The sequence below is a fragment of the Papaver somniferum genome, chromosome 7 (assembly GCF_003573695.1).
Source record: "Papaver somniferum cultivar HN1 chromosome 7, ASM357369v1, whole genome shotgun sequence".
Lineage (NCBI taxonomy): Eukaryota > Viridiplantae > Streptophyta > Magnoliopsida > Ranunculales > Papaveraceae > Papaver > Papaver somniferum.
The window spans coordinates 216020745-216092833 of NC_039364.1; the positions used below are offsets into that span (position 1 = coordinate 216020745).

General features: G+C 37.6%; 2 protein-coding genes and 1 pseudogene across 3 annotated transcripts; 1 reads left to right on the forward strand and 2 right to left on the reverse strand.

Annotated features, from left to right (window-relative positions):
- The first annotated feature begins 13655 nt into the window (after positions 1 to 13655).
- Positions 13656 to 33641, forward strand: LOC113299554 (sacsin-like). The gene is given in 20 exon segments (XM_026548588.1): positions 13656 to 14158; positions 14310 to 15036; positions 16236 to 17559; positions 17562 to 17631; positions 17633 to 18720; positions 18723 to 18959; positions 18962 to 19201; positions 19204 to 19989; positions 19992 to 20377; positions 20379 to 22219; positions 23324 to 24840; positions 25010 to 25273; positions 25438 to 25658; positions 26530 to 26801; positions 27433 to 30475; positions 30557 to 30689; positions 30945 to 31468; positions 31560 to 32474; positions 32600 to 32779; positions 33121 to 33641. Coding segments are annotated over 20 exon segments (14325 nt in total). The 5' UTR covers positions 13656 to 13799; the 3' UTR covers positions 33319 to 33641.
- Positions 33557 to 37029, reverse strand: LOC113299555 (photosystem II stability/assembly factor HCF136, chloroplastic-like). 2 transcript variants are annotated; one of them, XM_026548591.1, is made up of 9 exons: positions 36556 to 37029; positions 36226 to 36461; positions 35912 to 36042; positions 35634 to 35766; positions 35069 to 35191; positions 34611 to 34685; positions 34214 to 34329; positions 34045 to 34122; positions 33557 to 33834 (listed from the first exon to the last, which is right to left on the reverse strand). In XM_026548591.1, the coding sequence occupies exons 1-8, from the start codon at positions 36920 to 36922 to the stop codon at positions 34056 to 34058; spliced, it is 1248 nt and encodes a 415-aa protein (XP_026404376.1). In that variant the 5' UTR covers positions 36923 to 37029; the 3' UTR covers positions 33557 to 33834; positions 34045 to 34055. The 2 variants fall into 2 exon arrangements, with proteins under 2 accessions (XP_026404376.1, XP_026404375.1); XM_026548590.1 differs by having other exon boundaries at positions 33573 to 33834; positions 34037 to 34122; positions 36556 to 37028.
- Positions 37030 to 63212: 26183 nt separating this feature from the next.
- Positions 63213 to 63312, reverse strand: LOC113300810 (annotated as a pseudogene).
- Between the last annotated feature and the right edge of the window lie 8777 nt (positions 63313 to 72089).

Genomic DNA, 72089 nt, shown 5'->3' on the forward strand with positions numbered 1-72089 from the left:
GAAGCTTTTATCGGTTAATAACTTCGTTTCTGTTTTATGTTACTAATATTTGTGCGAAGCTAGTGTTTGCAAAACAGGTTCTATGGGAGGATCCCCAACTTTTCAGATTATTGGTGTATGGGGAATTCAACTTGCATGTCGGGCTGACGACTTTAAACCAAGCGCTTCATGGGAGGCAACCCACTGGTTTTGTATTTCTTATCTTTTAGTGTTTTTTTCTTGTCTTGTTTTTATTTATTTTTTTGATTTCTTGTCGCATATCGTTATATGATTTCCCACCTTGATTTTCTTTGGACGATTCAATTTACATTGAGGACAATATAAAGTTTAAGTGTGGGGGAGTGGTTAAGCATTTGCATTGTAAATTTTTCAACTTTTTTTTTTTTGTAAATTAGTGAATAAAAACTCCAACTTGTAGTTAGTTTAGAGTCACATAGTATACATGTCGCTAAGATTACATCGAGATTCTCATAAGAGTGACTGAACTTGGAGATGACAGAGAATGTGATCGGGTTTCTTACTTGTATGAGAGTTAAAGTTGGATTTAACCATACCAGTGGCAAATGAGGTGCAAAATGAATTTGGTATTAGAGTTGTAGTCCCCTATAGTGGAGACTACCCATGTTACATAATGTGAGGCACCGACCTTCAATTCTTTGTACCTGTCTAAATATGTGTTTTTAGAATGTGTGTCACCGTACGTTAATTGCGGGTAGAATGGTGAGCTACCCAACCTCCCACCAATAGAAGCACTATTTTGATCTCTTGGGTGCTATTTTATCAATCATGATGGTGACACCGAATTGCTAACTTACATACCACTTGTAATCTTGTTCGCAGTTAGCATCATCCACTTTATCTCTCTCTACACCAACAGGTCCATAGATACACCATCATCAACAACAAGAGGAGCATCACAAATTCGAAGGAAAGTTGAAGACGTTCAAGGTTTACAAGCAACAGTACATAAATGAGCAGATTTCAGATTCAAGTAAAGCAACAAGACAAGGAGCAGAATTTTACAAGTTGAAGACTATCGTACAAGAGCGAAGATTATCAAGATGACTATAATTCAAGAAGTTTATGATATCGAGACATACAAGTTGTGAAGAATCAAGCGGTAAAGTACTTACACCATGGCCATTAGTACTTATTTAATGTTTATTTTCAGTGTGTGTTTATTTCTCTTGTCTCATAAAAAGCAAAAAAAAAATGAAACAAATTGAAAAAAAAGGTAAAAAAAAAAAGAAAAAAAAAAGAAACAAGAAAAAAAAAATGAAAAAGAAAAAGAGACAAGAGACAAGAAAAATGTGTTATATATTTTGGTTTGTTTTTAGTTTTATTCTTTCAATAAAGCTAATGGAAAGAAGGAATATCTATAATGAAGTTTCAAGCAACAAGGATTTAGAGGAAAAGAGTTACATTTTCAAGATTCTACGAAGTTCAAGAGTTATCCTCAAGAGTTGAAGACCGAAGATGAAGATGAAGACACCGATTGAAGACCGAAGACGTTTCTATGGATGTTGCGAGAGTGGTGCTAGCTGCACGTCGAACGGATAACGAGGTAAGTAAGCATATTCTCACCTTCGTTAAGTGGTTGATTTCCTTTTTTTAGAGATCGTCAGAAAAAAAGGGTTTTCAAAATGATTAAAAGATGTTTTCAAAACAATTCGGAGGGTTTTGCCTTCCTACCATTCAACGTGTCGCAGGATTCTCTCTTCATTCCTACCTGGACACATGTGTGACCCATAAAGAGCTATTTATTATTGAGAGCAAGTTCATAAAACCCTTTCTTGTGAGGCAGAGTCGAGACTTTTGATCACTTCGAACCCGGATTTCTTTCGATAAGGGATGGTTATTTCTCTCTCAACTTTTAAGGATGAGATTGTGTTCATTTATGTGTCTAACTTCTTATGACTAGTGTGCAGAATTTCTATGTCTTCTTAGCGCGTTGGATGCTATCATTTCGGAGAACTAGTAAGTTGGAAAAGTAGGTTTTGTGGGTATATCTCTAGTAAGCCCTCACGAGACTATAACTCGTCCACTAGGGACACCTAGGGGTTTAAAGGCTTGTTATACGTGCTAAGTGTGACCATAGCCTCGACGACACGGAGTTGTATATATGTTTTAGAATTTGTTTTATTTAATTTGCTCGAGGACTAGCAAAGTCTAAGTGTGGGGAAATTTGGTAGGTGTCTAGAACACCTAATTTTATATCTAGTATTTATGCTTTCTTTGCTATGTTTTCTTGTGAATTGTATATTTTACGTTTGTTTTTGAGTTATTAGGTACTCTGGAGTCATACGGAGGAAAAGAAGAAGAAATCATCCTAAATTGAGCAATAAGCGCAAAATGGTCATTTCACACGCCAACAATATTGGGAGCCGAGTCAAGGTTATGGGGCGACTCTCTTTTGGAGAGTAATTAAAGACAGCTCAGCTAAGGATAAGGGGAAACTCATTTAAGTGTTAAAGACACCCGGTTAGATACTCATGGCACCTATGTAGCTAGCTGGGGGTGTCAATGGGCGGACCATATTAACGCCCAGGTCTGGACCCAACTACTATACCCTAAACCTAACTTTGAGAAATCATTTTCTCTTCTTTCCCCCAAATCATTAGCAGACCTGAAATTGAGAAGAAAAACAGCAGTTGCTGCTAAAGATTGCAATCGAGAAGTTGATAGAGAAATTGAGAGATGATGAAGAAATTATGAGATGATGTTGTTAAATCGATGGACATTGATACTGTGAAGAACAAATAAAGATGGGTGTTTGAAACTGAAATTGAGAAATGAAGTTCCTGAGATGAAATGAAGATTGGGTTCTGTCAATTGAAGAGAATAATGGGTTGGTCACGAATTAAGGGATTGTTGGTGGATGAAATTGTAGATCGATGCAAACGGTTTTGGTTCTGTGATGAATTTGAGCAGAAATTGATGATGAGATTTGATGTCACAGAGGTGAAAAACAAGGGTTAAACATGGATGGATCTGAGATGGATTCAGGGTGTTGGTATGTAGAAGAAGATGCAGATGGTGGTGGATGGTGCAGTGCAAGACTCAAGGAAATGTTGATGCTGAATTGAAATTGCTCGAATCTGAATTTGGAGGTGTTGTCTGTATGGTGTTTGCCAGTGAGAATGATTACAAGATGGAGGAAATGATATTGAAGCTGTAATAAAGTAAAGGGAAGTTCAGCTGGGTTGTGAGACAATGGCATGTTGCTGCCTGAAGTGGAAATGCTAGAGCTTACAGCTCAGTTGGGTGCTGCACTGGTGATCTTAAACGAATGCAGTCGCAGTTTGAGCTGTGGATTTGTACTGATGAGGAAATGGACCTGAAGAAGTCTGTTGCGGGAATGGATGTGCTACAGATAAGACTATTATTGGATGTGGTGATTGCACTGTATTGTCTATGGATTACAGGGAGGCTACTACTTTTGTTCTAGGGTTTACAACATGAAAACATTTCTCTATATTCTTGTTACGAACTCCATTAAAATGAGTAGTTAATCTTATTATTGGTTATGGGTTAGTTGGATTTTACAAAGCATGTTTCTTGTTCAATATATTAGTTTTGTCTCATATTTATCGCTCGTGATTTTCTGAGAATATAGTTGTATGATTGACGTATTAAAACATGATGGATTTTTTGTTTTGTCAAGTTGCAAATTGGTAGAAGTTGTAATCTCATCTATTGCTAGTTTAGGGTTTATCATCGAGCGATATCCTTGGACACAAGTAGCATAAATATGGTTATAGTTATAGTGATATATCCTTGTAATCATATGAGAACCATGACCTTTGTTCGAATTGTTTGCGCAATGTATTTCAATTGCATTGATTAGCCTAATTTCATGAATCTTAATGCTCCATGGGAATTGAACTTGATTAGCGCAAGGCGTTAGGTTATTCTTTTGATAGAATTCATACTTGCATCGTTTTACATGTATGTGTGATGATAAGGGGAAATTGCGGGATATTATTTCGACTAGGTATCTCAGGGCTTTTGATAATGAGAGATTAAATATAAATTCTAGTTATTAAGACAAGAACATGTTAGTGAATGGAAACGAAATCCTTGACCAATACTTTCACATATTTATGAATTGCTTGCTTTATTGCTTTGTTTGCTTTTAGTTTTGTTTAGTTTTAAAAATCAGAAAACCCCCCAAGTGTTACCATAAGAAACCGAAACATATTGACAACCTAAGACCTCTCTGTGGGAACGATCCTTTCTTGACATTGCTTCATTATATATTTTGAGTAGTAAGAAAGTGTAATTATTTTTGACGCCTACGACAACGATCATCTAACTCTTAGTTCAATCCCCAATCAACAAATAGAAATATGCGAGCCCGATTGAATATAAGAGGAGTTACTTGAATGGTAATAAAGACCAATGTTCAAGTGTCAATCAATGTAAATCAACAACCAAAGGTTGGATATTCTAATTGATTGATCTTAACGCACAATCTGTGATATTTCAATTATATAGCAAAATATAATGCGGAAAAGAAATAACACAGACACCAGAATTTTGTTAACGAGGAAACCGCAAATGCAGAAAAACCCCGGGACCTAGTCCAGATTGAACACCACACTGTATTAAGCCGCTACAGACTCTAGCATACTACCAATTAACTTCGGACTGGATTGTAGCTGAAACCTAATCAATCTCACATGATTCAAGGTACAGTTGCGTTCCTTATATCTCTGATCCCAACAGGATATTACGCACTTGATTCCCTTAGTTGATCTCACCCACAACCAAGAGTTGCTACGACCCAAAGTCGAAAACTTGATACACAAATCTGTCTCACACAGAAAAGTCTATAGATTGAATAAATATGTCTCCCACAGAAATACCCAAGAGTTTTTATTCCGTCTTTTGATAAATCAAGGTGAACAGGAACCAATTGATAAACCAGACTTATATTCCCAAATAATAGCCTAGTGTTATCAATCACCTCACAATAATCTTAATTGACTAGCGAAACAAGATATTGTGGAATCACAAACGATAAGACGAAGATGTTTGTGATTACTTTTATCTTGCCTATCGGAGAAATTAATCTCGAGTCAATTATTTCAATTGTACTCAATACGATAGAATCAGGCAAGATCAGAACACACAACTACAAAGAAAATAGTTGGGCCTGGCTTCACAATCCCAATGAAGTCCTTGAAGTCGTTAACCTACAGGGTCTCAATAGAAACCTAAGGTTAAAGGAGAATCGACTCTAGTTAGAAACTAGTAACACACATGAGGTGTGCGGATTAGGTTTCCCAGTTGCTAGAGTTCTCCTTTATATAGTTTTCAAATCAGGGTTGCAATCCAAGTTACCTTGGTAACAAAGCATTCAATATTCACCGTTAGATGAAAAACCTGATTCAACCAAGCTAATATCTTTCAACTGTTAGATCGAACTTAGCTTGTTACACACAAATGAAATGTACCCTCATTTAGGTTTATGTAACCGTACCTAAACGTTTACACCATGTTGGTTCACAAATAGTTAACCGAGGTTATCCATATGATTACTCTCATATCAACCTTATTCATCTTAACCATAACTAGTTCAAATGACTCAAATAAAACTAGTTAAAGAGTTGTTTAATTGCTATATTCTCATAGAATTATATAAGAAAACAATTGAAGCAAAATCGGTTTGATTCACTCGAATCAATCATGAACATTATAGTCACGGTTTGCAAAGATTGCATTCCTTATTATATAAATGTATATGTTCATGTTTAAAACCGATATTAGAACTCTAACATTCAAGTATGCAAACGGGTACGCATACTTGAAATACCTGGACTAAGATTGAGTTACGCCAGTACGCAAACGGGTACGCGAACTTCAAATCCCAGCAGAAATTCTCGGACATGAACTTGTACGTCAGTACACAAACGGGTACGCATACTTAGGTTCCTGGATTTCTCAAACCAACAGGTACGCAAACGGGTGCGCATACTATGATTCTCGGACATGGATTACATATGTGCAAGAGTGCACAACATGACATATCCAATAATGGTTAAGTGTTCTAAACTCTTATTTCAATCATTGAAACTTTCTTAAAGGATGACAATAACCGTTTTCACACACTATTAACATCAAAGCAATTTTCAAGTTATTGAAATAATCATCACGAAACATTCCAAGACAACACCAAATGATTATATCACACAAACCATGTAAGATGTTACTCGATAATTTTCACATGATATAAGATGAACTTGGTTGAAGCGAAAGCTTGCCAACACATATTTCAATAAATATGTAAGTGAGTTAAACTCAACTCGAAATCTCAAATGTGTATATAGAAAACTATATCGTAATACGACTTATGTCTCAATATAGGAGATAGAGTAGAAATAGATTTTCCAAGTGATAGACGAGTTTAAGCCTCCACATACCTTTTGCCGATGAAGTTCCACAAGCCCCCCTAGTAGTTTTTCGTCTTCAAATGATGAACGTCGTGAAAACTAAGCTCAACTACACAATCTATGTCCTAGTCCGAGACATCTATAAATAGGCTAGAAATCAAGACTTATAGTTTTGATCACTAACATTGACAAACATGCTTGAGATAGCAACGCATGCGATTTCGACCGAGCATTGCTCTAACACAACTAATCACATATCAATTTCATCACTTAAATGATTAAACCATTCCTAAGAAGGATATTATAATCACAACTAAGGTATCTCTCCTTAGCACTAACTGTTTGATTAAGGCACAACTGGTCAAAAGATCAATAACAATCAAAGAAGCGTGAGTTGCAGCACATTCAACATAGAAGTATTCTAACTACAATGGATGCATGACATACACTGTGAAAGTAAAATGATGAAGAGCTCAGATTATATCTATCCTAAACAATAAAGCACAACAAGAACAATATCAGAACATCAATCAAACTTAGCACTAGATTAATGGTTTCATCTAAACCCTAGTTATTGAATTAGAACATGATAATAATACTGAAAACAAATATAAATTACAGCTTGGTGCACCGTCTAATCTGTGCATGAATTTCTCTCGACAATATCCTCCTTATTTATAAACAATTTCACTCAATCCCTCTTTAATTTGATAATTAGAGAATACCCATTCACCCAAAACGTGTTTTCCAACAAAACCCTTATGCAATTCAACTTTACAGATCCTTGATTTGATGTTCTACAGCTGTGAAGAAACCCTAGTCTTATCTCTCTCAATCATAACTTCTAAGGTTACTATTTTTGATAAGGTAGAAGATAAGATGGAGAGAGATAGAAACTAGGAGATTGATTTAAGGAGGTTGAGAGGGTGGCTGAACTCAGAGATGGTCAGGGATGGAATTGACTGATAAAGGTGAAATAGTCGCTCTGATGGATTTGCAGAGTCTACATGGAAGAAGAAAATGAAGTGAAGGGAATGTTTGGCTTCTGCTCGATTAGGAGAGGAACAGAAGGCTAGGGTGTTAGGCAGGCCTATCAAGATTTGATGCATCGGTTGGAGACGCCGTTGGATGCTTAACAGTTATATCGAATCTGACGGCTCAGGATGAAACGGGTTTGGGTCTTAGATCTTGAGTTTTATCTCTTGTAAGATCTTCTTCTAGGCTAATATCTCAAGCCCACTTCTAGTTTTGAGACGTGAAAGCAACATTCTTCACTTGCGGATGAGGTGCAAACAATATTCTTCACTGCCTTCTAGTGGGAGCTTTTGTTGTCTTTCTTCCGTTGTCACCAATTCTCCGCTTCTTTTGGCTTCTCAATTCAACCAACCTTTCTTTAGTACCTAAAAATACAAATTAATTAGTAAAAGTATTTATTCTTGAAAAAAATGAAAATACAGAATTTGGGATAATATATGATTTTAAAGTGTAAAAGATGAGTTAATTGCCAATAAAAAGGTGTAGAAATATGCAATATTTGGCACTCATCACCAGGTCAGTTGTAAAGGATATGAAACAAGATATGTTTATGTTAATAAGAAGATAATATCCGATGCTCCCAATTGGAGAAAAACTGACTTGCATGAAATCACTTCTTTCGCTATTCCCCAAAGAATGAAACAGACGATGTGAAGAAAAAGAGATCATTTGCTCATAAATTAGATGTCAAGTCATGGACCGATTCCTACACACCCTTTTCTATGTGTTGGTGTTTTATATGACCAATAAACTAAACATTGTCCTCAATGTTTAAAAATATGGAAAGAATTAAAATGCAACATATGGAAAGGGACATGCTGAGTAGAGTAAAAGGAGAGAGAATACCCGATTTCGGCGAAAGCAGAATTAAAACTCCGTTATCCAAGGCAAAACTCCAACGTATTCGGAGTCACAATGGATGAGCACAAAATATATACAAAAGGAAATTTAACTAACACATTATCTACAAGAAAATTTGGTTTTTAATGGGATTGGACTTTTTGGGAAAAATTTGGTTTTGTCGGGAGACATTTGGTTTTGATGGGGAAAAGAAAAATTTTGGTTTTTAGGGAAACATTTGGAAAACTTTGGTTTTTATGGGAGAAATTTTTGGTTTTTTGAATGGGAGAGAAAATATTTATTTATTTATTTATTTATTTTAAAAGAAAATAAAATTTGTTTATTTTTTTATTTTTTTATTTTTTTTGAAAAAAAAGAAAATAAAATTTGGTTTTTGAATGGGAGCAAGCCCACTGTTGGTTTTGTGTATGCTTTGGCTCAGCTGGTTTGAAAACGTTTGGTGAAACTGAGTCCAAAATCTCGGCCTAGAATTTGGGTACTCGGCCCACTAACGAGTTAACCTAGCGTGATCGGTTACAAGCTCAGCTGGGTTTAAACCCAGAATACAAGATACAAGTCCAATTTAAACAAGCCCACAAAAATTAAATACACAAGCCCATAATCAATGTAAACAAACAAGCCCACAAATAAATTATTACAAACCCAACAGAAAATAAGAGAAGCCCAAAAATTGGCTTTAATATTACAAGCCCACAATTAAAAATTGGAAGCCCACAATTCGGGTTCTCTTAAATGGGTTACCTTTTAAGCACAGCCCAGCTGCTCTGATATTGTTGCAAAAACCCAGTTGGGCTTTGGTTCTTTTCCTTGGTGGCGTCCCAGCAGAGGAAAAACAGGTTCAGAACAGCAGGTCCAACAGCAAATGAAGTGAAGCAGATGCAGATGCAAATGCTATGCAGTGAAATGCAAAAATAGCTAATAAAACAACAAGAAAAACACAGCACCAATCCCCGGCAGCGGCGCCAAAAACTTGGTGGGCCCGGAGATGTATAAAATTTGAAGCGTAATAAAACGCGGGCCTACAGTAATACCACAAGTGCACGGTCGTCAGTTGTAGCTCGTGCAAGTACGGGTCGATCCACAGAGACTGGGTGTGTTTTGGAGTTTTCTAGCTATTTTGGGTTCTAAATTGCTATTGGGCTTTTGAGTTAAGGTGATAACAATGGGCTATGGGCTTTGGTACCAATGAGTTTTGAGTACCAATGAAGTGAACTGATCCTTTGTACTCAAGTGGTCTGGGCTCAATATTCTTGAAGTGAACTGAGCCTTGGGCTCAGTTGGATGGGCCTCAGGTTAAGCTAGGCTTTTGGTTTACACCTGAACTTGGCCTTTCCTTGGAAATGAGATGAACTGAGCTTGGTAATGAAGTGGGCTTTGGTTGACTCAACAGTGGACTGGGCCTTTGGCCTTACAATGAGCTGGTCCTTTGCAAAACAGAATGCAATTAAGAGACAATGGCCAAGGCAGGGCAGTAAGCCAACAAGCCAAGACAATGGCTCTAATGAGGCAAAGGAAGCTAGAGAAGACAATGCTATTTACAATGCAATGCTATTTACAGTGAAATGAAAACAGAAAAGAAACAGAGAAAGAAAACAGATGAAGTGAATAAGAAAACAGTGAGACAAAACACAGTAAAGTGACAGTGGTAAAGACAATGAAACAATGGAAGCATATACAATGGCAGTGAAATGGTGATTGTTAACAGTGGCAAAGTGCCAACGAAGCAAAGTAAGTTACAAAAGAAAGTGGTAAGAGAAAGGTGACAGTGAAGATGATGTGAAGCAATGGTATTGAAGTAAACCAAGGCTGTTGCCAAGGGAAGGAGTGTGGAGAAGGTGAAATGGTGAAGGTGAGCCTAGGCATACTACTAGAGTGGGAAGAGAACTAGTTTGCTCACAGTCACTAGTGAGCACTAGTTTCTCCCCAATGCTCAATCAACACAATGCTCTAAGGCTTCTAGCCTAACATTCCACAAAACATGTATCACATGACAGGTACATTAACATTACATGGAACACAAACATCAACAGGAACATGCACTAGGAAAATTGAAGAAACTAAACATCACAGTGAACTAACATTAAACACAAAACTAAATTGAAATTAGAAACAAACAGAAATTATAAGAACATAAACTAAATGAACATGGAATTAAACATGAAATAAAACAGAAATTGAAAATTAACTAAAATTGATTTGAAACTGAAATTGAACATTAACAGAACTTCACAGTCCTGGACACTGGCTAGTCCAGCATAAGTTTTTTACATCACACCCACAGTATCTATTTATAGTTACAAGCACAATTAGGGTTCTACACAAAAAATCCCCAAATTGACAGTAGACTAGGGTTTTGATTTTCGAGCTTACCAAACGTGATAAGACGAGTCCGTCTTCAACCCATGCTTCTTCTCCCTTCTCTGCTCCTTCTCATGCCTTCAATTTCTCTTTCTAGCTTCACTAATTCGTCAACCATTCACCTAGGGTTTCGGCAGGGGAGAAATTGACGAATTATGGGGCTATAAAGATGGGTAATAGTTGTAGGAAGGTAGGGGTGATGATGGTGGAGGTGTGGTGGTGGTAGAGGAGTTGGTGATGGAGTCAGAGCAGGTGGAGAAGGTGGTGGTGGTTCTGCCGAGGGATGGAGAAGAAGGAGGAGGTCGATAGAATGGGAAGAAGGGGCTGTTTGGCGATGGGGTATAGGTATTGGGTACTCGGGTGTTGAGCGGCTTCATCAAATTTTGATGTTCTGTGACTCTGAGCTGCGGGATGCGAAGATGGTTGGTAGATCTAACGGTGAGATGAGAGATGAATCGACGCAACCGTTGGATTTTGAAACACAACGAAGTCAACGGTGTTAGATGATGTTAGGTACTGTAGTGTTAAGCGGAAGTATCGAGATTTGATGCGCAGAAAAAGAAGCGACCGTTGGATTCAACTACAATTTAATCTGAAGGCTTGGAATTTAAGCGTTGTGGTGTTTGATAGAGACTTCAGATTTTGATGCTCTATGAATGAGCGACCGTAGGATGATGAGTTGGATCCGATCTAACGGCTGAGAATGGAGGCGGGTATGGATATAGAAAATGGGTTTGGGTAAGGGTTTTGGGCCTTGGGTATGCCAAGCCCATATCTTCTTCAAGAACAATTCTTCCTTCTTGAGCCCATTCCTAGCTTTTTGGACTTGTGCGCACCATTCTTTGCGGCTTCCTTGCGTAATTTCTTCCGGCTTTTCACTACTCTTCAGCTCTTTTCCGCTCCGCAAGTCATCCAGACTTTATTTATTACCTAAAAATGCAAAATTAATTAAGAAAAATATTTATTCTTGAAAACAATGAAAATACAGAATATGGGATAAAATGTAGAATTACTGCACAAAAGATGAGTTAAATGCCAACAAAAAGGGATAAATATATACATTATTTGGCACTCATCAACCAACATAAGACTCGACTTGTTAACATATAGATAGGTACCAAAGAATGTCGATAGAGCAATAAGTATCAAGAAGAAGGATCTCTTAGAAAAGAGCACGACAAATATCAACATATTGATGAGTTATGGAAAACTTGTTGAAAGTTTCAAAAAAGTTTTCGAGCTCTTAAGAGAAGTTGTTTTAATCGATTGTGGTGAACAAAACGATGTTTACCCCAACACAACTTGATTGTGTTAAAGGTGCATCGTTGCCAAGAATTCACTAGTCTGAAAAATGACGTGGAAAGCACAAGAATTAGGGCGCACATATTATGATGGGTAAAATATTGAATATCTGGTCAAGCCATGGGATTCATTATGTGATTCTTTTAAAAGATGTGTTTTGATCAAGTTTTATGATTTTATACTTGATGTCATGATCTGTTACTACCAAAAAACATTTTTTTTGTGCTCTTATGTTTCGCTAAGTGACTCGGTGGAAATCCTAGTATCATCATGATTAATTGTCTAAACATATACTTGAGGTTAAATAACCAATGTTTCTGAAGACAATAATTTACATCTCTTAGTTGTGTTGAGCCATTGCTCCGTAAAGATGAATCTATGCCAATAGGTTACATGATCTTATTGTGAGAATGGTAATGACTGTAAATCTCCAAAGTAGATGTCGTAATTGTCTTATATGCACCTATAAATTGAAAAGAGGCAATATAATTATATTTGAATCAAGGTGCTACCACATCGCTAACAGTGGGTCAAAAATGTAATGCCTTGATGTGGGTATCAACACTTCTTATGCTTTTCGTAGAGTTCTCCTTGCCTATCCGACTCTGAAGCAAGAGACGAGAAAACAAAATCCATGAGAATAAATACATAACAAGCTAAAAAGGATTTACATTTGGGATAATCTATCCAATTATGATGTTGATATTTGAATTTAGATTACGATTTCTGGGTAGAACTCCCAAGACATGATAATCATACAAATTAAAGGTATATTATTCACCATTAGTTAAGAGATAATGAATCAAAGGTGAAGTACCTGTAACAGACTAACGAATGCGGCTAATGATCCATATACCATGAGTATGATTCAAGTTTACCTAACCTGATTTGTACAAAAAATTATTCCTTCCTTCTAAGATTAAATCAAATCTTATTAATGCAAGTTTGTATCTTAGTGAAGATGATCGCGATACTTGATCTTTATGATTATTTTTTGTATTGTCAGATTATCATGAGATAGTTCTAAATCACCATTTATTTTGGTACTTGATTAGAAACATGATCTTATGAGGAAAATTTTGATGATCGATTCTTATCTTACATCTCCTTGCGAATTTATAAGAAAAATCCTTCTCTTTATGAAAAATGTCGCTTATATTGTTCTTTCCGGGAATGACATTAATGGGCGAGAGTTCAATTTAAACTTGTACTTGAACGCTACATCTTTGCAGGGAGTGCCTTGTGAAATTTTGAACAATTATTTTTGGATGGAAAACAATATAATGTATAAGTACTTTATAGATTCGGGATATCAAAATTATACAAGACGAGCCTAAATCAAGAAATAACCGTTCATGTCTTGTTTCCATCATAAAAGTGGAGATGATGGATTAATCTTAAAGGAGGGAAACAAAGAGGCTGACAAATTACTGTGTGATTTGCAATGTGGAGTTGCTAGATTTTGACTCATTACTAATGCCCACCATATCAATTTAACGGGCAATGCTGAGCCATCCCATAATGGACTCCTATGGACTCTCTCAGACCCGGGCAGGCATAGAGGACCTTCCGCCGCCAAGCAAAATTTACACCCCTATTTGTGGAAAAGCTAGGAAAAAATTGGGCGGAAATAATCAGTTCCTTGAATTATTTTGACATTGACCAATATTTCAACGTTTTATTTTTCATCGCAAAGAGTAAAAATTGGATATGGATTTTGGTATAAAAGAGTCGGTTGATAGAAAATCATCCTGAAAAACAAAAATTCTTTCGATTCAGTGGGGTTCGCTCTCGGATTAACGATGCTCAAATTTTCATGTTATTAGGGTTTCTATCCCCTGTTCTCTAATGGATTCCTTATTAGGAGAGACTCCATCATCATCATCAATTTTATTAGAAGATTTCGGTCAAAAAGTTGATCTAACAAGAAGAATTCGTGAAGTATTAATAAATTATCCAGAAGGAACAACAGTTTTAAAAGAACTGATTCAAAACGCTGATGATGCTGGTGCTACAAAAGTATGTTTATGTCTGGATCGTCGTGTTCATCGAGTTGACTCGTTATTGTCTCCTAAATTAGCTGAGTGGCAAGGTTCAGCTTTATTAGCTTTCAATAATGCTGAATTCACTGAAGATGATTTTGTTAGTATTTCAAGAATTGGTGATAGTAAGAAACAACAACAAGCTTGGAAAACTGGTCGTTTTGGGTAATTTTTTTAACTGCAACACTCTATATTTTGCTGTTGTTATTGTCTCATTACAGTGATGCATGTTTTTCAGTTCAATTTAGTGACATTGATGTCTTTTTGATTTCTTGAGTGTTATGCTTTATTGTTGATCAGTGTCTTTTATATGTAGGGTTGGGTTCAATTCGGTATACCATCTAACAGATTTGCCCTCTTTCGCGAGTGGTAAGTATGTTGTGTTATTTGATCCGCAAGGTGTTTATCTTCCAAATGTTTCAGCTGCGAATCCTGGAAAACGTATAGACTATGTTAGTTCTTCAGCCATATCACTTTATGAGGACCAGTTCTTTCCATATTGTGCCTTTGGATGTGACATGAAAAAACATTTTCCTGGCACTCTATTTCGTTTCCCTTTGAGGAATGCAGATCAGGCAGCTTCTAGTAAGCTCTCTAGGCAAGCATATTCGGAAGATGACATTTCTTCCATGTTTGTTCAACTTTATGAGGAAGGAGTTTTTACTTTGCTCTTTCTTAAAAGCGTACTTTCTGTTGAAATGTATGTATGGGAGGATGGGGTACCCGAGCCACGGAAGCTTTATTCTTGTGCTGTCAGGTCACAAAATGATGATACAATTTGGCACCGCCAGGCGTTACTTAGGATTTCTAACTCCCTTGATCCTGCAAAAAATGAAATGGATTCATATACTGTTGATTTCTTGAGTGAGGCAATTGCGGGGTCCAATGTTGAGAAGAGGATACACACATTTTTCATCGTGCAGACAATGGCGTCGACATCGAGTAGAATTGGTACTTTTGCTACTTCTGCTGCCAAAGAATATGATGTTCATTTACTGCCTTGGGCTTCAGTTGCAGCATGTATATCAGATTCGTTGTCTGAGGTAACAGTCAATATGTCATATGAATTTTCTGTCTCACATTAACTACTGCTTTTAGAGTGGAAAGTGCTTATTAATGAATTACACAGTCATATTTTAAAATATTTGACCTTGCATGATACATTGCTTATGCATTATCATAATTCTCAGTAAACTTTGAATTCCCAGTTTGGCAACAGTAATTACATGAAGGATTGTGATATATATCAAAAAAGAGAAAAGCTTAGGGGTCTCTATCTGGTAACTTAAATCAGGTTTTATCAACTGATCTATTAGTTTATGATTGGTATCCCCTCCACGTTTGACAAAATGATAATATCTTAACTTTAATTTCATATGAAACAAGAGAAACAATTGCAAGAAGTAACAAGAAAAGAGATACTGATATTAAGAATTCACCAAAAAAGAGAAAGAGGAAATTTTGGGGATGTCCTCATCATTCATGAGGTTTTGATAGTGAATGTGATCCTCCCTCTCTATCGCATGGTCCTCACCCATCCCGAGGTTTTACATAATGCATTTAGTGCATTTGAGAAACCATGGGATCACTGTGACCTTCAGCCGTGTTGTACCTTCTCATTGTCTAATTAAATTTATTAGGATTTCCAGTTTTTCTCTTGAGATATCTGACTCTTTGTTGAATCCCAATGTTGTAAACTGTACATTCTAAAAAGTTAACTCAACTCGACTTCAATGTTCTGAATTAATTTTCGCATACATACATATAAAACCAGAGTTAAACTTATCTGTACACATGAATCTACTTCAGTTAATACAGGAAGCGACCCTATTTCAATTTGGCACTTGAAACCACTAGAAAAAACACTTAATTATTAATAAAAAATATAGTAACAGGAACTAATCCAGAGATGTCACATTTTGAAACCATTCAATAGCATACTAGCTGAAGGCTTACAGAGCATAGACCTGTAAAGACTCGTTTTCCAATATTCTAACCTCGCCCTAAAAATATTAAGAATAACTTTGATTGTACGTATTGTGTAGTGGTCTGAAAATATCTTGCCTCATATCGTTTTACCTTGATTCATGTGTCCTTACTGCATCACTATGCACTTGATCTCTATTTTGTATTCCTGTGGTTTCTCTTTTAAGATAATGAACCAGTAGCTCCAGGTATCTCGACTTCCATGGTCGCATCAGTAAACTCTATTAATGGGTTTTGATTTAATATGGTTTAACAGGCTGATTTTCTTAAGCATGGACGGGCATTCTGCTTTCTTCCACTTCCTGTAAGAACTGGATTGTCTGTGCAAGTGAATGGTTACTTTGAGGTTTCCTCTAACCGAAGAAGTATATGGTACGGAGCCGACATGGACCGAGGTGGAAAGCTTCGTTCCGACTGGAACAGGCTTCTACTGGAAGATGTTGTGGCTCCTGCCTACAAAAATTTACTGCTTGGTGCACGGGATTTACTCGGTTCAACCAAGTTTTACTATTCTCTATGGCCTTGTGGTTCTTTTGAAGAGCCCTGGAAACTTTTGGTGGAGGAGGTTTATAAGATTATAGGTAATAGTCCAGTATTATACTCAGATCTTGATGGTGGAAAGTGGGTATCGCCAACTGAAGCTTTTCTTCATGACGAGGAGTTTACTAAATCAAAGGAACTTGGTGAAGCCCTGTTACTGTTAGGAATGCCAATTGTTCATTTACACAATCCCCTGATTGACATACTTTTGAGATATAGTTCAGGTTTCCGGCAAAGAGTAGTTACTCCTGAAACAGTACGTCATTTTATTAAGGCCTGCGGAATATTGATTTCCTCAAGCAGATTAACCAAGTTGGTTTTGTTGGACTATTGTCTTCAAGATTTGATTGATGCTGATGTTGTTAGGCACGCAAGCGGCCTGCCATTGCTACCTCTGGCAAGTGGTGAGTTTGGATCATTTTCTGAAAGCTCCCACCGGATTTCTTATTTCATCTGCAATGAATTGGAATATATGCTGCTTCAGAAAATTCCTGATAGATTAATTGATCAAAATATTCCTTCCCACATACTGAGCAGACTTTCAGCTATTGCTAAGTGTTCAAATGCCAATATTTGTTTCTTTAATATTCATTTATTGCTTCAGTTACTCCCTCGATTTGTTCCTGCCGATTGGCAGTATAAAAGCCGAGTTCGGTGGGAACCGGAGTCTTGTTCGAATCATCCAGCAGCGTCATGGTTTGTGAGTTTTTGGCAGTATCTACGTGAAAAGTGTGATAATTTATCTATATTTGGTGATTGGCCCATCTTGCCATCCACTTCGGGGCACCTTTATCGAGCTTCTAGACAATCAAAACTGATTGATGCAGCGAAGTTGTCTGATACAATAGGAGCTCTCCTTGTTAAAATTGGCTGCAAGATTTTAAACCCTGATTATGGTGTTCAGCACCAGGAGTTATCTCTTTATGTGTATGACGCCAATGGAGCAGGTGTTTTGGATGCAATTTTTGATGTTATTTCGATGGAACAAAGTCTCCTTCAACCGTCCTTCGAAAACGTTGGAGATAATGAGAAGAATGAGCTTGTCTGTTTCTTCTCGACCGAAAATGGTATGTCAGAGATTCAATAACTGATTCTCATATAGTTACTGCAAAAGGTTACCTATTTTAAAGTTTATGGTGGACGTTCTTCTGAAGCTGATCAGTTTTCTGACTTGGTAAATCCTCAAAAGTACTTGCCACCTAAGGATGTTCCTTCATATCTGTTGGGAGGTGAGTTCATTCAGAGCTCATGCGATATTGAAGATGAAATTTTATTAAGACATTATGGAGTTGCTCGAATGGGGAAGACTGATTTTTACAAAACTAAGGTACTCAATAGAATCAATGAATTGCTGCCAGAGGTTCGTGACAGTACCATGCTTTCTGTTCTTAGAGATCTACCGCAATTGTGTGTGGAAGACGCATCTTTCAGGGAAATATTGAGAAAATTGGAATTCATTCCAACTCTAAGCGGTGCTTTAAAGTGTCCACACCTGCTATATGATCCTCGTAATGAGGAATTATACTCTCTTCTAGAAGATTCCGACAGTTTTCCGGTGGGTGTATTTGAAGAGTCTGTTATTCTTGACATGCTGCAAGGTTTGGGCCTTAGGACATCTGTGTCTCCTGAGACAGTCATAGAAAGTGCACGTCAAATTGAGTTGTTTAGGGACACTGATCAACGAAAGGCAAATGCAAGAGGCAAGGTGCTTCTCTCATACCTTGAAGTGCATGCATCAAAATGGTTGTTAAATCCGCAAAGTGATGCCCAAAGAATGATGAATAGAACATTGTCACGAGCTGCGATGGTATTCAAGTCTCGCAACTCAGAACCTGATCTAAATAAATTTTGGAATGATCTTAAAATGATCTGCTGGTGCCCTGTTTTGGTCTCTTCTCCTTATCAGAGTTTACCCTGGCCTTCGGCTTCATCCATGGTTGCTCCCCCAAAGCTTGTCAGGTTACGTTCAGATTTGTGGCTTGTTTCTGCAAGCATGCGTATACTTGATGGTGAATGCTCATCAACAACTTTAGCATGTAGCTTAGGTTGGTCTTCTCCACCTGGTGGTAGCGTCATCGCTGCCCAACTACTTGAGCTTGGGAAGAATAATGAACTTGTAACAGATCAGGTGCTCCGCCAGGAACTTGCTTTGGCTATGCCAAGGATATATTCTATATTGTCGGCTATGATCGGTTCAGATGAGAAATTGTAAAAGCTATTCTGGAAGGATGTCGTTGGATTTGGGTTGGAGATGGGTTTGCAATCTCGGATGAAGTTGTCCTGAATGGACCTCTTCATCTGGCACCTTACATACGTGTAATTCCTGTTGATTTAGCTGTATTCAAGGCATTATTTTTAGAACTTGGAATACGGGAATTCTTGAAGCCCACTGATTATGCTAACATTCTTTTCAGAATGGCTACACGAAGAGGCTCAACTCCTTGAACTCGGATGAAGTTAGAGCAGCGTTATTAGTTGTGCAGCATCTTGCGGAAGTTCAATTTCAGGATCAGCAAGTTCAAGTATATCTGCCCGATATTTCATCCCAACTTTATCCTGCAACCAGTCTTGTTTATAATGATGCTCCATGGTTGCTAAGCTCTGAAAATGCTGAAAGTGGATACACAAATGCATCCAGTGTTGGTCTTAGTACAAATAGAGATGTTCACAAATTTGTGCACGGGAAATATCAAATGATGTTGCAGAAAAGCTCGGCGTATGCTCCCTTCGTAGACTATTGCTTGCTGAGAGTGCTGACTCGATGAATTTAAGCTTATCAGGGGCAGCTGAAGCTTTTGGTCAGCATGAAGCTTTGACGACAAGGCTCAAGCATATAGTTGAAATGTATGCGGATGGCCCAGGGATTCTCTTTGAGCTGGTTCAGAATGCGGAGGATGCAGGAGCATCTGAGGTGGCATTTCTCTTGGATAAAACTCAATATGGGACATCATCTGTTCTGTCTCCAGAGATGGGAGAGTGGCAAGGGCCAGCACTCTATTGTTTCAACTCGTCTATTTTTAGTGCAAAAGATCTTTATGCCATCTCGAGAATCGGCCAAGATAGCAAACTTGAGAAGCCTTTTGCAATTGGAAGGTTTGGTCTTGGATTCAATTGTGTTTATCACTTCACAGATATTCCAGGCTTTGTTTCTGGAGAAAATATTGTGATGTTTGATCCTCATGCCTCTCATCTTCCTGGGATCTCTCCATCCCACCCTGGATTACGAATCAAATTCGCTGGGAGAAGAATCTTAGAACAGTTTCCAGATCAATTTTCTCCTTTCTTACACTTTGGCTGTGACTTGCAGCAGCCATTTCCTGGCACTCTCTTCCGCTTTCCTCTCAGAAGCGAAAATGCTGCTTCACGGAGTTTAATAAAAAGAGAAAAATATGCACCCGAAGATGTTCTATCACTTTTCTCTTCTTTCTCTGAAGTTGTCTCCGAGACCCTTCTCTTTCTTCGTAATGTGAAACCATCTCTATTTTTGTGAAAGAGGGGGCTGGTCATGACATGCAGCTTCTTCATCGTGTAGAGAGAAATCACATTACTGGGCCCGAAGTCGATTCCCATCCACAGCATAGTTTGCTTGGCTTCATCCATGGAAAGCATAATGGACTGGATAGGAATCAGTTTCTTAACAAATTGAGTAAAACCCCTGAATCAGATTTACCATGGAACATTCAGAAGATTGTGGTGACTGAACGAGATACTTCTGGTGATAAATCACATTTCTGGGTGATGAGTGAATGTTTAGGAGGTGGAAATGCGAAAAAAGTTACTCCTCTAGGAAACAATTCTCACAATTTTATCCCGTGGGCTTGTGTAGCAGCTTACTTGCATACTGTGAATTTGAGTGGCATAAAGGATGAATAGCTCTAATGTTGGGACAGAAGATGGCACTATTCAGGATGGTTCACTTCAAGTTTCACAAGACTTATCGCAGTATAGAAGGAATTTCGATGGTCGAGCCTTTTGCTTTTTGCCTCTACCAATTAATACCGGTCTTCCAATACATGTTAATGCCTATTTTGAGTTATCATCGAACAGGAGGGATATTTGGTTTGGAAATGACATGGCAGGGGGTGGAAAAGTGCGTTCAGACTGGAATAAATACCTCCTTGAAGATGTTGTTGCTCCTGCTTATGGTCGGTTGCTCGAAAAGGTAGGGTCGGAGATAGGCTTATGTGATTTGTTCTCTTCACTTTGGCCAGTAGCGAGCATGGTAGAGCCATGGGCATCCATGGTTCGGAAACTCTACATGTCCGTGTGTGATCTTGGTCTACGTGTTTTACACACAGAAGCTAGAGGTGGCCAGTGGATCTCCACAAAGCAAGCAATTTTTCCTGATTTTTCTTTCTCCAAAGCAGAGGAGCTATTGGAAGCATTATCTGATGCAGGGTTGCCTCTCGTTCGTGTTTCCAAGACAGTTGTAGATAAGTTTAAGGAGGCTTACCCATCATTGCATTTCCTTACACCTCAGTTGCTAAGGACATTGTTGACTAGAAGAAAGCGTGGGTTTAAGAACAGGAGCGCAATGATCTTGACACTTGAATATTGCTTATATGATATTAATGTACCCGTCCAGAGTGATACTTTGCTTGGTTTGCCCTTGGTTCCTCTTGCAAATGGTTTGTTTACAACATTCAGCAGGAAGGGGGAAGGTGAAAGAATTTTTGTAACAACTTGTGAAAATGAGTACGGTCTTCTCAGGGACTTAGTTCCACATCTTCTTGTTGATAGCAGTATTTCTGAAGGAGTACAGAAGAAGCTATGTGACATTGGTCGAAATGGGGATTCAAATATCTCCTTGTTGTCGTGTAAATCCCTTGAAGAGCTATTTCCCAGGATAATGCCACCTGAGTGGCAGAATTCTAAACAAGTATCTTGGACTCCAGGCCACCAAGGTCAACCAAGCATAGAATGGATGAGGTTGTTATGGAGCTATTTTACTTCATCTTGTGATGACCTTTCAATGTTCTCCAAGTGGCCTATACTTCCAGTGGGGAACAATTGCCTATTGCAACTTGTCAGAAATTCAAATGTGATCGAAGAAGATGGGTGGAGTGAAAACATGTCTTCATTGTTGCAGAAACTAGGTTGTTTCTTCTTGAGATCGGACTTTCCAATAGATCATCCCCAATTGAAGGATTTTGTGCAAGGTCCAACTGCAAGTGGTGTATTAAATGCTTTACTTGCAGTATCTGGTGAGTCGCATGATATCGGAAGATTGTTCAGTGATGCGTCAGAAGGAGAATTGCACGAACTTCGTAGTTTCATTCTCCAGACCAAATGGTTCTCTGGCGGCCAAATGAATCAGAAGCACATTTATTTGCTAAAACGGCTCCCTATGTTTGAGTCGTACAAAAGTAGAAAACTTGTTGCTTTGAGTAATCCTACCAAGTGGATCAAACCCGAAGGTGTGCATGAAGAGCTATTAACTGAAGCATTCGTTCGCATGGAATCTGAAAAGGATAAAACTATTCTTGAAAGCTACCTTGAAGTTAGAGAACCTGCAAGGGCTGAATTTTACAAGGATTATGTTCTTAACCGGATGTCAGAATTCGTTACACAACCAGTAGCTCTTTCTGCCATATTACATGATGTGAAGCTTCTGATTAAGGAGGATCCTTCGATCAGAACAGTGCTTTTGCAAACTCCTTTCGTTTTAGCTGCCAACGGGTCCTGGCAACATCCTTCTAGGTATGCTACTTTAATTGATTTCCTCATCAATACGTTTCTGTTTAATATACTTCGTAAAAGTAGTCATAGAGATCCTTCGTACTCTCGTAAAACTTATAACATCTACTATTTGCTTATGCTGTGACGGTATCAGACTCTTGCTCTATATCTTACTACTTTGTTCCTTAAATTATCCAACTAATGGCGGAGGTCCTATTGACCTTTCCTTTTCCTCTCTCTTCATGCTGTCCCTGTCAAATTCATGTTTAGGGTTGCATATTGCAAATTGTAAATTTTGCGTAAGGGTTTGTTTCAATGGTTTTCCAGCCTGCATTATAGTTTACAATCTCCATTCAAGGTATTCCAAGTACAGTGGTTACCTAACTTCTATCTCTCAGTCTTAGGATTTGCTATGTATGTTCTAAAAACATTTCCCCTGCATACTCATAAGCGGAGTAGGAAGAGAATGCCTTGATATGTAGCGGCGGTGGTTCATTTTCACCAGAGATGTTTCTGGTGCAAAGTCCTCCAACGTCAACCTCGTAGAAAATGAAAAACTAGTGTCGGATGGTAGAGTATATAGTCTAGGAGTAGGAGGTGTTGTTAAAGATCATCATGGAATTATGTAATATTATTGGCCATTTGCCCAACATATTCGTTTATAAGATCGTGTTATTTGATGTGATTTCTATTGACTTGCCCTTCATGTACACCACCACTTTCTATGTTAGTGGTCTCATTTTGTAAGAAATGGTTACCCCTCTTGTCTTGAGGCTTATTATCAATATCGTTTGATGAATGAAAAAGTTAATGAATTAGGGAGCATTTGATGAATGAAAAAGTTAATGAATTAGGGAGTATTCTGTAAGGCCAGAGTTCCCTGAAAATTGGCTTTTTGTATATTCTTTACACTTCTGCACAAGTGGCAGCACAATGATTTAAATGAAAAGTTTTGTGTTGCATCCTTCTGTATAGCTTTTTGAATGTCTGTAAGGTTCGCATTCCTCTGATTCTGTTATTTTCCATTCCCAAATCTGTTTCCACCTGAAGCATAAATTGTACAGATATATTTGTGTTTTTTGACTAAATATATTTCGTCTTTACTCTTGATATTATTCGTTGCAGGTTATATGATCCTCGTGTTCCAGAGCTACAGAAGGTGCTTCATAAAGAAGCTTTCTTTCCTTCCGATAAGTTCTTAGATACTGAGACTCTTGAGACTCTGATTGATCTGGGCCTTAATACGACATTGGGACTTGGTGGTTTGCTTGATAGTGCTAGGTCAGTTTCAATGTTGTATGATTCAGGGGATTTGGAGGCATTTAATTGGGGTAGGAGGTTACTTTCTTGCCTAGATATGATGGGATGTTATCGCTCCAGAGAGGAGGAAGGAGAATGCAACTGTGACAGAGTCAGCAACTCCGCATTCTTCGATGACAATAATGTACATGATGACGTTGTCGAAAATGACTACTTGACAATTGCTTCTAAAAAGAACTGCTGCAGACAGGATCTTGAGGTTCAATTGGGTGCAATCATCCACGAAATTCCAGATGAAAACTTTTGGTCCGAAATGAAAATTATCTCGTGGTGCCCCGTCTATGTTGATCCACCCCAGAAAGGTCTTCCCTGGTTTAGATCCAAGCATCAGATAGCAGCTCCAGTCGACGTGAGACCGAAGTCACAAATGTGGTTGATGTCATCTATGATGCGGATACTAGATGGTGAATGCTGCTCGAAATACCTGATGCAAAAACTTGGCTGGCTGGATCGTCCTAATGTTGGTGTTCTATCCACCCAATTGGTTGAGCTATCCAACTCCTATAACCAACTCAAGCTGCTAGGTGTACACGAACCTGAACTTGATGCTGTGCTGCAGATCCAAATGCCTAAACTTTACTCTAAATTGCAGGAATTTGTTGGTACTGATGACTTCACAATTTTAAAATCTGCAGTCAATGGGGTTACCTGTGTTTGGATTGGGGACAATTTCATATCTCCAGAGGCACTTGCATATGACTCACCTGTTAAATTCCACCCTTACTTGTATGCTGTCCCGTCTGAGTTGTCAGAGTTCAGAGAGTTGCTGTCAGCATTAGGTGTCAGATCAACTTTTGATGCTGCGGACTACGTGAACGTTTTACACCGTTTACAGCGTGACCTCAAGGGGTTACCACTGTCATCTGAGCAATTGAGTTTTGTTCATTGTGTCTTGGAAGCAGTTGCAGACTGTTATGCAGATAAACCCTTGTTGGAAACTTCTAGTAGTCCATTATTACTTCCAGATTCATTTGGAGTTCTAATGTCTGCAATGGATCTTGTGTATAATGATGCACCATGGATGGAGAAGAATAGTAATCTTGCCTCGAAACATTTTCTACATCCAAGTATTAGCAATGACCTGGCAAGCAGATTAGGGGTCCAGTCACTTCGCTGCCTTTCATTAGTTGATGAGGAAATGATAAAGGATCTGCCGTGCATGGATTACCCGAGAATAAGTGGACTTCTGTCGTTATATGGAAACAATGATTTTTTGTTGTTTGATTTGCTCGAGTTAGCGGACTGCTGCAAAGCAAGGAAGCTGCACCTCATATTTGATAAGAGAGAACACTCTCGTCAGTCTTTGCTCCAGCACAATCTAGGTAATCAATTTTCGTTGTTTGATTGTTTATATGGTTTATTTTCGATGTCCCACAACTGGTACATATTTTTTTGCGCATCATGACTTGTACGGGATTACCCTTTATGTTCTATTCCCTTTTTTTTGGCTCCATCCAAAACATGCTTCTTTGAATCGTGTAAATGGTTCAGGTGAATTTCAGGGGCCTGCTGTTGTTGCTGTCCTAGATGGGGCCACCTTGAACCAGGAAGAAGTCAGCAGTCTCCAACTCCTTCCTCCATGGCGGTTGTGGGGCAATACACTAAATTATGGTTTAGGGCTTCTCAGCTGTTATTTCATATGTGATCTTCCCGCAGTTGTTTCCAGTGGGCACTTTTACATGTTTGACCCTCATGGCAAGGCTCTCACTGCTCCATCAAGTAATGGCCCCTCTGCCAAAATGTTCTCTTTGAGAGGTAATTTAATTCTTGTTTCTGCGTATTTTTCTTGCTTTTGCACACTTAACGGTAGTTCTCAACCATATGCTTAGCTCACTTAATAAGCCTTGCATGGAAAGAGTCACATTTCAAAAATATTTTATATTATATCTAGACTAAAATATTTAGCCTGTCCATTTCAGGTACTGGCTTGACCGAGCGGTTCCGTGATCAATTCAATCCAATGCTTATTGATCAAAATATGCCGTGGTCATCTTCAGATTCTACAATTATCCGCATGCCTCTATCATCTGATTGCATGAAAGATGGACTAGAGGATGGGTCAAAGAGAGTAAAACAAATTTTTGATAGATTTGTAGCGCAGGCATCTACCAGTCTTCTGTTCTTGAAGTCTGTATTCCAGGTAGAAATAGTCTGAATTGGTGCTTACTCCTTGGTCTGACCATTGCACTTACTTTCTACCTTGTCGCTTTGACTTACATAACTTGAACAGTAGTCCAATCGGATTTCCTGTCTTGCATTTTGGGAATAGATGTTCAAACTTTTACGCTGGTCATCAGCCCTTGGTTCGGCTAGTTGAGTCTATCAGAGAATTTAGTGTTGTCCGTTCCTCTCTCGTGCCTCATCCAATGTCCTACACTCTTTTCTATCCACACTCCATTTCCACACTTAGAAATTGCTGACATAATCTTACTTGGGATTCCCCCCCTAGTAGTATTGCTTGATGCAACCAAATCTCACTTTCTGAGGCTGGTTGACCTAGTATCTGTGTTCTATAGATCAGAAAAAAAGGTAATGCTGGTTCATTTTGAACTTTTTTAGGGAGCTATATTGGTGCACTTGTTTGTATAGTGCATGTCACAAACTAGATATTAGGAGGAAGAAGACAAATCATTTTCGTACGGAGAAAATTGCTAGATCAAATACTTAGTGACATCTCTATCACAAACACAAGACACTCAAGTCGCAGTACTATGCCGGTATACATATATGCAATATATATCCCTCTTTTTTTTTTGAACTAATGGGAATTCATTCTCTGTTACCTCTCTGATTAGGCATCCCCTCTATTACTTAATGCACATAAAATTGCTTCCAATCAACAATATGTAATTAGAAAAGGCTCGAGAAAGTCAGATGATTAACCTCTCCGATCTGATTTACAATCTTTAACTAGCTTTGGGTCGTGAATATTTGTTAACAAATTTTTCTAAGTGATTTTTAAACATTTTAACACTGATTTTGTTTTCTATATGTGAAATCAATCATTTCAGGTGACTCTATCAACTTGGGAGGAGGGAAGTTTGCAACCAGTACAGGATTACTCTGTTTGTATTGATCCTATGTTAGCGACTGTTAGAAATCCTTTCTCGGAAAAGAAGTGGAGAAAATTTCAAATATCGAGGTTGTTTAGCAGCTCAAACACATCAATCAAAGTACACACTATAGATGTCCACCTGCTCGAAGGAGAAACCAAAGTTGTTGACAAATGGATCGTTGTCCTAAGCCTGGGTTCCGGACAGACCAGAAATATGGCCCTTGATAGGTACGTCTCATGATAATTAATTTGCAATAAGGTATAGGTGGGTACCGGGTGGTTTGATTGCTTATTTATATGCAATAAGGTATAGGTTCTCTTTTTAGGGTTAGGCAAAACGATGGCAAACCTATATGCACGTTATCATGCTCTATGTTGGGTTTTGAATACTGTACCGTATAACTTACCTTACACGATATTAGGTTTAATTCTTTCACTTTATTATTTAATGCTCTATTTTCTGCCAGTCTTATGCGTAGTGGGTAATACTTCTGTCTTGCTTTGATGTTGTATAACCTATTTTGACTGCCGACAAAGTGCATCTTTCTCAAGCTCCATGGTTGTACAAGTTACTTTTAGACTGTACAGTAGGGTGGTGTTTGTATCTACCAAAAGGCAACAACGTTCGTATGATATTATTCAGGTTGTGATTCAATTGGATGGTTCACACTTCTTGAAAGTCCCTCTTTAAACGTTTCTTATCCAAGATTTTACTTGATACCTAATAAAACAATTACATTAATGGGACTTGTATATCTATTTTCTAGGTCATTTTTCTTTTTCAGTCTTCACAAATTCATGACTAAGTTGTTTAGTTTAGTCAATTTGGCTAACCACTTGATGAGCCACAACTTTGCAGGCGATATCTGGCTTACAACTTGACACCCGTTGCTGGAGTTGCAGCCCACATATCAAGAAATGGACGGCCAGCTGATGCGCATTCTTCCAGCTGCATTTTGTCTCCTCTTCCTCTCTCTAAAGATCTTAACATACCTGTCACGGCTCTTGGATGTTTCCTCGTGCGTCATAATGGAGGTCGTTATTTATTCAAGTACCAAACAGTTAAGGCCTCACTAGGACCACAACTTGATGCTGGAAATCAGTTGATAGAAGCTTGGAACAGAGAGTTGATGAGTTGTGTTCGTGATTCATATGTTGAAATGGTGTTGGAAATGCAAAGATTAAGAAGGGAACCTTCAAATTCTACTCTCGACCCAGGTGCAGTACGTGCAGTTAGCTCAGTTATGCAAGCTTACGGGGATCGAATTTATGCATTCTGGCCAAGGTCCAAACAGAGCTCTTGTCCAAGTAACCAATCCGCTGTCTTTTCAAGTAATCCAAATCCATTGGATGTGGTGGAAACAGATTGGGAATGTTTAATCAAACAAGTGATAAGGCCTTTCTATACCCGTCTCGTTGACCTTCCTGTCTGGCAACTATACTCTGGTCAATTGGTAAAGGCTGAAGAAGGTATGTTTCTTGCTCAACATGGGAATGAAACGGGTGATAATTCGCCGCCGTCTTCCGTTTTTAATTATATCAAGGAACACTATCCTGTTTTTTTGGTGCCATGGGAATTGGTGAGTGAAATTCAAGCTGTAGGAGTTACAGTGAGAGAAATCAGACCTAAGATGGTACGGAGTCTCCTTAAGGCCTCTTCAACATCTTTTTCTCTCCCATCAGTTGAGACGTACATAGATGTGCTTGAGTATTGTTTATCTGATATCGAACTTAACCTTGATGCTTCAAGTGGTCAAGATACTCAGAACTCTCATACTAGGATGGCCGTCCTTGAGGGTAACAGTTCTACTACTCTATCAAATTCAAGCCTGCAAGGGTCTAGTAGGGTATCCACCCAGAGTGTGGAGAATCCAGGTGGCGACCCGTTGGAGATAGTGACTACTTTTGGTAGGGCACTATTTGATTTTGGCCGGGGAGTGGTTGAAGATATTGGTAGAGCTGGAGGGCCTTTAGTTCAAAGGAACACCATTTCTGGTAGTGGTAGCAGTAGAAATCCTGATCCAAGGTATGCACCTATAGCTGCTGAGATAAAAGGCTTACTTTGTCCAACTGCAACAAGCAATTTCGCAAAGCTAGGGATTGTTGAACTTTGGGTCGGGAGTAAGGAGCAGCAAACACTAATGCTCCCGTTACAAGCAAAATTTATCCACCCAGAATGCTTAAGAAGATCGGTTATCTCTGAGATTTTTTTCAATGAGAACATCCAAATGTTCTTGAAATTGCAGAGTTTCTCCCATCGGTTGTTGGCGAATAACATGAAGTCGCTTTTTGTTGAAAACTGGGTAAACCATGTGATGAATTCAAGTAAGGCTCCATGGTTTTCATGGGAGAGCGGTACAAATTCAGATGGTGCAGGGGGTCCTTCTCCTGAATGGATACGACTCTTTTGGAAAAGTTTTAATGGCTCATCACCAGACCTTTCACTTTTCTCTGATTGGCCCCTTATCCCTGCATTTCTTGGTAGGCCAGTGTTATGCCGTGTTCGGGAGAATCATTTGATTTTTATACCACCACTAGTTACGGATCCAACATCAGTAAATGATGTGTCAGCACCATATACAGGAGGAACCGAGGAAGCAGGGTTGACGGGTGATGATACTTCTGGAACTAGGTTAATCCAATCCTACATATCTGCATTCGAACTAACCAACTCAAGATTTCCCTGGTTGTCATCGTTGCTCAACCAGTGCAACGTACCTGTATATGACACATCGTTCCTAGAGTGTGCTCCTCCATGTAATTGTTTCCCCAGTCCGGGACATTCTCTAGGAAAAGTGGTTGTTACCAAGCTACTTGCTTCTAAACGTTCTGAGTATTTCGTTGAACCGGCTTTCTCTGTGGCTACAGATCGCGACAATTTGTTTAACCTTTTTGCCATGGATTCTGCTTCATCCAGTGGGTCAACATATACTAGGGAAGAGATTGATTTGCTAAGGGCTCTCCCTATTTATAGAACTGTTCTGGGTTCATATACTCGATTGCATGATCAGGGCCAGTGTATTATTACTCCGAGCTCCTTCTTTAAGCCATCTGATGACCGTTGCTTGTGTAGTTCAACTGATTCAAGTAGAAGTCTATTTCATGCCCTAGGGGTCCCTGAATTACATGATCAAGAAGTGCTTGTGAAGTTTGCATTGCCTGGTTTTGAGGAAAAAGCTCAAGAAGAGCAGGAGGATATCTTGATTTATCTATATACCAATTGGCAGGATCTTGAGCTAGATTCAAATGTAGTCAGTGTGCTGAAAGAGACTAAGCTTGTAAGAAATGCAAGTGGGACCTGTGAAGAACTATTTAAGCCCCAAAATCTGCTGGATCCTAGTGATTCTCTATTGATGTCGGTATTCGCCGAGGACAGAAATAGATTTCCCGGCGAGAGGTTCACTTCAGATGGATGGCTTCAGATTTTAAGGAAAACTGGTCTTAGGACATCCACAGAAGCAGATGTAATACTTGAATGTGCGAGAAAAGTTGAGCATCTTGGAGATAATTGCATGAGAGCTTTAGAAGAGCCTGATAATTTTGAGGCTGATCTTTCCAGTTCCAAGAATGAAATTTCTGTGGAAATATGGTCTTTAGCTGTATCAGTTGTCCAAAATATATTTCTGAACTTCGCTGTATTGTATAACAATAACTTCTGCAAGCAACTTAGTCAAATTGCATTTATACCTTCAGAGAGAGGGTTCCCTTCTATTGGTGGTAAGAAAGGTGGAAAGAGAGTACTTTGTTCTTATAATGAAGCTATTCTACTGAAGGATTGGCCTCTTGGATGGAGTAGTGCTCCCATTCTAGCCAGTCAGAATGTTGTTCCACCTGAGTACGCTTGGGGAGCACTTCATTTAAGGAGCCCACCAGCCTTTACGACAGTGTTAAGGCATTTGGAGGTAAAACATTTTGGCCTTCGCATGTTCATTTTGCTCTCCAACGATACTCAAATAATTTACTAATTTAGTCCACATGCCTAGATTGTTGGGAAGAATGGCGGGGAGGATACTCTTGCTCATTGGCCAACAGTTTCAGGGATGATGACTGTGGAGGAAGCTTCTCTTGAGATCTTGAGGTATCTAGACAAAATTTGGAGTTCCCTCTCTGCTTCAGGTCAGTTCCTCATATAATCCGTTTATTTGCTCTAGTAAACTTCTTTCTTGTTGCGGATTGGCCGTCTACTTGAAGTATCTCCTTAACATTGCACTCTCTTTAATAAATTCCCATGCTCATTTGCAAACTTTGTTGTGTCACCGCAGCATTTGACACTTCTCAGAACATGGAAGAGACTTCTTTTGCTTTGGAGGTTATTTTTGTAAAAAAATTGATTTATTCTTACCTTTTGAACTCCTTCACTGTGTTTGACAGATATATTGGCGTTGAAGGAATTGGCATTTGTACCAGTTGCAAACGGCACACGTTTGGTTACCGCAAACTGTCTTTTCGCGCGTTTGGCAATAAACCTCTCACCGTTTGCGTTTGAACTTCCTAGTCTCTATCTGCCATTCATGAAGGTTCTTAAAGACCTTGGGATTCAGGAAGCTTTCTCTCTTACTTGTGCAAGGGATCTCCTATTGAATATCCAGAAAGCGTGTGGGTACCAGCGTCTAAATCCAAATGAACTCCGAGCTGTGATGGAGGTTTTGCAGTTTGTCTGTGATGCAATAGTCCGGGCAGAGAAGGGAGATGAGTCCAGCTACATATCTGAAGCAGTAGTACCAGATGATGGCTGTCGACTTGTTGTAGCAAGATCTTGTGTTTATATTGATTCTTTTGGATCTCGGTTCATCAGGAGCATAGATATTTCCAGGATAAGGTTCGTTCACCCAGATCTTCCTGAAAGAATATGTACAGGGTTGGGCATTCAAAGGCTATCTGACGTAGTCGTGGAGGTCTCTCTCTCTCTCTCTCTCTCTCTCTCTCTCTCTCTCTCTCTCATTCTGGATATCTTGGTCAGAACTTGATTCTCTAATTTTATTGCAGGAGCTGGATGAAACTCAAGAATTAGAGTTTTTGGATCAAATTGGATCAGTTTCATTAACAACAATTAAGGAGAAGCTCTCAAGCAGGTCTTTTCAGTCAGCGGTGTGGAAAATTGTAAATAGCACCGCCGGTTTCACTCCTGCATCTGAGGCCCTGGATTTGGAGCAAATACAAAGATTACTGGAATCTGTTGCAGAGAAATTGCAATTTGTTAGGTTCCTCTATACTCGTTATATGTTACTTCCAAGATCTTTGGATGTCACACGCGTGAATAAGGAATTCATTATTCCTCAATGGGAGGACGGATTGAGACATCGTTCTTTTAACTATGTTGACCAATCAAAAACTCGTGCTTTAGTTGCTGAACCTCCTTATTATATTTCTGTGTTTGATGTTATTGCAATTGCCGTGAGTCAAATAATTGGCTCAGTAAACCCTTTACCCATTGGATCATTATTTTCCACTCCAGTTGGCTCAGAGCAAGCAATTGTAGATGCACTTAAACTTGGATCTGATAGAAGAGAGAATGAGCTTGGGGATAAAAGTAGTCTATTGGTTGGTAGAGATTTAGTGCCGCAGGATGCTCGTCAGGTGCAATTCCATCCACTGAGACCTTTCTATAGTGGAGAGGTAGTGGCGTGGAGGACAGGAAAGGATGGAGACAAATTGAAGTATGGTAGGGTTCCAGAGGATGTCAGGCCATCAGCAGGTCAAGCACTTTACAGGTTTAAGGTAGAAACAGCTCCAGGGGAAACCCAACTTCTTCTCTCTTCTCATATTTTCTCTTTCAAAAGCATATCAATGGCAAATGAAGTTTCATCTTCAACATTGCTGGACGACCATAAAATGGAAAATGAGAACCTGAATCAGGCTGAGGTGCACGGTGCTGGAACTAGCAATACAAGTTCCTCTAAGGTATGTACCTTTTGACCGGATGACGTCTACTTTTGGCGTGTTGATCTTGCTTCAATTACCTCAAAAAGTATAGAGTAAAGAAAGATCAGGAGTTTCATTACTGAGCTATTTCTCTTCCTTCTCAGCAGCCAGCTACGGATCACAATTATGGACGAGTTTCTCCAGCAGAACTAGTGCAGGCAGTCAATGAAATGCTCTCTGCAGCTGGAATCAACATGAATGCTGAGAAGCAGTCCCTTCTCCAAAAATCCTTAACTCTACAAGAACAACTCAAAGAGTCTCAAGCTGCACTTCTTCTCGAGCAGGTTTGATTCTTATTCTCAAGTAATTGGAGAATGATTTTCAGATAGTAACTTTTGCTAAATGTGGATATATTCATCATGTTTTAGATTTCAAAAAAATATGGCTTTTAAATCTAAAAGCTTTTCTTAATAAAAGAGAATTTCCAGAGAGCTGTGGAGAACATACACATCTTAGGCCATACTAGAGAAGCCAATTTACTTTTTCCATACCAAGATACCCTGTTGTTCCAAGGATTCTTCGAAAGACCTTTCGTGAAATCGAGTTCAATAAATTCGTTGTTTCAGGGTCTTTTATCCCTTTTTTCATCAACATAAGTTTTCTGAGGGTGGAACAAATTTTGCAGGAAAAGGCTGACAGCGCTGCTAAAGAAGCTGAAACAGCAAAATCAGCATGGATGTGTCGGGTGTGTTTGAGCACAGAGGTCGATATAACTATAGTTCCTTGTGGTCATGTTCTATGTCGAAGATGTTCATCTGCTGTTTCTAGATGCCCTTTCTGTCGACTCCAAGTGTCGAAAACTCTGAAAATTTTCAGGCCCTGAGAGCCCTTTAAAGCTTCTCATCCAATTGATCAGACTATTAGTCTTCTAGGAATCAACTAGATATAGTGGGGTTCTGCATTGGAGTATGCTAATCATACCTGATGATACACCTGTGCCTTCTGGTTTTCACAGTGCCTCTCACAGTATATGCGTCAAGAGAGGAGGGAGGAGTAAATGGATTTGATCAGAGCAGAACCCTAATTGTACTCTATACCGTAGTACAGATCTGAGGAGTTAGCCCAATGTAAATTCAATTATGTGAATAGTATTGCATTTAGGTAAAGAATTTTATGATGTTGGGAGTAGATACCAAAAAAAAAAATTACATATAGTTGCACAACACAAATTCAAGTTTTGAGACTTCAAAGTTTTTTAATACAAGAAAGGGCTCATACTTGATTACATGTCTCAGATAGAAGTAGTCTTTGTAAAGTTTTTCAGTTGCATTCTCCTGTATGTAGGGGATAACTCTATTAGACAGCAGTTGCATCACAAAACTAAACATGATTGCCAAACCTGTGCCAACAGAAAAATCGTAAGTTTGCAAAATGAATTTCAACAGAAATATCATAATGTAATCTCAATTGGTCAAGCCATTGAATAACTGGACCCACATTCTTCTCAAGGAGTGTGTAGGAACACGGTACACATGACATTATCTTGGTGTTCATGACGATACAACAAAGAAGGTATTATGTATAGGGAAGAGAGGAATTACAGGCGTACTTAAAGGCCGGTCATCCTAGATACCGAAGCAAGACGCCATCATTTCCTAGGACAAACCCCTGGTTATCATTGATAAACCTGCAACGACATATGTAAGTATTCTTTCTATGCACAGATAGAGGTGTTTTTGTAAAAGTTAGATCCACCCCATGCTAAGGATGCAACTTACTTCACTGAGTAGAGATTTGCTGCAATATTATCTGCTGCCTTATCTCGGACCCATGTTTTGCCACCGTTGTTGGTCCTTAGAAGAACTCCACTACCACCGGCTGCCCAAGCCTCATCCTGACACCATCAAATAACATAGATTACTAAGTGCTAAAAGGCATTCGTTGGTAGCTAAATCTTTGATCGGTTAATTTTCGGAAACTTGCTCCATGCACAAGAGCTGCACATTAACCGTGTATCTGGATAACACGATTGATGATGCTGTTGCTGCATGGGTCATGTAGTTTCTGTGACCCTAATTTCATGACCACATTTAGGTGTGGAATCTTTGTTTTCTGTGATTAGAGTTTTAAATGTTTTAGCGTTGTGTTGATGTCAGCAAAGAAGGCAGGGTTTACCTTTGAGCGAAACCCAACATCAAGAATACCAAAACCTCGACTCTGTACTTGAACTTCTTCAAAATCCTCCGTTATCTGTTAAATGGAACAACCCCATCAAAATTGTGATGATGATAGACTAATAAAGAAATCATATAGAATGAAACAAGAAAGAGAAAACAAAGCAAGAAGAGAAACATTTAATGCGCTTCAGTTGACCTTGTCCCCCAATGGGTGACACTTGCAAGACGGGAAAGTTGTGCCTGAACTTTGCATGCTCGTATAACGGGGATTGAAAAACTCAACACTTATGCAAAGTGCCCAGCACTTTTACTCATGGTGTTATAGAGAATCCAAAGGTAAATGGTTTGAAAGATTGGTTTCAGAATTCAGATATGACAAGATTGCAAAAGAATCTACAATACATGAATCTAAAAATACGAGGTATAAATTCAGTCGACCAGAAAGGATGTTTTTACCCCTGTGCCTTTGCTGAGATAAAGTCCCCCACCACGTGCCAGAAGCCAAAGACCACCATCAGCTCTCCATCCCATGTTCTGAATCCTCCTTGCAACTGCTCTATTATGTGGCTGCCAGTATGGCTGCACCATGAATAAACAGGAGTAGTTAGTTGCTGTAAAGGAAAAAAAAACTGGACGGTTTTCATTGGTAATATGGCAACATACCAACATGAATGGTTTCTTTCACAATCAAACTACAATCCAGTTAAGGAAATAAAAACAACTTCTAAGCAGTAGAATGGTGAGAAGATGAACTGACAATTAGAGGCGTTCCTAGTAAACTATAGGAAGGCCTTTTAAAGCCAGTTAGTTATAGGATGGTTTGGAGTACAAAGAATGTTCAACAATTCCATAGTTCATTTGGACCTTGCAAAATTAACCCATGCAAGTCGAGGAAATAGGTAATTCAGATATATAAGAGTTACTATTTTTGTTTCGTTTCTTTAGGTTAAAGTCATCAATACCAGTTCCAATCATTCATAACAAAACTAGAAAAAACTTCAACAGTTTCAAAGAGGCTGACCTGCCCAGGCTCCCAAGTAAGGTAGAAGTTACCACGGCTTGATACAGCAACATAGTTTCCATCAGGAGAGCGGTTCACTGTATTAAAAGTTCCGGTGTAGTAACTTGCACCACTAATTCCGCTGGAAACTGTTCTGCAAAAACACCAACAAAAGTAGCTTTCAGCTTTTGTGGGCATATGGCATGAGTTAATTATGACATTCTCATAGTTCTAAAATGTAATGTAACTACTATTAAGCACACACCAAAACTCACGGCATTATTCCGAAAAAAAGTCACCTGTTAAGAGTGGCCGAGACGGTCTCTTGAACGGCAGCCTTCCAATTGTACCCTTTGTTTGATGTAACATAGATAGCACCTTCATCAGTAACCATTTCAGCGCTCGTATCATCTGTCGCCTTTATATAAACCTACATACTCGTGGCATAATCATCAAGTTTAGCTTCAAAAATTGAAATCTACTGATGCTTGAACTTCATACACCAAGTAACATGACAGTGGCAAGTGTGACAAACTATTCTTTTGAGAGTAATAAAATGTGACAAACTATTCTTGCAATCTGCATTATAAATAAAATATTAAATTCAACTTACAATATCTCCAGGAAGTTGAGAACTTAAAGGAATTCGCTTCCAGTTTTCGCCAGCATCATCAGTATATAGCAAAATGGAAGGCTTTCCAACAATCCATCCTTCTTTACCTCTGAAACTAATTGAATTAAATCTGTAATTAAAATCTTCATCTTCAGCAGAAGCAATTGAACGTGGAAGCCAAGTATTCCCTCCATCTTTAGTCTCCAATATAGTCTGTCTTGTCCCCAACAAAAAACCTACCAAACACAATAACAAAATCAGTAAATTCAATATGAAAAACAGCTGAATTAGACTAAGAAACAAACTAAAAAACCCATTTCTCTAACATACCATGATTGCGGTCATCGGGAACGAAGGCGATATCGAGAAGAACAACACCAGGATCAATAGGAAGGTAAACTCTTTCCCATTCAGAAAGAGGGGGTTCTTCAGATTTAGCTGGTTGTTCAAATCCAATCAGAGAAGATAAAGAAACAGAAAGTAAAGCTGTTTCAGTTATTAATTGTCTTCTATTTAAACAATGAATTTTTTGTTGTTGTTGTGAATTTGATGATGATGATGATGAAGATGAATTAGCTTTAGCAATAGTGGGAAAGAATCGAGTTTGTTGAGAAAATCTTGAATAATTCTTCAAAGAAGAAGAAGGTTTGAGAAGAATAATTGGATTTGAATAATCAGATAATTGTAGAGTCACCATTGCTGTTGAAATTATACTACAAGTGAACTCGTTTTCTTCTCTGTACTTTTTCTCTATCTCTTATCTCTCTCCAGAGTGTAAACTGCTTCGCGGGCGTTTTGGAGCTTCTCAAAATCTGAATGGATAACTAACGGTATATCTGGAGTGACAGTCTAAAAGTCCTTTTTCTGAAAATACCTTATATATAAGTATCCTACAACACAACACACGAGCAGGGGATGTAGCTTAGATGGTAGCATGCTCTAACACCTAGTTAGCAATTCGGGATTCGGCAAACGTACGGAACGACAAACGTACGAGTATTATACGGTTTTGTAAAACCCAGAATCAGTCCAAAATTCGGTCAACGAGACGTGATTCGTCAGTAATTCGGAACGGCATACATACGTGTACAATTCGATTTATAAATATGAGTTCGGTTCTGAAAATTCGGTATCTATATATACTAAATAATTTGTATTTATAAGGTCATAGACCAATTTTTATACATATGTGTGAGATATTTAAAGAAAAAATAAACTTAATATGATGATATTAATAATATATACAACATTAGTCATCCAAGAGGACGTGGTATAGTGGTTTAGATGCTTGGTTAGTAAGTCTGAGATCTCTCTCACCTTCACATTCAAATCTCTTCAGTCATTTTTCTTTCATAAAAATTAAAACAACGTCTAATATTGGGTGGTGTATACTCGGGAGGCAGTAAAGCCCAAAAAGTGGGGCCTTTGAAAACGTAAAAGCTAAAGAAATTTATGGCGAATTAAGCGGACGTATCATTCGGGATTCGGGATACGTAAAATTCGTGAACGATTCGCGAATAATCCGGGATTGCCACATAATACGCGACTTGAGTTCAGAGTTGCAAACGTACGCGAATAAGACGGTAAAATTCGTGATACGGAAAAATTCGCGAATTTACTAACTAGGCTCTAGCATGCGAGAGGTACGGGGATCGATACCCCGCATCCCCATTTGTTTTTTTCAACATTATGCCGGTGTTACTTTTTTGTTTTTCACAATTATTCCCGTGTTACTTTTGTTTTCATTTATTTTTTTACCATTATTTAAATGTTATTTACTTTTGTTTTCGATATCAATACCTTGTATTTTCATTATTTTTTCACCATTATTTCAATTTTATTTATTTATTTACTTTTGGTTTCAATAGTGTTTTCAAATCTATTTTGGAAAGAGGTTTTCAAGCTAAAATTATAGGGTTTTTCTGTCTTGCTACGACAAAACTGGATCAAACTTTCCTAGACAAGCACATAATCTATTGCAGGAAGGATATTTTGACCTAAAATTACAAGAAAAAAATATATTTAATACGATACAACTGGTTACACTCCCTAGAGCAGACCTAGAGTCTATTTTGGAAGGGTTTTTTCCTCCAGGACAAAAGTTCTTTTTCTTTATTTTTTTATATATGACATAACTAGGTGACACTTCCCTGAGCATACCTAGCTAGCTGGACCAATCCCATTGTTGATCTGATCACCATCCCTAACAAAAAAGTCCAATATCGGCCCAAGCCACATAAGAGAATATGCGAGTCAGATCCAGCCACCTAAGATTCTATGCACTTGATTCCTTAGTTGACGTCATTTACAGCCTAAGAGTTGCTTCAGCCTTAGCGAAGACTTTTAATACCGATATGCCTTTAACAGAGAAGCTTATTTGATATCTGTTTTGATATGTTTCAATCTAGGCTTGGAAATCTGTTTGCGGTAGACAAAGTCCAGCAAACCTCACGAATCTGGAACACATACTCTCAGTTAGATGACAGGCCTAGATGACTAACCACCTCTCAAGAAAAATCCAAACAAATTAAAGTAGAATTTAAAATATCTATCTTGAGGAATCACAAAACTTAAGACAAAGAGAACTTTGTGATTTCTATATATCTCGTTCATGATCCAAGATTACGAAAACCTCAAAGATCAATAAGAACAAGGTCTGAATTCAAGAACTATCAGGTAAAACATAGTCTGACCGGGCTTCAGAAATTCCAAAATGAAGTATTTAAAATCGTAACCTAATTATGTTTCTCATAGGAAACCTAGGATTTAGAGGACGACGCTATCTTAGCAACTAGGATACAAGAGTTCCAGGGATTAAGAAATCCCGTTGCAAGAGTCACTCTATTTATAGATTTTCAAGGCTCCGGGTAGCTTTGAATTCAAGCTATGGTTGTTTGGAATTTTAGCAAACACGTTCTTGGCTTAGATGAAATTTTTATTAAGAGTTCATGTAAACATGTGAGAATTCTTCCTTGAAATTGCACAAAAGAATATGCATTATGGTCCAGCCTTCTGGAACCGTGTACAATGATGGTTCATAGCATCTAAGTAGCCTTTAAAGTTACAAGCATATAGCGGTGTTCAATAACGCTGAAGACTAATCAATGATCCACACACATAAAGTGATCTAGTGAATATAAATGTAGAAGTGTCTGTAAGAGCCTTAGAAAAGTCGAAAATACATGTAGAATAGTTCATGAATTTTGCTAATACTAAACTGGGTAGGTTTGCAAACCTCTGTTGGTTCACGAATCAGAACCAAAGGTTTCACAAACTGGATTTGCAAACTTTGGCAGTTCGTGGGCGACAGACCTGGAGGGTTTGCTAACCTTGACGATTCGTGACCGACAGACCCAAGGGGTTTGTAAACCGGGTTTGTGTACCTTAGAAACTAACGAAGTCATTAGATAGTGGTTTGAAAACCGGGTTTGTGAACCTATATAATTCCCAAACTCAATAGTAAAGGGTACACAAAACCGGGTTTGCAAACCTCTATAGTTCTTGGAGTTCAGACTGACTTTTGGTAACACAAACTGAAAACGCATGAGTACCAAGTACACCACCAACTTTTTCGTTCGACTACTTGTATGGAAAAACCTAATACACTTACAAGTAAACCAACTGAATGATCCTTGAATATGTATACGAAGTTTATATCTCTACCACTTCTCAATCAGTATGTATATAGACAAGGAGTCCGCGAACTTGATTGTTAAGAAGAATACTTGGAAGATCTCAAAAATCAATATCTAAGATCAACCTAGTCAAATCCAAATAATCCAGGAATTCTTCCAGTTAATTAAACTTGTTATCTATCTACTAAGACCGAATACTTAACTTGCGTAAATCTAACATAAAGATAAACAATATAATGCGGAAAAGGAAAAACACAAGACACTAGAAGTTTAGTTAACGAGGAAACTGCAACTGTGGAAAAACCTGGGGACCTCATCCAGATTTGAACATCGAACTATATTAAGACTCTACGGACACTAGCATACTATCATACTTTAGACTGGAATGTAATTGAGACTGAATCCACCCTCCAAGCGATTCAGTTACAGTCGCGCTCCTTATGTCTCTTGAACCTCGCAATGGTCTACCCAATTGATTCTCTTAACTGACGTCATTTACATCCTAAGAGTCGCTTCATCCTAACGGATAAACCTATTTGATTCCTCTTAGATCAAAGATCAAGGTGTAGAAATCTGTTTGCAATAGACAAAGCTAGAAAACCTCACAAATCTGGAACTTACGACTCCCAAAGAGCAGCCTAGATTCTTAACCACCTCTCAAGAAAATTTTTCAAAAGATCACTTAGGATCAATTTCCATATATCTATCTTGAGGAATTACAAAGTCTGAGACGAAGAGAACTTTGCGATTGCTATCTATCTTGACTGAAAGAGATTACAAAAACTTCGATAATAAAAAATAAAGATTGGGGTACACGAACTATCAAGGTAAAGATAGTCGGACCTGGCTTCACGACTCCCCAAAACGAAGTCAGTCATAAACCTAATTATCTTAGGATTCACGTGTGTTATCCAGATTGGTTGTAGGCGCAAGGTACTGAGGAAACTAGGTATTTTACTTGGTCTTTACTATACGAAGTTGGTAGTGTCTCTGTATAGCGGCTTATTATAAGAGTATTCAAAACTGGACTAGATCCCGAGGTTTTTCTGCATTTGCGGTTTCATCGTTAACAAAATCTTGAGTGTATGTACTTTTACTTTCCGCAATTATAATTGTTAGAGCATTACTTCCTTGGTTCAACCTACAAGTTTCGCCATCTCAAGCTTGTTGTCAATGTTAGGTGATCGAAACTATATCTTGATTTCTTGTCTACTAAGTCAAGTTTCGGATAGTTAGAATTGTAGTCGAGTATCAGAGATCACCCTTGAAGAATGAAGATCGGCGAAGACATTTGGAGAACTTATGTATCAGGTATTTGAAGGCCGAACCATTCTATTTTACTCAATATACCATCATTCAATCTATTGAGACTATGTTGTATGACTTATAATAGATTAACAAAGAAGATGTTTTGAGTCAAGCTTGTCTTGTGAAAAATCTCGAAATATGATTTAGTAATTAGATGTTCAAAGGTCCTTAAAATATTAGTTCTATGAATTAATTTGTGGATCAATTGAAAATTTCCCATACAAATGATCATATCACTTGGGAATGTTTCAAACATCATAAGAGAGAAATATGAACTTACTGATATTTCTACTCATGGTAGGTTGGCGAACCCGGTTCATGAACCGAGGTCAACTGAGTTCGGTATTCTAGTAGGGTTGACGAACCTGTTTCACGAACCATAACAGCATGAATCGTGAACAATCCTTGCGGTTGGCAAACCGTTGTACCAACTGTCCCAATAATATTTAGCAGATGCTCAAAGGCTTATTATTTTAATATGTTTAGCATTGATAGAACTCTCGTAGACACTTCTAAGACTTTATTGATTTATCAAACACTTATGTGTTTGAATCATGATTAATTTCTTAGGTGTTTAAATGAACATCAAGTAGATTTTAGTTCTTTGGCTAACTTGCCAAACCGAATAGTCATTATACACGGTTCAATAACCGAACCTATGTGTATAGTATTCTAATGTAGTTTGAAGACCTAATTTGTTTGATTGATTCTCAAGTTATATTAGATTGAATTCTAAGCTAACCCTGGTATTTGAAAACTATAAATAGAGCATCTCTACCAACTGGGAATATCAATCCCTCACACTTTGTGTCCTAGTTGATTCTAGAGTCGCCTCTATTGACCTTTTAGGTCTACGACTAAAAAGACTTCGCTTGGGTATTCGTGAAGCCAGGTCCGACTATTTTTATCTTGATAGTTCGTGTATCCTGATCTTGCTTTCTGCTATCGAGGTCTTCGTAATCTCTTTCAGGCAAGATAGATAGTAATCACAAAGTTCTCTTCGTCTCAGACTTTGTGATTCCTCGAGATAGATACCTAAAGACTAATCTTAGTTGATCTTTCGACGATTATTCTTGAAAGGTGGTTAATAATCTAGGTTGATCTTTGGGAGTCGTAAGTTTCAGATTTGTGAGGTTTTCTAGCTTGCTATTGCAAACAGATTTTCGCACCTTGATCTTTGATCTAAACGGAAATTAAATAGGCTTGTATGTTAGAGGAAGATTGGTATCAAAAAATTTCACTTCGACTGAAGAAACTCGTAGGATGTAAAGGACGTAATCTAAGGGAATCAAGTGTGTAGAAACTTGTAAGGTTCAAGATACGTAAGGAGCGCGACTGTAACTGAATTTCTTGGAGGGAAGATTCGGTCTCAACTATATTCTAGTTTGAAGTATAATAGTAGGCTAGTGTTTGTAGCGGCTTAATACAGTGTGGTGTTTAATCTGGACGAGGTCCCGGGGTTTTTATGTTATTGCGGTTTCCTCGTTAACAAAATTTCGGGTATCTTTATAATTGGATTTACACAGGTTTGTAGGTATTCAATCTAAGTAGATACATCCACTTAATTGCAATCGATTACGAGACTATCCATTTAACTATAGGGAGTCGGAGCTTAGAAGAGCAATTGTTGGCCGCTTGATTCTTAACTCAAGTATATGGTTTCTGAATAAAAATATATCAATATATGTTTTTGATTGCGCAATTTTTGACGGGAAATACTCCATGTGCCTTACACTATTTAGAGTTCGTAATATATTTTAATATCGGTATTTTTTTAGTGTCTATAATATCAACTATTAATACAACTAATATGGTGAGTGTAATTTTCTTTACAACATGGAGTTGGAGCCTTGAGGATCGGTAGATTTCTTATAGAATTCGTGTCTTGGCATTCCTCTACCTACTGCTACTGATCATCCGATTTCTAAACAAGAAACTGGTGCTACTTCAAAATACTGCTGTAAAAGTATTAAAAGAAGTATCTTGTCTTAGAGATCCGAAAGATCATTCTGCAGTAGACAAAGTATCTACATCTCATACTAATTCTATCGACTCGAAGGACTGTGAAAAAGGAGTTGAAAATCACTTCTGGAAAAAGGTTCCTCCATATTCAATTCGTAAATTTTATGATCCACATGAAGGGTTATCACCCGTGAGGAGTATCAAGAAGAAAGGGAAAGGGAAAATTATTGTCAGTAAGAAAATCAATCAGAAACAGGTTTCAATCAATCTTGTGTTTTCTTATAAAAGAACTGAGGGCTGTCACAATAAAATCCTTAGAATGAGAAAATCTTACGAAGATATCATAGATAGAACAAAAAGAGATTTTAAAATCCCAGATATCTCTTATATCAGTTTATCTATGGCTTGTGATCCTACTTGTATCATCTCAAGGAAAGATCAAACTAAAAGGGGGAATGATTTTGGGAAGAAATCCTCAAAGGAAAACATGAACAAAGGATCTGATATTCGTAGTAAGCCTGATAAAACTTACTCCTATACAACCTAGTTGTATTGTGAGTGTGCCCCCTCATCTGCTTTGTGTTTGGTTTAAATAAGATCAGGAAGCACATGAAATAAGGGTACAAATTTCGTGTTTATATCAGATAAGTATGACTAGTAATGGATGGATGTGAATCCACTTTGTGTAATTTCATAGTAATACCGATTTTCGGTTTTTAGGGTTTTTACAAAAAAAAAATTCAGAATTGCTAAGGGATCAATAAAGTAAGAAAGAAGAAGATTGTCTCGAAAAACATGCCTGATTATAATTCTGATAGTTCAAAAGGATCTCAAGAGGAATCTTGTCTACTTGCTTTTGATTTTAAAGATTCGAAGATAACCAATAGGATCCCTATTGATAGTATGGTTGAGTTCATCACTAGTTTCGAAGAACTAAGAACCAATCTAATTATATTGATTCGGAATCAAGATTGACTAAAAGACAGAATTGAAGAGACTATTGCAGATCTTGCACATATGAAGGAACAAGTTGAAAAACTTGATAAAAAAGAGATGGTTGCTGACAAGTCTCTCGAAACATGTTTCAAGAGCTTGAACACTGAAGAAACCTCAGTGAACAACTAGAACGCTGCTAAATATTAAGATGCGGATGCTGAGGTGGGCATGTGAACATACGAGGCTCGAAGAAATCAGAAATGAACTTATCCGCAACAAACTTGAGGTAGCACCAATCGAGTATGTACTCATTCAACATCGACTTCGTTGGTTTGGGCATCTCCAGCGAAGACCACCCGATGCTCCGGTTCGCTTAGGACGCATCATGTGCTCGGAAGGAAGGATGAAACGTAAAGGCCGACCGAAACTGACGTGGGATGAATTGATTAAACTGGACCTGAGCCAGAAGAACCTACAGAAAGAGTTGGCGCTGGATAGGAATGCGTAGAAAGCGGCGATCCATGTGACCGAGACATGTACACGAGGTAAGTAAACTGACCCCCATATTTTTAATTGTCTCTTTTGTAGGACCAGGTAGAATCAAGTTGTTGGTCAAATGGTACTTCAGCCGGCGGAACTTACAGAAAGAGCTGTCGTCCGATTGAAGTGCATGGAGAGCAAGCGACCCTTGGAAACGAGGTATGTACACGAGGTACGTAAACTGACCCTCCCACTCTCGATTTTTATTTCCATACCTTGGATTGTACAACCCGTGAACTTATAAATCGGGATGACAAAATTGTGAAATAGAGACTCTCCCTGTATCTCTGCAGGTGACAGTATTTTAAAGGGGTGAATCCCCCCGTAGGCAGGGACATGGTGTGAGAAGATATGCTACTTTGATGGTCGCGAATGTGTAAACCCACTGAAGTAACGACTACTTCACCCTCTGTGCCAAAAATGAACAAGGCAATGATTGTGCCAAGGATTGTCCTGCCTTATGGTGGGTTGTGTTTAGGCGGGCAAGACGGTGTAAAAACTTTTGCCACACTTTTACAAGACGATTCTTCACAAGATAGTCTCTAGCCCGACCCGGGACTTGTTCTTGGACAAAAAGGCTTTTGGTTTTGGATGTTATGCTTAATTTTATAATAGACTATCAATTGTTCATCTATTTCAATTCTTGTATAAGGTCTATTGACAAATATCAACTTTTATTTTATAAATCTTATGTTATGATTGATAAGTTGTGCATCTTGTGATCCTTTCATGTCTCTTTGCTTTCCCTCTTTTTTTGATGGAAAGAGGAGTTGTGGAAATCCCCTAAAATTATTTATTAGATAACCTCATTCAGATTGAGGTTTGGATAATTACATAGAAGAGGTGATAGATAGACACGCCCTTCTGATTGATCATTATACATTGCAAATTGATACAACAAATCTACAATGAAATTTTTGTGATCTACATGAAACCAAATAACATGGAAGAAACTAACTGACTCCTTCATCTCCAAGGAACCCCTTGATCATTCTCCAAGATGGCTTGCTGAATTAGATATTTTGTCGCTTGAATTTTCCATTCACATAACTTTGTCTCAACCATCATATAAGTTGTATCAAAATTAATAGTCTGGTATCCCAAAATAAGTTCTTCCTGCATGAATAAACTCCCACACAAATAATTGAATCCTTGGTAATATACTTGAGATTCTCTGAAATTTCTTCCATAGAACTTCATTGATGCCTGGTACTGCTTTAATGAATGAGAGATCACCATAACAAAATTTCTTCCAACATGAGGTTATTGAGACGGAATTTGAAGAAAAAATCTGTTTTAGAAAATCCATATATTTGATTTTATCATCATATTCCATCAGGAATGCCCAAAGGCTACGATAAATCGTTGTATAAGCGTAATAAAACAACAAAAGGCCTGAAGTGGCCATGGATAATCAAAGAAAACAACAAACAGAAACCTAAAACCTAATATTGCATAACACAATAAGTTTTTATTGAAAACAAAAACCTACTAATTAATATTATCTAAATTTTCTCAGTAGGTCTGAATAATCAAATCCAAAACCGAGCAAATGTAGATTAGATTGAAAGAAATTGGAGAAAAATTAGGCTTGAGAAAAACAAGGATAATTTTTTTTGGAAATACAGTTATTGGACATACGGTTATTTGAGACATGCATGTCTCTTTGCTTTTGGTTTATGAGATATTGTTTCAATTTTCACAAACCCTAATATTTCCTATCTCATATTATGTATATCTCTTATGATGTTGTGACTCTTTGATATAAACAGGTTTCGGATCTAACCTTGTGGGATGCTTTATCAAATGATCATAATTATTTACGTTTGTTAATCATTTTCATGTTAAGAAGAGTTGATTTAATTGCCTATTTTTTCTTTTGCTTAACAAAAGGTACGGTACAATTGTAGTTTCAATTGGTTCTAGTTAAGAAAAACTAACTCAAGTTTGGTTTTTGTTTTTGCTTAGCAAAATAGGAGGTTCAATTGTTTTACTTCTGATAAACAACCGAGTTAATTCTTATCTTTTTCGGACTTATCAAATCAAAGAAAAAATTGCTTTGGGCAATTATTTCCTTGATAAGGTTCTAGAACAAATTACTTAGGTAGTTTCAGTTCTAGTATTGCTTATCTAAAATGGGATGTTACACCTTCGTGCTTAACTCGTATAGGTTGTATGAGTTCTTATGAACTTGTAAGATCCTTTCGGTTTGCTCTTATATTTTTTCACGTTTTTAACATTTTTATGACAAAAATGGGGAGAAATATATAGGTTATACGGGTGATTTACAATCACTGAGAAAGGATATATGTACCGAAAAGTATATATCTAACGAAAGAGTAAAGCATAGACTAAGAGGGAGAAACATATCATATTGTTGTATAGTATTTTATACTATAAGAGAGGAAATAAAAAATAGGTTCCGATTAAATATCTACTTAGTTTTCCTTTAGGGGGGGTAAAATACTTTTTATTCAAATGCGTCAACAGCTGCATTTACTTTTGAATATGTACAGGTTATGAGTCGTTGAAGCTTGGAATCAAGCGTATGAAGAATGAGTTAAGAGAACGTTATGTAATGTAATATATGTATCTTTTAATTCGTGTATTCTCCATATGTAATAGAGTTTTGTCACAAAAATTTACAAGCAGGGGGAGATTGTTAGAGCATTGCTCGGTTGAACCCACAAACCGTTGGCATGTCATATTTTGGTATGTCAAAGTTGGTTGTCATAAGTCGCTTGATTATATTACTAGATTCAACTTCGTTAGGTTAGACTAGGAAGTCTCGAAATTTTGAGACATACAAGTATTACTCTGAAGACCTGAAGATTCTGAAGATGTATCGACATCAATGATGACACCATCCTTACACTTGAGGTAAGTAATACATGACTTGACCTGTTTCCATTTTTATATCGTAATCTTTAAAGTCGTTTCTGATTGAAAACATAGAATGCGAAGTTATATATGAAACTCTAATACATTAGACTTGATCATCATATTATGAATAAGAGTGTTAACTCCTTCAAACTTGCTCGGATGTTGTTTGACAAATGCTTCTTGAATCTCGAGAGATTTCTGCATAATGTCCTTGAGACATTGCACTTCCATCTTGATCTTCTTAAGCTCTTCAAAAGTATTAGCAAACCTCTGTTGATTTGAGCAGTTTGCTCTAGGTGTCTTCATGTTCTTTTTTTTTTTCTCTTAAAAAGTGAATCCTTTTCCTAAGGAAATGAATACTCAACACTTTTCATTGTTGAATCAACAACCATAGGTGCAGAGATCACACATGAAGATACCATATCTCAGAAATGATTTTTCAATAAGTAATTCATGTAAACACGAATGTTAGAGCACTGCTTGATCGAACTCGTAAGCGTTGCTATCTCAAGCTTGTTTGTCAAGTTCAGTTGCCAAAACTATAAGTTTTGTTTTCTAGTCTATTTATAGCTAAGTCTCGGATTATGATAATGTTAGAGCATTGCTCGGTCGAACTCGCATGCGTTGCTATCTCAAGCATGTTTGTCAAGTTTAGTTGTCAAAACTATATGTCTTGATTTCTAGACTACTTATAGCTAAGTCTCGGTTTAGGATACTTTAGTGTAGTTGAGTTCCCGACTCCATGGAGATCATCTTACGAAGAAGAAGAACTACTCAAGGAACCAGTGGAACTTCATACGACTAAAAGGTATGTGGAGACTTGAACTTATCTATCAGTCAAAAGTCTACTCTATCTCCTACTCTTCATACAAAGTCGTATAAGTATGATAGTTTTCATACATACACATTTGCTATTTCGATCCGAGTTTACTCGCCTATCTTTTTCTCGAAATATGTGTTAGTAAGCTTTCGCTTTAACCACTTTTCATCTTAACCCGTGATAAAATTCATGATGAAATTTCAATCTTGAAAATAGCTTTGATGACGATAGTTGTGAATAACGACTGTTATAACATTATAGAAGAATGTTTCAATGATTGAAATGCAGAGTTGAGATTACGTAACCAACTATGGATATAATCATATATAGTGTGTTCGCACATTAGTGTATAAATCCATGTGCCGGAAACCAAGTGTGTGCATATGTGTGCATACGGTATTGGTGAAGGAGACAGGTTAGTACGCGTACCAGCGGAAGTTTTCGAACCGAAAATTTCTGCTGAGTTTGTAAGTTCACAAACTGTTAAACCAATCACCTTAGATACGCATACCCGTATGCGTACCCACAAAAGTTTTCGAACCAAAAATTTCTGCTGAGTTTCTAAACTCAAATTCGGTAGCTATGGTACACGTACCCGTACGCGTACCCAAGCTGGTTATATTTCTCAAATCGGAAGATCATGAACTTAAACAATAAATCAATAAGGAATGCAAATTACAAGCTATATTGTTCATGAATTGATTCAAGTGAATAAAAACCAATTTTGTTTCAATTGTGTCTATTCATAAAGACCTAAGCAATTGAACAACTCTTCAACTAGTTTTCTTGAGTCATTTGAACTAGTTATGTGAAGAAGATGAATATGGTTAATATGGAAGTACTCATATGGCTAACCATTGGTTAACTATTTGTGAACCAACTAAGTGTACACGTTTAGGTACGGTTACTCAAACCTAAATGAAATACATTTTATTTGTGTGTGACAAGCTAAGTTTCGATCTAACGGTTGAAAGATATTAGCTTGGTTAAATCAGGTTTTTCATCTAACGGTGAATATTGGATGCTTTGTTACCAAGGTAACTTGGATTGCAAACCCTGATTTGAAAACTATATAAAGGAGACATCTAGCAACTGGAAAAACTAATCCCTACACCTCCTGTGTGATACTAGTTGGTTTTGTTAGAGTCGATTCACCTTTAACCTTAGGTTTCTTCTCGAAACCCTGTAGGTTAATGACTGAAAGACTTCATTGGGATTGTGAAGCCAGACGAAACTACTTCTCTTGTAGTTGAGCGATCTGGTCTTGCCATTTTCTATCGTACGAGATTGAATAATTTACTTGAGATTATATCTCTGATAGGGAAAGATAAAAAGAAATCACAAACATCTTCGTCTCATTGTTTGTGATTTCGCAATATCTAGTTTCGCTACCATACGATTTAGATTATTGTGAGGTGATTGATAATTCTAGGCTGTTCTTCGGGAATATAAGTCCGGGTTATCAATTGGTTCCTGTTCACCTTGATTTTATCAAAAGACGGAACAAAACTCTTAGGTTTATCTGTGGGAGACAGATTTATCTATCATCGTAGAATTTTCTGTGTGATACAAATTTGTTTATTAAAGTCTTCGACTTTGGGTCATAGCAACTCTTGGTTGTGGGTGAGATTATCTAAGGGAATCAAGTGCGTAGTATCCTGCTGGGATCAGAGACATAAGGAGCGCAATTGTACCTTGAATCAGTATGATATTGATTAGGGTTCAACTATAGTCCAGACCGAAGTTAGTTTGTAGTAGGATAGTGTCTGTAGCGGCTTAATACAGTGTGGTTTTCAATCTGGACTAGGTCCCGGGGTTTTTCTGCATTTGCGGTTTCCTCGTTAACAAAATTTCTGGTGTCTATGTTATTTCTATTTCGCATTATATTTTGTTATATAATTGAAATATCACAGGTTGTGCTTAAGATCAATCAATTAGAATATCCAACCTTTGGTTGTTGATTTAAATTGACACTTGGATATTGGTCTTTGGTACCATCCAAGTTTATCTCTCTAATATTTGATAAAGACTCGCAGATTTCCATTTGCTTGAGTAAAGATCAAATCGAGAGATTGAGATATTAACTCTTTGATATACTTTTATCTAGATTGAGTCTGACTGTCTAGTTGATTTTCTAGAAAGTATATTGGAGTTAGTACATATAGATTGCTAATCGAAATATTGGGTGAGGTTGTTAGACCCCTGATTTTTCAGATAGAAAGTGTAGTTGAGCTTTAGACTTCACGACATTCATCGATTGAAGACGAAGAACTACTAAGGGGAGCTTGTGGAACTTCATTAAAAAAAGGTATGTGGAGACTTGAACTCATATATCACTCAAAAGTCTATCTATTTTATCTCCTATTTGAGACAAAAGTCGTGTAGCTATATAGACTTCGATTATACACATTTGATATTTCGAGCTGAGTTTAACTCGCTTACATATTTCGAGGTAAGATTTCGCTTTAACCAAGTTCATCTTATATTCTTGACGAAAGTCAAAAGATGATCATGTGAAAATTGCCTGGCAACATCTTACATGATTTGTGTGAGACAATCATTTGATGTAGACTCGGAATGTTTCATATTGATCTATCGATCACTTGAAAATTTCTTCGAAGATAATAGTTTGTGTGAGACAGTTATTGTCGTCTTCTAAGAATGTTTCAATGATTGAAATGGGAGTTTAGAACAGTTATAAATGATTGGATATGTCACAGTATGCGTACTTATATGCTAACTGTTGCAAGTTATTCCAAGTCCGGGAACCATAGTATGCATACCCGTATGCATACTGGCATGAGTTCATGTCCAGAAATTCAACTGAGTTTGGAAGGTATGCGTACCCGTTCGCATACCGGCGAACCCAAACTAAGTACGGCTACTTAGGTATGCGTACCCCTTTGCATACTTGAGTTGGTTAGGTTCTAAAATCGGTTTGTTCATGAACTAATATATTTATATAATAAGGAATGCAATCTTTTGCAAACCGTGGCTATAATTTTCACGAATCGATTCGAGTGAATCAAAATCGATTTTGCTTCAATTGTGTCTTGTATACTTCTGTGAGAATATAAACAATTGAACAACTCTAGAACTAGTTTCATTTGAGTCATTTGAACTAGTTGTGTTAAAATGAACAAGGTTGATATGAAAGTGTTCATATGGCCAACTTCAGTTAACTATTGTTGAGACAACAAGGTGTACACGTTTAGGTACGGTTACCCATATTCAAATGATGTCACTTTTCATTTGTGTGTAACAAGATAAGTTAGATCTAACGGTTGAAAGATATTAGCTTGAATCTAATCAGGTTTTCATCTAACGGTGAATATTGAATGCTTTGTTACCAAGGTAACATTGATTGCAAACCCTGATTTGGAAACTATATAAAGGAGAACTCTAGAAACTGGGAAACCTAATCTCCACACCTCATGTGTGATACTAGTTGTGACTAGAGTCGATTTCGCTTTAACCTAGGTTTTTCTAAAATCATTATAGGTTAACAACTTAAAGACTTCGTTGGGATTCTGAAGCCAGACCCAATTATTTTCTTTGTAGTTGTGTGTTCTGATCGTGCTGTTTTCTATCGTGTTGAGTACTATCTTCTTTAAGATTTGCTCGAGATTTAATCTCTGATAGGAAAGATAAAAAGTAGTCACAAATATCTTCGTCTCATCGTTTGTGGTTCCACAATATCTTTGAAAAAGCGGGGGTCTAACAACCACACCCAATATTTCGCTTAGCAATCTGTATGGACTACCTCCAATACACTTTCAAGAGAATCAACTAGACAGCCAGACTATTAGCTTCAAACTATATACTTTCAAGATTATTAGCTTTCAGTTAGACAGTCAGACTAACTCCAATATACTTTCAAGAGACCTGCCTCACACAAACTATTAGCTTCAAAGCAATTTTCAAGTGATTGAATGATAAATACGAAACATTCCGAGTCTACATCAAATGACTATCTCACACAAATCATGTAAGATGTAACCAGGCGATTTTCACATGATCATATTTTGGCTTTCGTCAAGAATATAAGATGAACTTGGTTAAAGCAAATGCTTACCAACACATATTTCGAGAAATATGTAAGCGAGTTAAACTTATCTCGAAATATCAAATGTGTACAATTGAAGTCTATATAGCTATACGACTTTTGTCTCAAATAGGAGATAGTGTGGATAGACTTTTGAGTGATAGATGAGTTCAAGTATTCACATACCTTTTGTTGATGAAGTTCCACAAGCTCCCCTTAGTAGTTCTTCGTCTTCAATCGATGAACGTCGTGAAGTCTAATGCTGAATTACACTTTCTATTCTAATCCGAGACTTAGCTATAAGTAGACTAGAAATCAAGGCTTATAGTTTTGGCAACTAAACTTGACAACAAGCTTGAGATAGCAATGCTTACGAGTTCGACCGAGCAGTGCTTTAACAATCTCCCACTTTGTCAATTTTAGTGACAAAACTATCAATACATATGGAATACAAAATAAATAAACTTTGTAGCTCTCGTTCCAAATGCTTGATTTCCTTGGTTCTTCAAAATTACTCGAAATCTTCGTCACTTCCAAGTACTCCAGTGATTCTGAATGTGTTCAACTCAACATCATAGTTGTTGAAGATCCGTAGCCATAACAATGAGAAAACAAAAGTTCTCAATACAGTGTCATAGTATTATTATACAGTATCAAAGTCCAATTGTATCACAACTTTGACAATAATACTATGGTGATATGTATTACTCCCCCTTAGCCAATACTTCATCTCGCATGAAAACCACTTCCCCTTACATAATGATCCGTAAACCATATGCATTTGTAGTGTGAACTACACATTAATTCTCCCAATTTTTGTCAATAAAAATTGGCAAAGGTACGAAACTAGTGGATCCTAATGAAATTTCTATAGAGATACTTCATGACCAAAAGAGAACATATCATCTTTGTTTAGATGCAATCATATAGACGAAACTAAATGCATTCATCAAAGAGTTAATAAAGATACAAGAAAACTCCTACAATATTCCACAGCCGCATTCCCCACAAAGATTTGGCAATTAAGCACAAGTTCAAATAAGAACTCTCCCCCCATAAAATGTCATTCCCAAAAGAACAACAAGAGCGACCTTACTTTCACAAGAAAAAAAGGGTTTCTTTGGACAAAATATATGAAACATGAATTTGTATCCAAAATACTCAATTAAATTAACCACAAGAGAAACCATGGTTAATTTAATCGGAAATGCTCACATAAGAAAACTTACGGAGCCACACAGTATTTACACAAAGATGTGGATCAGGGAAATACCAATACTGCGGAATATTCACATATTCATTCTATTTTCCATCAATATTTGCATATAGATATGTGATAGACTTAATCTTTGTAGACAAAAGTTCATCCTATCTTCTATCAATATTTGCATAATGACATAATAGGTTTAACTTTTGTTTTCAAAAGTTCATTCAATCTTTTATCAATATTTGCATAATGACATATGAAAGACTTCACTTTTGACATATATTTAGTTGAACTTCTCATGGATTTAAAACATTTAGCATTTTTAATTGAAAGATAAAATCATTCAAGGCTAAAATACTATTAAATTCATTACAACCATTAAAAATAACAGTTTTAATAAGATCATCATAAGAAGTTCAACATAAATAACATAAGAAAGAGTTTGAACAAAATGAAGAGAAAGAAACTAATACAGATCGCGATAAAAATCCTCAGCAATCTTAGATATTGGTTCAGCTAAGTCAGGATGAACTATCAAAGCACGAGCTAACTGTCTCTCTAGGCCCTCATTCCTTTGAAGAAGACGATCAACTTCAGGATTGGCAGGTTTCTTCATTTTGTTAATGTCTGTCTGGCTCAAAAGAGATGGAGTACCAATACAAGTTCCAAACTGAACAATATTAAATTGACTAAAGATTCGGCTAATGAGGCATGGAAAACCAGGTTTTCATGAGACCATGTGAATCATTTTGCGAACAATTAATCCACAAAAATCAACCTCTTCATCAGAAACAAGATGGTAAACCAACTCAGCCAGAGTTCTGCTCCGTAGAATTTTGTCGACAGTACTTGGTATTAAGTTAGTCACAACCATCTTCCCAAAAATCTTCAAATGAAAGCTTATTTTATCCACAGGGAGTTTGCTTTCAACCCATGGAACTTCTTTCCTAGGAGCAGTTCAAACAACTGATTCTTATTTGGTCTTTGACCTTCTGGTTAAGGAACAACAAAAGAATGATGTGAAGGAAAGTTTAATAACTCAGCTATAACACCACGGTTAACCTCAATCATTGTTCCTTTGACCAAGGTCTTGAAACAACAGTTGGTATTGTTGGGTGCATGAAGATTAACAATTATGTGGTAAGAACTATTTAATTAGTTTCTGCAATCCTTTTCATGATTATTTGCATAGAATCAAAATTGAAATAATAATTTTCATTAACTAGTTGTGTTAGAGCATTGCTCGGTCGAACTCGCATGCGTTGCTATCTCAAGCATGTTTGTCAATGCTAGTGATCAAAACTATAAGTCTTGATTTCTAGCCTATATAGCTAAAGGTATCGGACTAGGATAGAAAGTGTAGTTGATCTCAAGACTCCATGGCAATCATCATACAAGACGAAGGACTACTCAAGGAATTGGTGGATCTTCATAGACTAAAAGGTATGTGGGGACTTGAACTTATCTGTCACTCAAAAGTCTATCTACTCTATCTCCTATTCTTGAGACAAAAGTCGTTTTGATATATAGACTTTCATTATACACATTTGCTATTTCGAGCCGAGTGTAACTCGCCTATCTATTTCAAGAAATATGTGTTGGTAAGATTTCGTTTTAGCCAAATTCATCTTTACCTAGTGACGAATGTCATGTTATGTTTCAATCACTTTGGAAATTGCTCTGACGAAAAATGGTCTGAGAATAACGGCTATATAACGTCCTCTGAGAATGTTTCAATGATTGAAATGAGAGTTTAGATTACATAACCATTGGTAGGATATAAACATTGTTGTGGAAACACATATATGTATAAGTCCTTATTCCTTGAACCAAAGTTTGCGAACTTTGTTGATCAAGAGAAACGGAATGTGGCGTGAGCCAAGTCCGCGAACTGGCGGAAGTTCTCGACCCGAGAATTTCTGCTGGAGTTTGTGAACTCCTTCCGTGAGCTTAAGTCCGCGAACCCAGTCCACGAACTTGAGCAGGTTATATCTAAAATCGGTTGTTCTTGAACTCATGTTTATATAAACTAAGGAATGCTTTTGCAAACCGTGGCTATAAATTTCATGAACCTATTCGAGTGAATCAAACCATTTTTTCTTCGATTGTGTCTTGTGTAGTTACATAAGATCTAAGCAATTGAACAACTCTCTAACTAGTTCATTTGAATCATTTGAACTAGTTATGGTGAAGAAGAATATGGTGGATATGAAAGTGATCATATGTCTAACCATTTGGTTAACTATTGTTGAACCAACAAATGTTAATGTTTGGGAACGACTACATAAACCCAAAACTGGACATTTCATTTATGTGTAACAAGCTAAGTTTTCGATCCAACGGTTGAGAAATATTAGCTTGAATCTAATCAGGTTTTCATCTAATGGTGAATATTGAATGCTTTGTTACCAAGCTAACATTGATTGCAAACCCTGATTTGAAAGACTATATAAAGGAGAACTATAGCAACTAGGAAACCTAATCCCCACACCTTACATGTGATACTAGTTGCATAGCTAGATTCGATTCTCCTTTAACCTTTGGTTTCTTCTTCTAAACCGGGTTAACGACTTAAAGACTTCATTGGGATTATGAAGCCAGACCGATACTACTTTTCTTGTAGTTGTGTGATCTGATCTTGCATCTTCTATCGTTACGAGTACAATTATAATAATTGGCTTGAGATTTATATCTCCGATAGGCAAGATAGAAAAGTAATCACAAACACTTCGTCTCATCGTTTGTGATTCCACAATATCTTTTTTCGCTGTGTCGATTAAGATTGTTATGAGATGATTGATAATACTAGGTTGTTCTTCGAGAATATAAGTCCGGTTTATCAATTGGTTCATGTTCACCTTGATTTATCAAAAGACGGAACAAAACTCGTAGGTATATTTGTGGGAGACGGATTTATCTATTACCGTAGAATTTTCTGTGTGATACATATTTGTTTATTAAAGTATTCAACTTTGGGTCGTAGCAACTCTTAGTTGTGGGTGAGATCATCTAAGGGAATCAAGTACGTAGCATCATGCTGGGATCAGAGACGTAGGAGCATAATTGTATGTTGGATCAGTGTGAGATTGATTGGGGTTCAACTACAGTCCAGACCGAAGTTAGTTTGGAGTAGGCTAGTGTCTGTAGCGGCTTAATATAGTGTGTGTTCAATCTGGACTAGGTCCCGGGGTTTTTCTGCATTTGTGGTTTCCTCTTTAACAAAATTCTGGTGTCTGTGTTATTTCTTTTCCGCATTATATTTTGTTATATATTTGAAATATCACAGGTTGTGCGTTGTTCAATCAATTAGAATATCCGACCTTTTGGATGTTGATTTAAATTGATTGACACTTGGATATTGGTCTTTGGTACCATCCAAGTTATCTCTCTTTGATCAAGACTCGCATATTTCTATTTGCTTGAGTAAAGATCAAATCAATAGATAGAGATATAAACTCTTTGATATACTTTTTATCTAGATTGAGTCTGACTGTCTAGTTGATTCTCTATAAAGTATATTGGAGTTTGTCCATACATATTGCTAAGCGAAATATTGAGTGTGGTTGTTGTACCCCCACTTTTTCAAGTTGTGTTTTCTCTTGATATTGCATGCTTAGCTTAGGGCTCTTGATGTTCCATACTTGCGATTAACAATTAATATTTTGAATTCCATGATAATTATTAATATTGAATCACATAAAAATTGTTGAATGGCGGAATCTTTAGCCTGATTATTCTTTAAACTTGATATTATCTTTTTCAATCGAGTTTGCTAGTTTTAGTATTAGAATTTATATCTAAAATTGAGTAACAAATCTCTTTTTTTCACATTACACAACACTTCACCGACATACTACCTCCACCATCAATATCACTTTACGAAGAGAAATAGAGATCCCAACACATAAACTATGGGTACCCAGAAAATAAGAATGTGATTTTCAACAAGACCACCCAGCTTAACAGAGGCTACACAAGAAGTCATATAAGATACATGGTAGAGATATCAAATACAAGTAAACAAAGCAACAATAACAAGTCTTATATGGTCAGCTCAGCTCAGGTTTATACAAATGTACTTACTGAGTAACATAATGTGAATATATAGCTTCAAATAAGAAGAGCATAAAATAATGCAATAGTTGTAACGATGCATTATTGAACAAACATATTGTTCTCGAATACCTATTGGTTAGTAACCTAACAAAGTTGATTTTACTAGGTAAATCAAGAGGTGCGCTTTGACATATAAACTTGACAACCATACTTGACATACCAATGCAAGTTGTGGTCAACCGAGCAATGCTCTAAGAAGCATTAATCTTTTAAATTATCTTTTTGGGATGATTAATTAACCCATTTGAATGATGGGAATACTTCCTAAGATGTATTTATTAGTTTACCAGCTTAAGACAGTGACCTACTATACCAACCTTGAATTCTTGTCTCCATTTTCTTGGTATGTCTCTGATTAAGATAACATGTGTAGTTGAGATTTAGACTTCACGTCATTCATCGATTGAAGACGAAGATCTACTGAGGAGAGCTTGGAGGAACTTCATCAACAAAACTTATCTATCACTGGGAAGTCTATTCTATTCTATCTCCTAATGAGACTAAGTCGTATAGCTATATAGACTTTTATAATATACACATTTGATATTTCGAGCTGAGTTTAACTCGGTTATCTATTTCTCGAAATATGTGTTGGAAGCTTTTTGCTTTAACTATGTTCATCATTATTCTTGACAAGTTCATATGAAAACAATTTATTTGTTGGAAACTAAATATTAAGTCAAAAGATGATCATGTGGAAATTTCTTTAAAACATCTTACATGATTTGTGTGAGACAATCATTTGATGTCGACTTGGAAAGTTTCGTATTGATCATTCGATCACTTGAAAATTACTTGAAGCTAATAGTTTGTGTGAGAAAGCTATTGTCGTCTTCTAAGGATGTTTAAATGATTGAAATGAGAGTTTAGAACATTTAACCATGTCTGGATACAACACGGTATGCATACCAAGTATGCAAACTGTTTTGTAGTGATTCAGGTCTGAGAACCGTGTTTGCGTACCCAATATGCGAACGGTTTTAACTATTAAGGTCCGGGAACCTTGTTTGCGTACCTAGTATGCGAACGGTTCTACCTGGGTTGGGTCCGGGATTGCTGGTCGCGTATCTAGTATGCGAACGGTTTGACAAGGCCAAGGTCCAGAGCTGTTGTTTGCGTAACTGGTTAGCGAACACAGTGGTTAAGTTCTAAAATCGGTTAAGTATGTTTTTCATACTCATGAACAAATACATTTATGAATTAAGGAATGAAATCTTTGGAAACCGTGGCTTAATGTTCATGAATTGATTCCTGTATATAAGTACTTTGTACGATTACGAATCAATCCAATTTTGTTTCAATTGGTTCATATATATTTCTATGAGATAGTGAAAAACTGAACAACTCTATTTGAAAAACAATTAGATTCATTTGATTATCTTTCATGATTGATTGATCATCATATTTGATCTAGAGGTGTTAGATGAATGTGGTTAAGATAAAAGTGTTCATATGGCTAACTTCGGTTAACTGTTATTGAGCCAACTCAATATACACGTTTAGGTACCGTTACCCACATCTAAATGAAGGTATATTTCATTTGTGTGTAACAAGCTAAGACCATCTAATGGTGGAGATTAATTGCTTTATTTTTAAATAGACTTAGCTTGAATCTTAAATCAGGATTTCATCTAACGGTGAATATTGAATGCTTTGTTACTAAGCTATCTTAGCTTTGATTGAAAGCAAACCCTGATTTGAAATACTATATAAGGAAGAACTCTAGCAACTGGAAAACCTAATCCCGACACTTTCCTGTGTCCTAGTTGTGACTAGAGTCGATTCTCCTTTAACCTAGGTTTTTCCAAAACCATATTAGGTTAATGAGTTGAAGACTTCATTTGGGATTCGTGAGCTAGATCCAACTATATTCTCTGTACGTAGTTGCCTATTCCGATCTTACTTGTTCTATCGTATTGAGTACTATCTTCTCTAAGATTTACTCGAGATTTATCTCTGATGGGTAAGATATAAAAAGTAATCACAAATTTCTTCATCTCAGACTTTGTGGTTCCAATAGTAACTTCTTCTACTACTATATAGTTAAGTTATTGTGAGGTGATTGATATTTCTAGGCTGCTCTTCGGGAGTATAAGATCGGATTATCAATTGGTTCCTGTTCACCTTGATTTATCATAAGACGGAACAAAACTTCATAGGTACTTCTGTGGGAGACATTTTATCTATCAGAATAAACTTATTTGTGGGAGACAGATTTGTAACAACTCTTAGTTGTAGGTGAGATCAGCTAAGGGAATCAAATGCATAGACTCCGGCGTGGTTCTAGAGGCGTGAGGAACGCGACCTACCTTAATCAGTGTGAGACTTGGTTAGGGCTTGATAGACGCATTTATGTGTCTAATTTGTCCTCAATGTTTCGTATTGTTAGTACTCGTTTTCGTCCTTATTATGGTGTTTTGTGTGTTTGTAGGCATTTTTGGGAAATAAACATTTTTGGAAAATTCGGCTCGAAAAGTTGATTTTGACACCCGGAGGACACGTGTTATTCAGACTCCCCTGCCTTGATAAGGGGCACCTCAGTTTATAAGGGGCACCCTAACTGAACAGCTTCTATATACACTCCACAGACGGATAGGGGGCAGCCTCATCTTCATCATTTGAATTTCAGTTTTGGCGGGAAGACATGGCAGCAAGCTCAGAAATTTTGTTCGAGATTTTGGTGATATTTTAGAGAGATTCAATGGCTAAAACTCTTTGGGATGACGTGATTGGGCTTATCAGGCTTGGTAAAGGCCTTTGGTTCGATCCAAATTGTCTGGATATTCCGCGAGAAGCAAAACAGGGAGCACGTCATTGAATGGATATATTCACGGGATTTGCATGAGTTGGAATGAGTTTGCGTATGCTAGGATGACTCTAACAACCATCTTGAGTGTGAAGGAGATAAATATGGTAATTTGGCAGCTTCAGAACTCGTGGAGAAATCAAATATCTAAATTATTTCCTAAACAGACAATGAAGAATAATGCCGAGTAATGGAAGATTGTATGAAGTTATGGCGAGATATTTTGGTCCTGTTGAGTATATATAGGGTGCTGGGAACTCAGAGAGGGATTAAGGATAGTTTGGGAGAATTACAGAGCACCAGAGAGTCGAGAAGATCAAATTGCAGAAACTCCATTTCTGCTGCTGCAAAGCTGAAGAACACGAAGAACAGACTTACCAGGACAGTCTTTTTCCAACAGTGACAACGACACTTAGCCGTGGGTCGTATAGCTACAGTGACAGCGACTGTTCTTATTTATCATTCTCTGTAACAGCTGGTTTGTAACAGAAATAAGTGTTACAAACCCGATTTTTAATATTTTCTCTCCATTCCATCATTTGTACACCCCCTTTGAGCAATAATAATGATTTTTGAGCGTGTTTCCAACATGATGAGCGGCTAATTCTCTCACAACAAAGGCAATGAGGAAGCTATTTACGCATGAACAATTGGTAATTATTTATTTTCTCTAATTTATAATTTATAATTCACTCAATCACTGCTTTTGCAGAGTTTTTAATTGTTTACAAAATTTTCTTCATTAGTTGTGATTCAATTAGATAGGTTATGCTTTGTTTAGATAATCTATGCTTAGGGGATACAATTAATTTTGGAGAATTTGCCTGATTATTTGTGAATTAAGAAATAAGAGACTTAAAAGATAATTAGAATTTTGAATTATTTATCATAACTTATTCATGTGTAATAGTGGAATCAGTGTCTTGGTTGTTCATAATATCTTGATATCACTTTATTTGAGTTTGCTATATTTTTAGTTTAAAAATTAAATCTAGAATCTTTTGCTTTCACAAGTCTTACGAACCTTTTTACTACAACATTATTGAGTCACATCAATTTTTGGCGCCGCCGACGCGGACTTGTCTTTAGGATAGAGTTTTTAGATTTTTATTTGTTTTATCTTCTTTACGTTTTTGGGTTTTTGTCTTTTCCTTATAGAATTTGGAGCGAAAGAAAATTTTTCCAAAGCTTTTGGTGAATACTTAAAGACTTGGAGTAAAAGGCAAAGCGAAAGGAGCGAAAGAAGAAGAACTTTTTTTTTATTTTATAAAAAAAAAAGAGAAAAAAAAGAGAGACATTTTTAATTGTTTTTATTTATTTTTTGTAGACTTTCCTTTTTCCCTTGTACTTTATTTTTTTGGACTTTGGACTGTAAACTTTGGGACATTATTTTTAAACCCTAATGAAGGGTAGTTTAAATATTAAACTGTTTGCAGAGAAGGACGGTGATTACGATATCACCTCGGCCCCTCAGGTTCACACATGACATAGGAGTCGTGGCCCGAGTCGACTTCAGCGGTTCATCCCTCGTCTGGAACGGGAGGTAAGCTTGTCGAAACACTCGCGAATCCCCTGCTAGCGAGTTACTGTATTCCTTCGTTTGCATATATGTCGAGGAACTGAATACGACTGCTTTAATTTCCTAGTAAAGGGAAAGGACTGGCCATACAAGATAAGGGTTCGGATTTCATCACCGTTCTCTTCTTGCCCGCCTTAGGAAAACGATATTTATCGCGAACCTAAGCTTTAAAATTTGGAATAGAATGAGACCTATAGGGTAACGAGCTTAGTAGGAAAGTCGTTCGAAAAATATTGGTTACCCTTTTAAGCATACTTCGAAATTCATGATCGTTTATGTGAGTTGAATGTGTGACTGCGCCGCCTTGTAATACTGGTGAGGCCTTGGGTATCAAAGCTCCACTGAGCTTCCCTCGCCTCTATTCAACTTACTTTGACTCGGATTGATTCCAGAGGAGTTTGCTTAAATTGTAACGAATTCCCTTTCGAAGGATTAGAAGCTGGTCTAGAAACAATCTAAGTGGAGCCATCATGCTTTTTGTTTGCTAGAAATCCATAGGTTTGTTGTGGTGGAGTCAGCCTTGTTTGTGTTTGCTTAGATATTCCCTTCCTTTTAGGATTTTTCTTTGTATTTTTGTCTTTCTAGTGTATGCCTGAGGTCATTAGAGAGCGGGCTTGGAAAAGAAACACTCTAGGTCGTTTGATTAGTGACAAACCTAGTAGTTCTTCTTGTGAAGGCGGGGAGCTCGAAGACTCTTATTTTGAGAGCCCTGTCTTTGGAAATTTCAGCTTTGAAAACTTGACAATTAGTGAAGAAAGTACTCCTCGTCCTTTGGTAGTGCCAGAAATGGCAACTTTGAAAGATTTGCTAAACCCAACTAGGACCTCTCGTCCGTCTTGTATCAAGTTAGCTGAAACCGAGGCAAATTATGAACTGAAACTTGGGACTTTACAGATGCTCCCAATGTTTTTAGGGAAGGAGAATGAGAACCCCTATTTTCATGTTAGGGAATTTGAGGAAGTTTGTAGTACTCTGAAAATTAAAAACCTAAGTGATGATGCATTGAAACTTAGGTTATTCCCATTTTCCTTAAAAGATAAAGCCAAATCTTGGCTGTATAGTTTGGACGCTGAGTCAATTGAAACCTATGACCAACTTACTTCTGCCTTTATAAATAAGTTCTTCCCAAGGCATAAAACATCGTCTATTAGGACACAAATATGTAATTTTGCCCAACAAGAGGGAGAATCTTTATATAGGTACTTAGAAAGGTTCAATGACTTGATATCTCAATGTCCTCATCATGGTTTGGAGAAGGTTAGGTTAGTTCAGATCCTCTACGAGGGTTTAGATTATTCAACAACAACCATGGTTGAGTCCTTATGCACAGGTGGGTTTGAGAATAAAACTGTTGATGAAGCGATGACATTTTTGAATGAAATCGCCGATAAGACCCAACAATGGGAAAATAGTAGGGAACCCCAGAAAACAATTCTTCTAAGTAGAGGAAATGTTAATAGGGTAGAAGGAACTTATGAGTCAGATGCCAAAATAGCAGCTATAGCCAAAAGGTTAGAAGCCTTAGAATTAGGTCATTCTAGTGGTAGTAGTGGAAGAAATGAGCCTTTTTGGGAAGGCCTTGCTGTTGAAGAGCAAGCCAATGCTCTTTATAACAACACTAGGTTTGATAACCGACAGAAGTTTGACCCATATTCAGAAACCTATAACCCTGGCTGGAGAAACCATCCAAACCTTTCTTGGTCCAAGGGCCAGAATCAAGGTCAGTCTAGTAATGCTCAGGTTCCCCCAGGTTTTGGCTATACTAAGAATCCTTCAGCTCCGGCACAGTTTCAGAACCCTTCGGATAAGAAGATTATGAGTTTAGAAGAGTCTCTTGCTTTGTTAACTCGTAATACTGTGCAGTTTCAGCAATCTGTTGCTCAAGGTTTAGAAGAAAATAAGAGAATAGGTCAGGCTAACTCTCAGGCTATTTCCGAGTTGAAAAACCAGGTTAGTCAGATAAATGAGTCTTTAAGAGAAAGAGGTAAGTTTCCTAGTCAGACTCAACCCAACCCTAGAGGAATTAATGAAATAGGTGAAAGACCATCTGATCATGTGAATTCTGTTAAACCCTTAGGAGTGGGAGAAAGTTGACAATAAGGTCCATGCCTGAAGTGAACATGCTGTAGTTCACCCTTCTGAACCAGAAAATGAGGAGACTGATAGAGTCTCTAAAGAGACCAATGAGGGTCATATTGAGCCCGGCTTTGTTCCCAGAGCCCCTTCCCCAGCTTCTAGTTCCAACTAAGAGGGAGTCCAACTTTAATGATATATTGGAGGTTTTTAAGGAGGTAACTATCAACCTACCATTATTGGATGCAATTAAGCAGATTCCCTCGCTTATGCCAAGTTTCTTAAGGACTTGTGTACACGAAAGCGTAAGCTTAGTGTCCAAAGAAAGCCTTTCTAGCTAGTCACGTGAGTTCCATTATTCAGAATACCACTACTCCTAAGTATAAAGACCCAGGGTCCCCTACCATTTCTTGCACAATAGGTAAATACCGTGTTGAGAAAGCTTTCTTGACTTAGGAGCCAGTGTGAATTACTTCCATACCATGTGTACCTCAAGCTAGGACTTGGTGATATGAAACCTACCCAGATGACACTTCAGTTAGCTGATAGGTCCGTTAAAATTCCTCGTGGTGTGATCGAGGATGTTCTTATTGAGGTCGACAAGTTTATTTATCCAGTGGATTTTGTTATCCTAGATACCCAACCTGTCCCTGACCCAGAGAACCAGATACCAGTGATTTTAGGTCGCCCATTTTTAGCAACATCCAATGCGATCATTAATGTCGAACTGGTATTATGAATTTGTCTTTTGGTAATATGACTATTGAGCTGAACGTCTTTCATATAGTAAGCTACCCTCTGAACTAGATGACTCGAGCATAGAAGAGGTAAACATGATAGGAACATTAGTCGAGGAGTCATTACCAAACACTTTGTTAGAAGATCCGTTAGAGAAATGCCTAGCTCACTTTGGGATTGATTTCGATGATGATAATGTGATTAATGAGGTGAATGCTTTGTTAGATTCAACCCCTTTGTTAGACACTAGTAACGGATGGAAACCTAAGTTCGAACCACTACCAGTTTCTAAGTCTACCCTAGTTCCTTCGTTAGAAGAGCCTCCTAAGTTGGACCTAAAACCATTGCCAGATACCCTGAAGTATGTGTTTTTAGGCCCGTCTGAGACTTTACCTGTGATTGTTGCTTCCGACTTGGATAGTGATCAGGAAAGTAGGCTAGTGACCGTCCTTCAAAACAACAAGGAAGCTTTAGGGTGGACCATAGCAGACATTAAGGGTATAAGTCCACTGTTTGTATGCATCAGATCTATTTAGAGGAAGATACCAAACCTTCTAGGGAGATGCAACGACTAAACCCTAATATGAAAGAAGTAGTTCGAACCAGGTTCTTAAGCTGTTAGATGCAGGCATTATCTACCCCATTTGAGACAGTAAGTGGGTCATCCTCGTTCAGGTTGTTCCCAAGAAATCCAGTATTACTGTAGTCCAGAATGATAACAATGAGTTAATCCCGACCCGAGTGACCACGGGTTGGCGTGTTTGTATTGACTATAGGAAGTTGAACAAGGTCACTAGGAAGGACCACTTTCCCCTTCCCTTCATCGAACAGATGCTAGAGAGATTAGCTGGACATAGTCACTACTGCTTTTTAGATGGCTACTTTGGATATAATCAGATCGTTATTTCCCCAGAAGACCAGGAGAAAACTACTTTTACCTGTCCCTTTGGTACCTTTGCGTATAGACGCATGCCTTTCGGGCTATGTAACGCCCCTGCGACTTCTCAGCGTTGCATGATGAACATATTTACCGATATGGTAGAAAAGATTTTAGAGGTCTTTATGGATGATTTTTCAGTGTTTGGTTCGTCTTTCGATGAGTGCTTGCATCATTTGTCATTAGTGTTGACTAGGTGTAAGGGAAAAAATCTAGTGCTTAATTGGGAGAAATGTCATTTCATGGTTCGTCAGGAATTGTTTTAGGGCATATCGTATCTTCTAAGGGTATAGAGGTAGATAAAGCCAAAGTTGACCTTATCAAGACTTTACAGGTCCCAAAAACCGTAAGAGATATTAGGTCATTCTTAGGGCATGCAGGTTTTTATCGTCGATTCATTAAGGATTTTAGCTTGATTTCTAGACCTCTTTGCAATTTGCTTGCAAAAGATGTTAAGTTTGTCTTTGATGATACTTGTTTAGAGGCTTTTGAGAAGATCAAGACTTTACTCACTACCGCCCCCATAGTCCAGGAACCCAACTGGAACTTACCCTTTGAGATCATGTGTGATGTTTCAGATTATGCTATTGGTGTTGTGCTAGGTCAGCGAGAAAAAAAATTACTTCATGTGATTTACTATGCTAGCAAAAATCTGAATGATGCCCAGTTGAACTATACCACTACCGAGAAGGAACTGTTAACCATTGTGTTTGCCTTAGACAAGTTTAGACCCTATCTCTTAGGTTCTAAGATCGTCATATATACTGATCATGCTGCTTTGAAATATCTTTTGTCTAAGAAGGATACGAAACCTAGATTGATTAGGTGGATCCTTTTGTTGTAAGAGTTTTCTCCGGACATTAGAGACAAAAAGGGTGCAGAAAATGTAGTAGCATACCACTTGTCTAGACTAGTTGTTGATTCCCCTAATGATTCCCTTCCTATAAGGGATAGTTTTCCTGATGAACAACTTTTCTTTGTTACCCAAGCACCTTGGTATGCGAATATAGTGAATTATCTTGTTACTGGTCGAATGCCCCAACATTGGGGTAAACAAAATCATTCTAGGTTTTTAGCCGAGGTTAAGCACTTCTTTTGGGATGATCCTTATTTGTTTAAGTATTGTACAAACCAGATTATTAGGAGATGTATACCTGAGAGTGACTAATCCAATATTATTTCCTTTTGTCATGATCATGCTTGTGGGGGTCACTTTAGTGCTAAGAAGACTGCTGCTAAGATATTGCAGTGTGAATTCTATTGGCCTTCGTTGTTTAAAGACTCCCATAGTTACTGTGTTACTTGTGAACGTTGCCAGATTTTAGGAACCATTTCCCGTAGGAACATGATTCCCTTGAACCCTATTTTAGTTGTTGAGGTATTTGATGTGTGGGGTATTGACTTTATGGGTCCGTTTCCTAATTCTTTTGGTAACCTATACATCCTTGTCGCCGTAGACTATGTCTCTAAGTGGATTGAGGCGGTTTCATGTAAAACCTATGACCATAGGGTTGTGATTGAATTCTTGAAAAATAATATACTTACACGTTTTGGTACACCGCGAGCTATAATTAGTGATGGAGGGTCGCACTTTTGTAATGGAATTTTTAGGATTTTGATGAAGAAATATGGTATTACACATAAGGTACCTACCCCGTATCATCCACAGAATAGTGGTCAGGTAGAAGTCTCCAATAGGGAGATAAAACATATATTAGAGAAAACAGTTAATCCTAATCGGAAAGACTGGTCGTCTAGGCTTACTGATGCCTTATGGGCTTACCGTACTGCGTTTAAGACCCCCATTGGAATGTCGCCTCGGCTTGTGTATGGCAAGGCATGTCATTTACCTGTTGAGTTAGAACATAGAGCTTATTGGGATGTTAAGCAGCTAAATTTTTCACTTGACAAGGCAGGAGCCCATAGGAAACTCCAGCTCAATGAGTTGGACGAGATTCGTATAGATGCTTACGATAGTGCGAAGGAGTATAAGAACAAAATAAAACTTGTGCATGATATAAATATTTTACGGAAGTCATTTTCTCCAGGTCAAAAAGTTCTTCTGTAAGATACCCGCTTGCATCTTTTCCCTGGGAAGTTACGTTCTCGGTGGACAGGTCCTTTTATTGTTCACACTGTCTTTCCTCATGGAGCTGTTGAAATTGAGACACCGGATGGTAGTAGTTCTTCGAACGTTTAACGGTCAGAGATTGAAACCCTTTTTAGATCCCTTTCCTACAGGTGATGCTGAGGAGGTCCCTCTGGAGGACCCTGTTTACCCTTGATTGACCATCGAGGCAATTGTATGTTGTATATCCAGGTACTATCTTTCCGACTTCTCTCTTTACTGATTCCTCTTGTTACTTTACTTTTTGGTATTGCTATTTCATTAGAAACATTGAGGATAATGTTATATTTAAGTTTGGGGGCGGGGAAGAAACTTTTTAACTTTTTGCTGCAATAAATAAACTCCAGAGCCTAGAAATTTATGCCTATTAAGGATAGCACTAACCTATCTAAGTGGATGGAAACATCTTGGTTGTAAGAGTTGAGGAACCAATCTGATTAGATGGAAACATCTAAAGAGTCTATTCATAAAAGCACAGAGCTCAGGTGTTAGAATTAAAAAAAACATGATAGTTTCGCCATATCTGGTTGAATCCTAATCCTTCTGTTTTTATTTTTTAAGTGATTTGGTGGGGCACACGATTCAAGTTGTTACCTTTGCTAGGGTGAAGTAGGGTGATTGAGATACCAAAAAAAAAAAATTAAAAATTAAAAAAAAAAATTAAGACCAGACCATCAGACCAACAAGAATAAATTCAATAAAGTCGACCACTGGTGCCCTTGTATATGCCAGTTGTGTTGACCTAGAGTTAGGTTTATCGACCACTGGTCCCCTTGTATATGCCAGTTGTGTTGATATTAGTCAGACCGATATCTCAGTCCATTAGGATAGGTCCATCTTGGCAGAGGTCTTCAGACAGATATGGGAAACACCGTTCACTTTAAACCATCTATATTTTCTCTTTATCCATCTTATTAATCTTTCCATGTGATTGGTTGACTCCGGTTATGATGTACAGAAACTATCTGAGTAGAGCTCTGTCACTTTATATGAATTTTAGTATGTGGGTGCAAACTCTTGTACAACAATTGGAATTTCGCATCAGGGTACTTCCTCCTGTAGTCAATAAGTATGCTAACCAAGGAGATTCTTTAGTGCCTTCCAAGGTTCTGCCTAGATAGCTAGGGTCTGGAGTAAAAGTTTTTTGTGGGTACACCTCTGTTAAACCCACCCGATACTAACTCGGTTTCATTTTTTTATTAGTTTTGCTCGAGGACTAGCAAATAATAAGTTTGAGGGTATTTGATAGACGCATTTATGTGTCTAATTTTTCCTCAATGTTTCGTATTGTTAGTACTCGTTTTCGTCCTTATTATGGTGTTTTGTGTGTTTGTAGGCAGTTTTGGGAAATAAACATTTTTGGAAAATTTGGCTCGAAAAGTTGATTTTGACACCCAGAGGACAAGTGTTATTCGGACTCCCCTGCCTTGATAAGGGGCACCTCAGTTTATAAGGGGCACCCTAACTGGACAGCTGCTATTTATCCTCCACAGACGGATAGGGGGGCAGCCTCATCTTCATCATTTGAATTTCAGTTTTGGCGGGAAGACATGGCAGCAAGCTGAGAAATTTTGTTCGAGATTTTGGTGATGTTTTAGAGAGATTCAATGGCTGAAATTCTTTGGGATGACGTGATTGGGCTTATCAGGCTTGGTAAATGCCTTTGGTTCGATCCAAATTGGCTGGATATTCCGCGAGAAGCAAAACAGGGAGCACGTCATTGAATGGAGATATTCACGGGATTTGCATGAGTTGGAATGAGTTTGCGTATGCTAGGATGACTCTAAAAACCATCTTGAGTGTGAAGGAGATAAATATGGTAATTTGGCAGCTTCAGAACTCGTGGAGAAATCAAATATCTAAATTAATTTCCTAAACAGACAGTGAAGAATAATGTTGAGTAATGGAAGATTATATGAAGTTATGGCGAGATATTTTGGTCGTCCTGTTGAGTATATATAGGGTGTTGGGAACTCAGAGAGGGATTAAGTATAGTTTGGGAGAATTACAGAGCACCAGAGAGTCGAGAAGATCAAATTGCAGAAACTCCATTTCTGCTGCTGCAAAGATGAAGAACACGAAGAACAGACTTACCAGGACAGTCGTTTTCCAACAGTGACAATGACACTTAGCCGTGGGTCGTATAGCTACAGTGACAACGACTGTTCTCATTTATCGTTCTCTGTAACAGCTGGTTTGTAACAGAAATAAGTGTTACAAATCCGATTTTTAATATTTTCTCTCAATTCCATCATTTGTACACCACCTTTGAGCAATAATAATGATTTTTGAGCGTGTTTCCAACATGATGAGCGGCTAATTCTCTCACAACCAAGGCAATGAGGAAGCTATTTACGCATGAATAATTGGTAATTATTTATTTTCTCTAATTTATAATTTATAATTCACTCAATCACTGCTTTTGCAGAGTTTTTAATTGTTTGTAAAATTTTCTTCATTAGTTGTGATTCAATTAGATATGTTATGCTTTATTTAGATAATCTATGCTTAGGGGATACAATTAATTTTTGAGAATTTGCCTGATTATTTGTGAATTAAGAAATAAGAGACTTAAAAGATAATTAGAGTTTTGAATTATTTACCATAACTTATTCATGTGTAATAGTGGAATCAGTGTCTTGGTTGTTCCTAATATCTTGATATCACTTTATTTGAGTTTGCTATATTTTTAGTTTAAAAATTAAATCTAGAATATTTTGCTTTCACAAGTCTTACGAAACTTTTTACTACAACATTATTGAGTCACATCAGGGATCAACAACATTGCAGTCCGAAGTTAAGTTATAGTAGGCTAGTTTATGTAATTGATTAATATATTGTGGTGTTCAAATCTGGACTAGGTCCCGGGGTTTTTCTGCATTTGTGGTTTCCTCGTTAACCAAATTCCTGGTGTCTATGTGATTTGTTTTCCGCATTATATTTGTTTATATAATTGAAATATCACAGGTTGTGCGTAGTTCAATCAATTGGTAAATCCAACCTTTGTTTGTTGGATATAGATTGATTGACGCTTGGGCATTGGTCTTTGGTATCGTCCATGTATTTCTCACATCAATCAGGCTCATAGATTTCTATCTGTTTGATATGCTGATTGATTTCAGAAAAAGAGATATAACTCTTTGATATCTTTCTTGGTTAAGCTCGCTTCATAATTACCGGTGCTCTCAGAATAATATTGGAGTTAGTCCATACAAATTGCCGAACGAATTATTGGGTGTGGTTGTTATACCCCCGCCTTTTCAAATTGTATCAAGGTTTTCCTTAGAATTGTCTATAAACAGGAGGGGCACCTATGTGATAATCTTTCAAATTAATTCATAGATCCTATTTCTCACAAAACAATCATGTAACACCCAGTGTTTTTAGCATTTCTCATGATCAAAGATGCGTCATGGTCTGAGATGAAGCTTCATATCAAGCTTCTGTTGCGTTTAGAGGAACAGTGGCCTAGAACCAATATAGTGCCAATGGCGCATTCTGAAGGCATACTGCCCAAAGGCCAATTCGCGCTAAAATGGCCCAGTATTTGGGAATATTGACCAAAGGCCAATATTGCACCATTGATGGTGCATTACGCGAATTATATTGGCCAAAGACCAATGTGGCACCAAATGGTCCATTTGGACGGTTGGGTGGATCGCCTTAAGAAAAATAGCGCTAACATAGCACATTACGCAAGTCATTGTCCTACGGCCAATATCGCATCATAATGATGCATCGGTCCAGAGTAGGTTGGACGAGTACTATTAGAGCACTGCTCGGTCAAACTCGCATGCGTTGCTATCTCAAGCATGTTTGTCAATGTTAGTGATCAAAACTATAAGTCTTGATTTCTAGTCTCTTATAGCTAAGTCTCGTACTAGGATAGTAAGTGTAGTTGAGCTCAAGGACTTCATGGCGATTCATCATCCAAGTAGAAGATCTACTTACGGAACCGGTGGAACTTCTCGAAAAAAAGGTATGTGGAGACTTGAACTTATCTGTCACTCAAAAGTCTATCTATTCTATCTCCTACTCTTTGAGACAAAAGTCGTATGCTATATATATAGACTAGATCATACACATTAGGTATTTCGAGCCGATTACACCTCGCCTATCTATGTGTTGGTAAGCTTTTCGCTTTGATAAAG

Coding starts and splice junctions, on each gene's coding strand:
- LOC113299555 (XM_026548591.1), bottom strand. CDS start 36,922: ATGGTGACTCTACAATTATCTGATTATTCAAATCCAATTATTCTTCTC. Junction 36,043..36,225: donor CTCAACTTCCTGGAGATATT/GTAAGTTGAATT, acceptor ACGAGTATGTAG/GTTTATATAAAGGCGACAGA. Junction 34,123..34,213: donor GCAAATCTCTACTCAGTGAA/GTAAGTTGCATC, acceptor ATGTCGTTGCAG/GTTTATCAATGATAACCAGG.